The sequence below is a fragment of the Lagenorhynchus albirostris genome, chromosome 2 (genome assembly GCF_949774975.1).
Source record: "Lagenorhynchus albirostris chromosome 2, mLagAlb1.1, whole genome shotgun sequence".
NCBI classification, from domain to species: domain Eukaryota; kingdom Metazoa; phylum Chordata; class Mammalia; order Artiodactyla; family Delphinidae; genus Lagenorhynchus; species Lagenorhynchus albirostris.
In genome coordinates this window covers 47920785-47992873 of record NC_083096.1, presented here as the reverse complement: position 1 = coordinate 47992873, position 72089 = coordinate 47920785, and the positions used below count along the sequence as shown (strand labels likewise).

Here is a 72089-nt window from a genome sequence, read left to right as displayed (position 1 = left end):
CATTGGAAGGTTGGTTATTCTCAATATAACAAGATGGCTACCCCTAGATATCAAGCTATGTGCTCCTTGTTCACGCCCAGCAGGAGAGAAATGAATGAAAGTAACTTCTCCCCAAAGCCGTCTCCTTTAGTCTGATTGGGCCAGAGTAAGTCATGTGTCTACCACTGGCTCAATGACTGTTGCCAGAAGAATGCTATATGCTAACTGGTGTAGATCAAGGCTTCTTAATAGCAGCACTACTGACATTTTGGATGGATTGTTCTTAGTTGTCAAGCCATTCTATACAATGGAGGACATTTAGCAGTATCCCTAGGCTTTGTTAGTACCTGTCATCACCAGTCATGAGAATTTAAAATGTCTCCAGACATTGCCAAATGGCAGGAGTGGTGGGGTAATCAGCCCTGGTTGAGAACCTCTGGTGTAGACCAATCAAGTAATTTATTGACTCTGTGCCTCAGTTTTCTCATATGTAAAATGGGAATCATGATAGTAGCCCTCTCATATGATCATTATAAGAATTAAATGAGTTTATGTAACAATATAGAGTATAGTAAGCACTATATAAATGTCAGCTATTACTTTTATCCACTACTTCTAGTGACCGGAATGTAGGAGGTACTCAATAAATATTTTCTTTATAAATTAAAGAATTCAGTTAAAAAGTCATTTGTATCCATGTAACACTGATGTAGTTCAGCAAAATAGTATTCTGTAATGCCACTCCTGCTGAAAATTTCTGAAGTTGGTATTATACTCTGAGTTTGTGGGGCATTTAATTTCTTCACTTGGGAAGAAACCTTGTGTTTCCAATAGAAGGTAATGTAATGCTTTATTATATGCATAAAGGTAAAAACTGGTGCCATTCAGAATTTATATGGTCATTACAGAATGAGAAAGGTGAGCTAGTAGGAATCAGTGGCCTTAGATGGGCCTCCTGATTCATTCATTTAACACATGGAGCGAGTCTTCTCTGCATTGTGTCCTGGAAACCAAGACTAAGAGCATCTCCTTAGCTGAATGCTGTAGAGTTGGAAAGTGGTCTGAAGTCCAATGATTAAAAGTGCTGAGGGTAGTATCTGGATGACACAATTTAACAGTTTATGCATTTTTCACTTTGTTACTGTTGATAATAATAATGTTTATATTTGAACAGTGCTCCCATACAGTTTTAAAAAGCACTTTCACATGCCTCCCTGAAATTATAACCAGGGGTGAATCCATATCACAAAGATATTTTATCTACAGAAGCTGAGCATAAGGAGTCCTGAAGGAGAACTTAAACAGGCCACACAAATTGGCCAAAGTTCAAGGGCTAGAAATCACCAAGGTTGAGGAAGCCGGCTGATGGTCATAAAGCCTTGCATGTGAGGCCAGTGGTGACATAAGTGCTTCTTCAGGGATACTTCTTGGCGAATTAGCACAAGTGGTGAATGGAGAGTGTATTAGGGCCATATGTGGTGGTAAAGGTAAGTGATAAGAACTTCTGGTAAGCATGATGGGTTGAAAACGTGATCACCATCCTGAAATGCCACTAATATGTCAGGGAAAAGATTTTAAAACCACATTACACATAAATCATCACAGACAAAGAGAATGGGACAGGAGGCATCACTAGGTAAGAAACACGGGAAGCTGGGAAGAAGAAGATGAGCGTGTGTGTGTGTGTGAGTGAGTGTGTGAGTGTGTGTATGAGATGTATGTATGTGTGTGAAGTGTGGTGAGATGTGTGTGAATGAGTGAGAGTGTGTGAAGTGTGTGTGTGAATATATGTGTGTATAAGGGGTGTGTGTGTGAGGTTTATGTGAGGTGTGTGTGAATGTGTGTGAGTGTCATGTATATGTATGGAGGTGTGGGGGGTGTGTGTGTGAGTGGTGTGTGTGTGTGTATGAGGGGTGTGTGTGTGTGTGTGTGTGTGTGTGTGTGTGGAGGGGAACTGTAGGAAGAAGCTAAGGTCTCTTCTTCACAGTAGGAAGTTGTTTTAGTCTGCTCAGGTGGCCATAACAAAATACCACAGATTGGCTGGCTTAAACCACACACATTTATTTCACAGTTCTGGAGACTGGGAAGTCCCAGATCAAGGTGTGGGCCAGTTTTGTTCCTGGTTGGCTTGAGGAAAGCCACCTTGTCACTGTGATCTCCCGTGGCCTTTCCTCTGTGCTCTCTGAGAGAGCACTCTAGTGTCTCTTCCTCATCTTATAAGGACACTAATCCTATCAGATCAGGACCCACCCTGATGACCTCGTTTAATCTTGATTATTGCATAAAGGTCTTACCTCCAAACACAGTCACACTGGGAGTTGGGAGTTCAACATATAAATTTAAGGGGGAAACAATTCATTCTGCAACAGAAGTCAATAGAGGATATAAAATGATAAAATTAAGAAGTAACATATTATTTAGAAAAATGGTGGTAAATATAAGAAATAGCTAAGAGTTAGAAGAGATTGCCCCTTGGGCAAAAAAGAACAGCGTACAGAGGACTGAGGCAGAGGATATATGAAGTTGCTGATAATTATTATTATCTGCCTTTAAAATTCAATTCCTTCATGAAGTTTAATTTGACTGAAGTTTGATTGATTAAGGCTGGGAGGAAGAGGAATTGATGGGGTGCTTTGTCATTTATCGTTCAAGCTGGGGCATGTCTGAGAATGAAAGGGAGAACTATTAGTTACATGGGGACAATAGGTGCAAATGGAACAACCCTGGATAAACTGGGATTTATGATCAGCCTTCTTATGAGGTAACTAAAGTTTGGCTTTATGGGGAAGGATTATTTCAGTGCTACAGAGGCAGAAGGATGGCTATCCTTCCAGCATTTGTGGAGTGGTGAATAAACAGGTCATCTCAAGCAAAGTCTACTCAACTGAGTGCCAGCATTCAGGGAAGTAGTTCCTGACCCCTCTGCCAGGCATCTCAGGGCAGAGTTCAGTGTTCCTCTATGCTTCCTAAATATCTTCTTTATATCTTTATTCAAGAACTTACCACACCCCATTGACTCCATGATTTTCTTATCTGTGTCCTGAGCTCCCCTTGCAGGACTTCCACCCCCAATACTGGACAAAATTTTGGAGCAAAAGGATTGTACCAGTGTCACCTGTTTTCCCAGAGTCTTTCATAGTAGGATAAACAGTAGGTGCTCAAAATATTTTCTCCTGAATAAATACTGATTGAAAATACAAAGGAGATTATAGGAGATTTCTTTTAAAAAGAAATATAGGATAGAGGAAGGAGAGCAAGCTAATACCTTTAAGAATGCTTTTAAATGTCAAAAGTAAATAAAATACATCTAGAAGGCTGACCATTCCTGGGATAAAATAACCTACTCAAGTTACGGATTTTTAAAATTGTCCTCTGGGCGATTGCTCTAATCTTGTAGCTAGACAGTACTTAATTTGTTGGTGTCCACTAGACAGGTTTTCATCTGCTTATTTTATCTTTGATGGGGATGAGGGTGAAATATTATGGTGAATATCAACACTAAAAAATTTAGAAGTAAACAAATTATGAGAAATATAAGAAATAAAAGTTCTTAAGTGGTCTTGGAGCAGAACTATGGGTAGGAATATATAATTCGATAGTAAACAGCAAAACAAAGCTGAAGCTATATGTCATTTTGACAGGTGCCAACAAGAATCGGATTAAAACATTTAGTAAACATTCCTCCCCAAAACTCTTAGTAAACTGGATATGGAAAACTAATTCAATAAATGACACAACACTAATGTAGACCTTATAGTCGACACCATGTCCAATAGTGAAAAAATAGGGGTCTTCACATTAAAGGCCAGAAAGAATGTAAGGAGGTGGCTCTCTTGATGCTATTTTAATAATGATGAGGAGATTCTAGTCAGTGAAATAAAATAAGGGGAGGAGGGTTGAAGAAAGGAGGATGAAAATTATTATTTGCAAATAATGTGATTATCTACATCACAAACCAAAGAGAATGTACTGTAAAAGAAAATAATATAAGGGACTTCCCTGGTGGCACAGTTGTTAAATTTCTGCCTGCCAATGCAGGGGACATGGGTTCAAGCCCTGGTCCGGGAAGATCCCACATGCCGCGGAGCAACAAAGCCCAGGCGCCACAACTAGTGAGCCCACGTGCCACAACTGCTGAAGCCCATGTGCCTAGAGCCCATGCTCTGCAACAAGAGAAGCCACCACAATGAGAAGCCCGTGCACTGCAACAAAGAGTAGCCCCAGCTCACCACAAATAGAGAAAGCCTGCACACAGCAACGAAGACCCAACACAGCCATAAATAAATAAATAAATAAATTCATTTAAAAAAAAGAAAAAAAATAATGTAAAAAGATATTGTCAGTTAGAAAATAAACATACAGGAGGCGGAGTCAAGATGGCAGTGTGGGAAGACCTGGATTTAACGTCTCCCCACAACGAAGGCACCTGCTGGCTGCCAGTGGGTGACTCTGATACCCAAGGAGATGGGAGGAACCCCAGAGTGAACTGGTAGGATGTAGGGGGACTGAGGCAGGAGGAGAAGTGGAGGCCAGACAGGACTGGCGCCCCTGAGGCTGGGGAGATCAGGAGAGGTAGGTGGGAGGAGCCATCCCAGACCAGAGGAGCAGGAGAGGAGAGGAGGGCATTTGCCATCCCCACTTGAGCCCAGAAAGCCTGCTGGGCTCCCAGGTGAGGTCCCCTGCCCTCTGAGACCAGGGGTGGGGGGCACACCTGGACCCCTTCTGTTCCTTGAGACTAAGCTTCACCCCCCACAGCCCCCAGGGCCTTTTCCAGCCCTGTGGGTCCTAAGCCTTGGTCCCACCCACTGCCTAAACCTCACCCTTGCTTAGGCCCCACCCTCCACAGCCAAGGCCTTTCCCCTCCTTTCTTTTTTTTTTTTTCTTTTCCCTCCTCTTCTTTTTTACTATTGTGGTACTGATGTACATTCTGGTTGTTGATTCATCTATATTTTTATTTTTACATTCTTTCTAACATATCTGTTAGTTTCCTAGTCTAACTTTATTTTTTACTTTGTTTTTGTTTTTGTTTTTTGCCACCCCACAAGACATGCGGGATCTCGGTTCACGAGCCCAGGGTAGGGCTGAAGTTCCTGTGCTGGGAGCTCCAAGTCCGAACCACTGGACCAATAGAGAACCTCAGACCCCAAGGAATATTCATTGGAGTGAGGTCTCATGGAGGTCCTCATCTCAGCATCAAGACCCAGCTCTACCGAATAGCCTACAAACTCCAGTGTTGGAAGCCTCAGGCCAAACAACCAGTAAAACAGGAACACAATTGCACTCACAAAAAAACAAACAAACAAACAAAAAAACGAGATGGCAAAAAAATATGTCACAGATGGAGGAGCAAGGTAAAAACCTACAAGACCAATTAAATGAAGAGGAAATAGGCAATCTACCTGAGAAAGAATTCAGAGTAATGATAGTAAAGATGATCCAGAATCTCAGGAATGGAATGGAAGCACAGACTGAGAAAATACAAGAAATGTTTAACAAAGATCTAGAAGAACTAAAGAACAAACAAACAGAGATGAACAACACAATAACTGAAATGAAAAATACACTAGAAGGAATCAATAACAGAATAACTGAGGCAGAAGAATGAATAAGTGAGCTGGAAGACAAAATGGTGGAAGTAACTGCCAAGGAGCAGAATAAAGAAAAAAGAATGAAAAGAATTGAAGACAATCTCAGAGACCTCTGGGACAACACTAAATGCACCAACATTCAAACCATAGGGGTCCCAGAAGAAGAAGAGAAAAAGAAAGGGACTGAGAAAATATTTGAAGAGATTATAGTTGAAAACTTCCCTAACATGGGAAAGGAAATAGTCACCCAAGTCCAGGAAGCACAGAGAGTCCCATACAGGATAAACTCTAGGAAAAACACACCAAGAAACATATTACTCCAACTAACAAAAATTAAATTCACATGGAAAAGACTGACAAGTACAGGTTTCTGGTAACTGACTATACTGCTGAACTGAATGAATAAGCATTTTCAGAACTCTAATGGAAAACTGATGAATTCATAAAAGTGCTAACAAAAGATCAAGATGAAAAAAAATAATTACATGGGACTGAGTGAACTGATGAGGATGATTATAATTTTTGTGACTTTCTGTTTGAATTAAAAAAAAATTAAATTCAAAGAAAAAATATTAAAAGCAGCAAGGGAAAAACAAAAAATAATATACACAGGAATCCCCATAAGGTTATCAGCTGATTTTTCAGCAAAAACTCTGCAGGTCAGAAGGGAGTGGCAGGATATATGTAAAGTGATGAAAGAGAAAAACCTGCAACCAAGATTACTTTACCTAGCAAGGATCTCATTCAGATTCAATGGAGAAGTCAAAAGCTTTTCAGACAAGCAAAAGCTAACAGAATTCAGCACCACCAAACCAGCTTTACAATAAATGCTAAAGAAACTTCTTTAAGTGGAAAACACAAGAGAAGAAAAAGACCCACAAAAACAAACCCAAAACAATTAAGAAACTGGTAATAGGAACAAACTTATCAATAATAACCTTGAATATAAATGGATTAAATGCCCCAACCAAAAGATACAGACTGGCTGAATGGATACAAAAACAAGATCCATATATATACTGTCTACAAGAGACCCACATCAGACCTAGGGACACATACAGACTGAAAGTGAAGGGATGGAAAAAGATATTCCATGCAAATGGAAATCACAAGAAAGCTGGAGTAGCAATACTCGTATCAGACAAAACAGACTTTAAAATGAAGACTGTTACAAAAGATAAGGAGAGACACTACATAATGATCAAAGGATCAATCCAAGAAGATATAACAGTTATAAATGTTTATGCACCCAACATAGGAGCACCTCAATACATAAGGCAAATACTAACAACCATGAAAGGAGAAATTGACAGTAACACAACAATAGTAGGGGACTTTAACACCCCGCTTACACCAATGGATAGATCATCCAAACAGAAAATAAATAAGGAAACACAAGCTTTAAATGACACAATAGACCAGATAGATCTAGTTGATATTTATAAACATTCCACCCAAAAGTGGCAGAATACGCTTTCTTCTCAAGTGCACATGGAACATTCTCCAGGATAGATCACATCTTGGGTCACAAATCAAGCCTCAGAAAATTTAAGAAAATTGAAATCATATCAAGCATCTTTTCTGACCACAGTGCTATTAGATTGGAAATCAATTACAGGAAAAAAACTATAAAAAACACAAATACATGGAGACTAAACAGTGTGCTACTAAATAACCAAGAGATCATTGAAGAAATCAAAGAAGAAATTAAAAAATACATAGAAACAAATGACAATGCAAACACAATGACCCAAAACCTATAGCATACAGCAAAAGCAGTTCTAAAAGGGAAGTTTCTAGCAATTCATTCTCACCTCAAGAAACAAGAAAAATCTCAAATAAACAATCTAACACTACACTTACAACAACTACAGAAAGAAGAACAAAGAAAACCCAAAGTCAGTAGAAGGAAAGAAATCATAAAGATCAGAACAGAAATAAATGAAATAGAAATGAAGAAAACAACAGCAAAGATCAATAAAACTAAAAGCTGGCTCTTTGAGAAGATAAAATTGATAAACCCTTAGCCAGACTCATCAAGAAAAAAAGGGAGAGGATGCAAATCAATAAAATTAGAATTAAAAAAGGAGAAATCACAACTGACACTGCAGAAATATGAAGGATTATAAGAGACTACTACAAACAACTATATGCCCATAAAATGGACAACCATGAAGAAATGGACAAATTCTTGGAAAGGTATAATTTTCCAAGACTGAACCAGGAAGAATTGGAAAATATAAACAGACCTATCACAAGTAATGAAATTGAAACCATATTTAAAAATCTTCCAGACTTCCCTGGTGGCACAGTGGTTAAGAATCCACCTGCCAACACGGGACATTGGTGCGATCCCTGGGCCAGGAAGATCCCACATGCTGTGGAGCAACTAAGCCCATGTGCCACAACTATTGAGCCCACGTGCTGCAACTACTGATGCCCACGCACCTAGAGCCCGTACTCCGCAACAAGAGAAGCCAAAATGAGAAGCCTGTGCACCACAACGAAGAGTAGCCCCCCACTCTCTGAAGCTAGAGAAAGGCTGTGCACAGCAATGAAGACCCAACACAGCCAAAACTAAATTAATTAATTAATTTAAAAAATAAAATAAAATAAAATCTTCCAACAAACAAAAGACCAGGCCAGATGGCTTCACAGGTGAATTCTATCAAACATTTAGAGAAGAGCTAACATCTATCCTTCTCAAACTCTTCCAAAAAATTGCAGAGGGAGAAAAACTCCCAAATTCTTTCTACGAAGCCACCATCACCCTGATACCAAAACCAGAAAAAGATATGACAGAAGAAGATTATAGACCAATATCACTGATGAACATAGATGCAAAAATCCTCAAAATACTAGCAAAAAGAATCCAACAGTACACTAAAAAGATCATACCCCATAATCAAGTGGGATTTATCCCAGGGATGCAAGGATTCTTCAATATACATAAATCAATCAATGTGATACACCACATTAAAAAATTAAGGCATAAAAACTATATGATTGTCTCAATAGATGTAGAAAAAGCTTTTGACAAAATTCAACACCCATTTATGATAAAAACTCTCCAGAAAATGGGCATAGAGGGAACCTACCTCAATATAATAGGAGCACCTCAATACAAAAAAAAATAAGACAGCTCCACAGAATGAACTAAGTTAGGGTTTGAAAAATATTTAATTACTAGTCTTTACTATCCAGGCTCCTACAAGGGGACGATTCTTTTTTTTTTTTTTTTTTTTTTTTTTTTTGCAGTACGCGGGCCTCTCACTGCTGTGGCCTCTCCCGTTGCGGAGCACAGGCTCCGGACGCGCAGGCTCAGCAGCCATGGCTCACGGGCCCAGCCGCTCCGCGGCATGTGGGATCTTCCCGAACCGGGGCACAAACCCATGTCTCCTGCATCGGCAGGCGGTCTCTCAACCACTGCGCCACAAGGGAAGCCCTACATGTATTTTTAAAGCATGGCTTAACCCATACAATGGTTGGGAGAACATAGAGAAAAATATCAGGAACTATACTTAAGTCTGGTTCTGGAGAAAAGGAATAATGAAGAATAATACAGATTGTTTGTAGGATAGGACTAGTCTTTAATTATGCTTTGGAATTGAGATGGTCTGTGTGGTTATTTATTGTTTTCTATAAATCGTACAAATAATGACAGGGGTACTAACTTTTAGAATCTATTATGGGTCAGGTGTATGTAGTAATTCATAGACAGTGTTTTGCTATTTAAATTGCAGAGATCATACCTCATTTTTAAAAATCCACCAAAACTATTGTTTTTTTAAAAGAAAAAAAGAAAGAATAAAGAAAGAAAGAAAGAAAGGGAAAGAAGAGAGAAAGGAGAAAGGGAGGGAGGAAAGGAGGGGGAAGGAAGGAGGGAAGGAAGGAAGAAGAGAGGAAGGAAGAAAGAAAAGCCAATAGGATATATTAACAAAACTGAAGTAAAAATATTTATGAAATATATTTTTCACCCTTGCCTACTTAATTTCCACATGTAGCCACCTCAGAGCGACATTCTGTTGGAAATGCTAGTTGGTTGTTTTTTCACTTTGACTCAGACTCAGTTTCTTGGATCCTATGAGGGCAGCCTCTCCCCTGAGGTGACATGCCCCAACCAGGGCACAGAGACTCATGAGTAACTGTTGCTTCCCATCAGAATGGGGCAGCCAGCTTCTCCATAGAGTTCATAGACATACACCAGGCACAGAGGCATCTGATACAACTCTGGATGCTTGAGGAGCAAGGATGGCAAGGAAGCTGGATTCATAAGGATCACTTGGGAAGTCAGAATTTGAACTCTGTGCCTAATAAGCCGCCAGAGTCAGATTTAGGAGAGTAAATAGGAATTCCTGGGGAAATCCAAGTAGCACAAATTTAACTGGGATAAACTGATACTCTGGACAGGTTAAAGGAGACAATCAAAGTTGGTCAACAGCTGGACTAAAATAGGTCTTACATTTATCTGCTGATTAATTACTGCACCTTGATTGATGTCATGGGGCCCCACTGCATTTAAGCTTCTGGAATATTTTAAGAGCTTGATATTCCCAACTATTTAAAAAAAATCTCTTGGGTATTGTTACGGACTGAATATCTGTTTCTCCTCCAAATTCATAAGTTGAAGCTCTAACCCCCAATGTGACTATATTTGGAGATAGGACCTTTACAGAAGGAATTAAGGTTAAATGAGGCCACGAAAGCAGGGCCTTGACCTGGTAGAATTAGTGTCCTTAGAAGAAGAGGTAGAGAGACCAGAGTACTCTCTCTCTGCATGCACACAACGAGCAAAGGTCACATGAGGACACAGTGAGAAGGTAGCTGTCTACAAGCCAGGAAAACAGCCTTCACCAGGAACCAACCATACCGGTACCCTGATCTTGAACTTCCAGTCTCCAAAACCATGAGAAAATAAGTTTCTGTTGTTAAGTCACCCAGTCTGTGATATTTTATTATGGCAGCCCAAGCAAACTAAGACAAGTGGGGACAGAAAAATGTTCATTGGGAGTGTTGCAGTTTGCTTCCCCACAGCAAAGGTTAATAAAGAAAAAAAAGTACTTGTGCCTAATAAAGAAAAGGTAAGGACATCACATTCAGGGTCATCCTTTTCCCACACAGGTCATATTATAATGCTCCTCTGCTTAAAATACCTCCCCAGATTCCCTGGGTCCTACAGGACAAAATTGGAATTCTTTGCCTGGCTAACCTAGCCCTTCTCAGACTGACAGAGCCCACATCTGAGCCTCTTCTCCAGCCACTGTCACTGTTTCCTGGTTGGGGCATGTCACGGAGGAGGAGCTGGCCTCAGAGGACCCAAGAAATGAGTCTAAGTAAAAAGCAACCAGGCAGCATTTCAAAGGAAGGTTTACTCTAGGATGCGTTCTCCCCTGCCCCAGAATTTGGCCACAGCCAATCATAGAAGTCTACTCATGTGCTCTGGATTTTCAGTGTCTTCTTACTTTGCTCATGTTATCCTCTCCGAATTTCAGGAGATAATGGCTGGTTACAGGTGTAATAAGATAAAAGCTGAGATATGGTTGCAAGAGAATGTTAAAAGGAGACTCCCATTTTTCACAGTAAGGTACTAAATACCTATCCTAGACCTGCAAAGGAGGTGTCTGGAAATTTTTCTAGACCATTAGCTGATCACTTTATACAGGATGTTTAAAGAGGCTGAGAGAGGGGGTAGTTTTTTGAAGAGTCATCTGTGTCCTGCAAATCTTAGGGAGGTGGAGAGAGAAAAGGAAGTACTTTGCCCTCGTCTCACGCAAATCAAGTGAGAAGAACTTCCATGGAACCAATTGGAAAGTTTGGTATGTGTCTTTTGCAACTTTTAGGGCACAGAGGCCTCTGTCACATGCCTGAGGCATCTAAATGTGGAAAGCTGTGGTTGGGAGAATCCTGGTCTGTGGGCAGAGCCAGGAGAAGTGGCTGTGTTTGACAGTTTACACTCCTAGGATTTGTCAGGGCCGAGGATTAAAGAGTGCTTCCTGGCACCACATGTGGGCCATAAGAGAGAGCCTGCTGTGTTTCTTAAACCCCACCTGGGACAGCCTCTTGGAGGGGAGAGGAAGTGAGGATCCTAAGTGACCAGCCAAAGGATGCATTTGTCCATTCAATGGAATAACAGGAGAGAGATTCCTCCAAAGAATCCACAAAGTGCCCTGATAGAAAGTCAGATTGAAATACATCCCTGCTGCATCCAGAGAAAAACTGCAATCCATCATTGCCAACCAAGTGAGATCTTTCCTGAGCCCTATCTCTTCTCTCTCCTCACTCCAATCTTTGAGGGATCAGAGCCTGTAGATTTCAAGTCTGGGAGTGGGGAATAGGGAGAATGGAACTGTCAACAGAGTAAAGAGAAGGGCAGCCAACCCCAGTCTACTTTCTCAAACCTGGAGCTGCCCTGAGCTCAGGAAGGAGAGAAGATGTATCCTTAAATAAAAGTTGGACCAGGCATTTTAATATTGGAAATGAAGTTGTTTGTGAAACTCAGAGTGACCAGAGGGTCTCTTACCATTTAAGAGCGGTCAGAAAAGCCATGGACCTATTATAGATTCATCCAAGGGTATTAAAAAAAAAAAACAGAAAAACCAACAACTAGCCCCAGAGAGTAGGATTGAAGGACAGCCGGGTGTCAGCAGAAGGGGAGATTAGTTGCATCCCTGCGTGATTAACACAGACCATCCCCAAAACAGTTTCAGTGGGGTAATGGGAACAGAAGCCAAACTACAACAGGTTAGACTGGGCTAGACGGAGCTGAGGATGTAAATGCATGAACAGGAGGAGAGAGAGAAGGCAGCTGCTGGAGGATTATGTTGGATACACAGAGTTTTTTGTTGTTGTTGTTGTTTTTAAATGGGAGAAATCAGAGTATGTGTAAAAACTAGTGGAAAGAAGCCAGCAGAGAGGATGCTGACCAAGGTGTAGTCCCTGAGCAGACCAGAGGGGGCGGGACGGGGGCACAGCTTCAGTCTCAGAAGGCGTGGGCACCTCTTCCATCAGAATAGGAAGGAAAGGGAAAGGGTAGGCACAAGACAGGCAGGAAGCTGAAGGAAGTTTCATCTGACTACTTCTCCATGTCTTCTGTTAAGTAGGAAGTGAAGGGAAAGCTGAGGGTTCAACCCTGTGAGGAGGATGGAGAAGGTTTGAAAGCGTCGTCTCCAGAAAAAGGAGAGACACTCCGCTTGTGGAGCAAGGTTGGATGACCTGGCTCCACTGAGAGTACGGTTGAGGCTGGCAGACATGTTTAATTGAATATCCATCTGGACTCTCTGCTAGAACCTTGGGAAAGACCCAACTGTGGCAACTATGGCCGCAAAGTCCCTGGAGTTTGGGAGTGTCTGAGTGAAAATAGAACAATGCGGTGATCACTCTGATTCAGAGAAACTGCTGGTCTGAGATGATTTGAGAGCTTCTGTCCCACATGAATCCACATCACTATCTCTATTGTTTGGGGATTTTTTTTTTCAAATTTTTAAAATAAATGGATGGTGTCTTCCAAAGAAACTTACAACCTGAGCCTATAAAAAAACATGAGAGACTTATCATCTGGTTACACGCGATAAGACATCATGACTGATGTTTCTGCAGTTTTCGCATCGGGGATATGGCTCCCCTCAGTCTTGTCTTTCCAAAAGTCAATGACAAATAATTTTAAGGAAATAGACAATGACGCACAGGCCCCTGCTCTCTAATCTACTGACAGACTAATCTACTGAAGCCAGATAAGGACTGAAATAGGGTGGAGCTGAGGCCATGTGAAATGTGAAAAATAGAGAGGAATAAATATGCCATGCTATTTTCCAAACTCACACTTTCAGATAAAGGTCTCATAGACACAAATTAACTTTCACAGAGAATATAAGTGTTTTTAAATGGCATTGTCCAGAAAAGATATGAGTCACCTATTTTATTTTCCATGGTTTCCACATCACGTAGCACAGTGCCTGGTACACAGGTAGGTGCTTGATAAATAATTATGTAACGAATGTAATGAGCTCCGGGGTGGGGGCTGACCTGCCCATCTCAGGGCACCCGCCTCTCTTCTGCCCTATGTGTGCGCACGCACGCGTACATACATGCTCATGGAAAGCTGCTTTACTCCTCTAAGTATCCATGGGAATTTGCATGTTAGGCAAAATTAACCTTGTTGCTGGAGAGAATTTCTTAGCCTGATGACAATGAAACCAATAAGAGATAGATGTTGAGGCAGGAAAGAATGGATTCTGTGCAAGGAGTGTGGATACAGTGAGGCAGGCAGGAGACCCCTGAACTTTGGGGTTCCTGGTCCTCCTGGATGTCTGTAAATCAGCTGAAGATAATTTTGCCCTGTGGTTAGTCTCATTTGTCCATATACTGATTTTGATGGTGAGCAGCTAATATGAACCTACTGGTGTGGTGACTGCTACCAGTAAGCTGCAAACAGGAATTCTCCCTGCACGAACGTACAGCCCTTACTAGCTGGATAAGCCTTGGCAAACAAATTTGATGACTCATCCTGAGCTTTCAGGATGTTTTGTCTTTGCCGGAATCCTTGGCATACAACTACTGAAGGATTTTTTTTTTTTTAACTTTACTTCCTTTTGTTTTAAATGGAATCCAGGCCCAGCACTAACTGTCCTCTATGCTCCAATGCTTGAAAAATTTATCACCTTGCTTGTCTGTAAAGAGGTTTCTTTTTTTGAATTAACTTCTTTGTTCATTTTTATACTTTAAACCAATGGTCAAAACTCAAATGATAAGCCCTCCTCTAATCTTCTGACAGAAGAAAAAGAAAGTAAGTGAACGTTAGTCATATACTAAGTCTCTGAATTACGCCTGAAGGTAATGCAAGATTGCATTGTGCCAGCAACTTTAGAGCCCAGAGACTCTGGGCTCTCCCATGGATGGTGCACCCTGCTGCTTTTGAGGGTAATACATGGAAAGAGGTTTGCAGGGCTTGCCACACAGGGTGATTTGTACAAGTCAACTTGGTTAACCTGGAATTATGTTTCCTAAAACTCCCTTCTCAGCTCCTTTTGTCACCCTCTCCCCAGTTTCCCAGTGTCACCCAGCAAACCCCACAATTATCCCTCTGTTTAGAGGGGTCCTGATAGTGTCTTGCACTGGGAAGGCTGACCAGCAGAGTGAATGTACATATAAACTAGGCAAATCTGGTTTAAAGGCTCAGCTCAACCCCTGATGAGTAGGACAAACCATGTGTTTAAGACAAAGCAACCAAAGATATGAGCTCTCCCTCCGTAACTGCCTGTTCTTGCTTCTACCTGTCTTCCATCTTTTAAAGATTCTTATGATTACATTGGCCCACCTAGACAGTCCAGGATAACCTTTCCAGCTCAAGATCCTTAACTTAGTCATAGCTACAAAGTCCCTTTTGCCATGGAAGGTGATATATTCACAGGTTTGGGGAATGAGGACACGGCCATCTTTTGGAGGCTATTATTATTCTACCTCTCGCAAGTCCCAGTGTTGGTGAGGATATGAAGCAGCTGGAACTCTCATACACCTGCCGGTGAGAATGTAACATGATGCAGCCATTTTGGAAAACATACGCACAAAGACTTGCACCCAAATGCAACTTTATCATGATCACACCTGGAAACGACCCAAATGTTCATCTACATGTGAACAGATAGGTGAAAGAATCTGTGCTATATCCGTATAATAGAATATTACTGTTAAAAAAAAGTGAACAGACGACAGGTATATACAACAACATGGATGAGCAAACGTCACCACACACAGAAGAGTACATACCGTGTGACTCCATTCATATAAAATTCCAGAGTAGGCAAAATAATGATAGAAAGCACATCAGTGATTGCCTGGGAGCCAAGATGCAGGGAGGTTGACCCTAAAAAAGGAATGAGGGAAAGTTTTGGGTCAATGGAAATGTGTTAAACCCTGATTGTGGTAGTAATTACATGAATGTATTCATTTGTTAAAACTCATTGAACTCCACCCAATAAATGAATGCATTTGCTGTATATAAATTATACCTCAATAAAGTTCATTTATTTTTTTCCTGGAAGGATATTACCTGCCCTCCTGAGGAGACTAAATTGCTTCCAGGAATTTCTTCCTGTGTAGCAGGAAGTGTGCCAGCTGCCATTGGGTTCCATTTCCTCTCACCTGCCCTCAATGGAGATGAATAATAGCTCTTCAATACCCTTCAAGTTCTTTAAGGTACTTAGCCAAGAATGAGCCAAGTCCTGAAAACTGTCCCTTCAGAGAGCTTCCCTAAACTGTAAATTATCCTGCAAATATACCCATTTCCCTCATTGCAAAGAGCCCGGAAGTGCTCACATTTGGAGAAATGACCAAGGCAAGAGAAAAGCTTGAACTACAGATCTAGAAGGAAACCTGATGAACTGGCTGACTCTAATTTGTTCTGCTTTCTCCAAGCTAGATCCCATTTCAGTCAGGCAACCAAAAAATGTCTGCGATGTTCTGTGTGCTATGTTTTGAGCTAATTATCATAATAGCTCTCATTTATTCAGAGCGTACTATGTCCCTGGGCTGGGCTGAATACTTTATGGGAATAATACACAAATTAATCTTCAGAGCAATCTTATGAAATAGGTACCATTATCATCCCCATATTATGGATGAGAAATTGAAGGCAGGGTGCCTAAATGAGTTCCTTGTTCTCAGTGGAGAACCAGGATTAGAACCCAGAGCTATAGACTGCAGAGCATTTATCTATTTTTTATTTTATTATTTTTTTTTGCGGTACGCGGGCCTCTCACTGCTGTGGCCTCTCCCATTGCAGAGCACAGGCTCCGGACGCGCAGGCTCAGCAGCCATGGCTCACGGGCCCAGCCGCTCCGCGGCACGTGGGATCTTCCCGGACCGGGGCACGAACCCGTGTCCCCTGCATCGGCAGGTGGACTCTCAACCACTGCGCCACCAGGGAAGCCCAGACTACAAAGCATTTAACTGTTGTCATATACTGCTGATCTTGGTTTTCATAGAGCTTTCAACATGTTGGAAGGATGGCTTAGAAGCCTGAAACTAACCATACAGGTAAGTGGGGCTCTAGCCTATTTGAAAAGTCTCTAGAAAGATTCTATCCTACTCTCTCTCCCTAACTGTGCTTTTTTCCTCGCCCAAACCCCTGGGGCCTTCGTGATTAAGCAAAATGATTCCAAAGCAATAAACTGTATGCCTCACCAAATTCCTGATTTATAGAGGAGACATGAATGAGATGCCATAATTTTATAAAGAGTGTTTGGAGAAGGAAGCAAGAATATGGCATTCATGCATTCAGTCATTCATTGGACATCATTTAAACATTACAGGGCAGTTACTCAGCCAAGTTGTTGTATTGGTACGCAGGATACGTAAGACAAACATGGATCCTATTCTCAATGTCTAAATGTTCTAATGATTATTGTCTCCTATCACACTTTCCCTGTTGTTGGCCAAATACCACCTCCCATTCATCACAGCCCCACACAGCCAGCCCTGCCCCTGGGATGACGCTCTGAACGCTACTTCCCTAATGGGTGTAGGAAAGTAGGGATCCCTGTGGATCTGGCCAATCAGTCAAGAAAGAACAGTCTCCCCTTTCCTGTTCTCCCCCACCCCTCTCAGTGAGTTGTAAAGAAATGGAGAAATAATGGACTGGGATTAGCTCCAGGGCCCCTTAATAAACTGCTCCTACACACCCCTCTTGCATTTTAAATGGAAAGAAAATGGGCGGGGTAGATCTCTTGCACAATTTCAAAATGGAACTGAGTTTAATTCTGTACAATAGATTCTTAGTTACATCATAAATAATGGTATGGGAACACATAAATTTGAGCCAGAGAGACAAACTGTTCCTGAAAGTGAAAAATCCTGATGTGCAAGCAAACATTAACAAATGAGCAGTTCGATCTCCAGATGCCGCGAGGCTAGATTTCCCTGAAGAGGAAGAAGTCCTGGAAAGAGAAGGCTTGGCCAGAGGCTCAGGCTGATGTGAGTCATCTGCGCAAAGTCTGGCACATAGTAGGTACACTCTATATGTGGTTTGCAGCTGTCCTAGTTGATGACACATGATAGTTACACAGGGTACACAGTACTCCAGCATTCAGCACAGTGCCTGGCTTAGAGTAAGCATTCAGATTTTTATTTTTTTGGTAGATAAACAAGGTACACTGTGGGGACCCTTGCTCCATATAAATGGAGCAGTCCTATGTGATCATTTAAAAGGCACCACATGACCCTGCCTGGTAAACAAACAAACAAACAAAGCAAAACTTTCCCACCAGCCACAGATGGTTTTGCTAAAGTTTACAAATGCATTGAACATTTACTGCATTTAGAGCACTATGTTATGGTGAGGACAACAGTGAGTATGGGATGGTACCTGCCTTCTAGAAGCTATATTTTAGTATGTGTATGTGTGTGTACTGAGGGAGACAGGACAGATACAAATGCAATAACTATGATGAAAGAATACAGGGAATCATAGAGGAAGAAAATTCATATTCCTTTGAGAATCTAGAAAGGCTTCTTGAAAGAAAAGGGATTGAGCTGAGCTTGAAGGAGGGGGTGGGGTACATATTCCAAGAAAAAGGACTCTCTGAACAAAAGTAGAAATTTAGGGGAGTAGAGAGCATATTTAGGAAAGGGCCAGAAAATCCTGTAAGAGACCAGTGAGCTGTCTGAACTGTGAGGCTGTGGGTACCTCCGTGGCCTGGAAAGCAGAACAGGTTTTAAGAACTTCACAAGCCCTAAGTATGGAAATTTTATTACAATGCTCTCTAGGTGCTATGTGAAATTTTAAAAATACTAAATTACAAAATAAGGCTAAGGAAGCCCAACAAAGTTCTGACTGCCCATTTAGAATAGTTTAATCTTAAAAAAAAAAAACTCATGTCAAATTCTTAAAATAAAATTCCATTATTGTAATAAATACATAGCATCAGTCACTTGTAAATAAACAGCAATGTTCTTGAATAGTAAAAAAAATTTTTTTAATTCCAGAATCTCTGATTTGGAGATTCTGGCATTAGACTAGGAGAAGCTCTGCTGCAGGAAACATGAACTCTGGAGACTCAGGGGACTTTAGCCCTCCTGCGTTTGGTTGAGGCAGCCCCCTTGGGCAACACTTCCAAATGGTGGCTTCAGATTGAAGGCTCCTTGCAAACAGTGGCTCTGCCGTCCACTAGAGCCTCCTTGGAATACTCTACTGACCTTCTGCATTTGGCTGCCCAACTGGGCAGAGAGAGAGATTATGGCGCATTGCTTAGTTAGGGTGCAAATCACATCCACCCGCATTCCAAGAGCCAGAGCTAGTCTCACAGCCCCACTTATGCTCTCTCTGTAGAGAGACTGGAAAATGTAGAGAAGCACATGTGCATTCATTTCCTATGGCTGCTGTAAAAAAAATTACCACAAACCTAGTGGCTTAAAACAACACAAATTTATTATCTTACAGTTCCATAGGTTAGAAATCTGATATGGGTCTCACTGGGCTAAGATCAAGGTGTCACCAGGCCTGCATTCCTTCCAGAGGCTCTAAGGGAGAATCTGTTTCCTTGCCTTTTCTAGCTTCTAAATGCTGCCCACGTTCCTTGGCTTGTGGCTGCCTCCTTCCATCTTGAAAGCCAACAACAGTGCATCTCTTATAAATGTTGACACCTAACTTAATATTATTTTAATTGTCAAAGGTTATGTTTTTGTAGTTGTATTATATCTTCATATTTTTACTTTTTTTCTTTTTCTCAATTCCAAAGTTAGACTACATGTGGTGCTTGGTTGAATTTTACTTGATGTAGTTCTCTAAATTTGCTTAAAATTTCACCAAAATATTTCCGCACATTTCAGCCTTAAAATGAAAAAGTTCCTAGTGCATAAGTTCAGGCAGACACACCTAGGAAAAGTGAATCAAAGTTTGTCAAAAGAGGAGTGAACACCCTTCACATTTTTTGGTAAAGCAACAACCAAGTGTCCTTTAGACCCCAGCAGGGTTTTATTTTGTTGTTGAGACACACACAATGAAATTAGAGGCAGCAAACATCCAGGTGGAATAACCTGATGTAACTGACTAATCCATCACAAAGGACTCAGACTCCAAACATGGATCTGGCAAAATCTCCTGGCTGATTTTCAAGAGGAACTAACTGTTTAACAATCCTCAATACATAATTTAAGAAGAAAACAAAATATCTGCTTAAGCCAATAAGAAATGTAGACCAAACCCAGGTATTCTTTAATAGGTCTCAATTTCAAGGTCAATATTAAGTCTGCAAAAGCAGTAAAGCTCCCCAGAATAGCAGCTCCTCACTACAATGCTCTGCATAGCTGCCCATGGCCAAAAGTAAATAAGAAGAACCTTTAAGTACTGAATGTGCTCTAGTTGGTAAATAAAATAAATTCTGTGTAGGTTTAATGTTTCTTTTTTTCCCCCAAAGCTTTTTTTGAATCAATGAAGTGATTTAAGGAAATACAGTATTTGTAGCAATTCACTTGTGACACCTCTGTCAGAAATGATTGTAATACACTGTGAACAAGAAACATTTGTCCATGGACTTTGAGGTCCCTTGCATGTGGGATGTTTCATTGTCCTATGAGCCCTCAATCAGTGGTGTGCTGGAGCCAGGTTGCACTGGCTCTTAAGAGTCATTGTGTGTGTGTTTTCTCCAACTCTGTGTTCAGTAATATCTCATTGTTAATTTGAAAGGGCCACAGTGAGAGTACTTATACCACAAAAAGTGGCAGATACTACAAATGAGGGCTTTATTTTTTGTTATTTATTTCTGAGAGCCAATTGTTAAGCATTTACCAGCACACAACTGGCTCACATTAATCCTAAAACTGTCTTCAGGATCTGTCTGGGGCAATCATCATTCTAACATACTGTTGGATTCTATTATTTTAGTGAGACTTCAGGATCAAGAGCTATGATGTCCTATGGCTTTTAGTAGTTGATGGCAACAAAAAACCAATTAGATTCTTTCATGTTACTTAAGAGGGAGTGCTTTTGCACTATTCACAATAGCCAAGACATGGAAGCAACCTAAATATCCATCGACAGATGAATGGATAAAGACGATGTGGTACATATATACAATGGAATACTACTCAGCCATAAAAAGGAACAAAATAATTCCATTTGCAGCAACATGTGTGCAACTAGAGATTATCATACTAAGTGAAGTAAGTCAGAAAGAGAAAGACAAATACCATATGATATCACTTATATGTGGAATCTAAAATATGACACAAATGAACCTATCTATGAAACAGAAACAGACTCAGGGACATAGATAACAGACTTGTGGTTGCCAAGGGAGAGGTGGTTGGGGGAGGGATGGAGTGGGAGGTTGGGATTAGCAGATGCAGACTATTATATATAGGATGGATAAACAACAAGGTCCTACTGTATAGCACTGGGAACTATATTCAATATCCTGTGATACACCATAATGGAAAAGAATATGAAAAAGAATGTATATATGTATAACTGAATCACTTTGCTGTACAGCAGAAATTAACACAACATTGTAAATCAACTGTACTTCAATTAAAAAATTAGAAATAAAAAAATTAAAAATTAAAAAGAGGAAGTGTTTTTATTGGTCATTGCCTGTTTTCTTTGCTAGAATATAAGGACAGGAACCTTCTTCCCTTTTGTTAATTGATGTATCCCAAGAACTTAACAACACATGATAAGTGCTCCATAAATTTTTGCTGAGTGAATGAATAAGATTTGTCTGAATCAAGGTCACTGTCTTCCTGGTAGGTGATTCCACCAGGCTTTCTCTGTCATTAGTATTGCAAATTTTCTGTGGGAAGAGAGTTAAACTCCTGTCAATAACTCCTTCTTCTGCATTCTCATAGCAATTTAGAAAATACTTATATGGGTAGCAATTCTGTACATTATAATCATCTCTTTTATTATATACATGTGTGACTCTTCCATTATAATAGCAGCTCCAAAAATCCAAGTCAATGTTTCTGTTTTGCTTTAATGTTTATTTCCTTTTTAAAAGTAGTATTTCATTTATTTTTTATTATTTATTATCATGAATGTGTCACATGGAAAGTATTTGTCTTTGGCTATGTCCCTTAGCCCAGTGCAAGCCCATTTGCAACAGGTGTGATGGCCAAATCTACATTCTAGGTCTCATTTTCCCTTGTGTCCTAGGCCCTGGCAAGAGTTCAGACTCAATACATGCTTATGAAAGGAACAGTGCTGACTTTGCCTTTGAAAACTCTGGAGAGATTTTAGCAAAGCTCAAAGGAAGAGAAGCTGAATTTCTTCCTAAAATTTTGCATGGTCTCTGCTCCCCACACACATACAGTAGCTTATAATCTTGGTCTTTGCACTAGTCACCTGTCAAAGCAAATCTTTCTTAAAGGGGCTTAAGCAGGAGGCCAGCCCAAGACTTGACTTTGACAAGCTGCGTGTCTGAGTGAGGCTGACCATGTTCTTGGCTTTGGCTGTCCCGTCTTGTGACTCAGAAATAACCTGAAACCCTCTGATGTCACAAGCTTTGAGCAGTTCTGCTAAAGTGATTGACAAATCTTTTCCAGGACAGCCTGAGACACCCCGACACCGTTTAACTGGCACATTGACAATGATGATCAAATTAAGTAGCTTTCCTTAAGTTTCACTGTCACCAAGGCAGAAGTAATCCTGAAAACACGGGCCTTGAGAAATATATGCTTGGAACATACTTTGGCTTCTTAATAGGGCATTATATTTCTAGCTTGCTAAAAGGCTTCAGGCTGCTGGCATAAACACAAGTGCCACTATATTGCAACCACTAAGAAATAAACAGAAAGCTACAACAAACAAGGCCGGCACATCCTGAACTGATTTTCTGTGGAAACTCCCTAGGGGTCCAAGGTTGCATAAAACTCAACAGGGGGCTTCCCTGGTGGCGCAGTGGTTGAGAGACCACCTGCCGATACAGGGGACAAGGGTTCTTGCTCCGGTCTGGGAAGATCCCACATGCCGCAGAGCAGCTGGGCCCGTGAGCCATGGCCGCTGAGCCTGTGCGTCCGGAGCCTGTGCTCCGCAACAGGAGAGGCCACGCCAGTGAGAGGCCCGCGTACCACAAAAAAAACCCAAAAAAACAAACAAAAAAAACTCAACAGGAGAGGACTGCCAACCCCATCTAAACCCTCTTTACCCAATATAGGATTCTGTAATGTTTGAGTTTGCCAGTTGTTGCTTGCAGAATTAATGTACCATTCAGATGCTTCATAGAAAGTAGTTTTCATTGGGGCAGCTCCTTCAGGGATAGTTGGAGGTCAGAGTGTTTTTCTAGAACCCTCTGTCTTGAGCGTTGGGGCCAACTGGCCAAAACACCAGGCAACATTTTTCCAGTCAATCAAGGTCAAAGCTTCAGGTGAAACATATATTTTTTGTGTGTATTATGTATGTATGTTTGTACTATGTATTATGGGATAGAGAATCTTTGTCCCAGAGGGCAAAGGGAAATTATGCTGCCTCCTAGTGGCGGAGAGGGTGGAAAATTGAGAGAAACAGCCATTTAGAATAGGCTGGAGTAATTGGAGAGGATCTCAGACTCCAAATAAACATACAAACTCTACCCCTCCCTGTCTTTGAAAATCTGACTCTATGCAATGCAAGGTATCCCTTTCTAAAAATCTATGCAGCCTCACTTGGTAGCCCATTCGAATCCACTGACCAACATACTTTGTACTCCTTCCTATGTGCTTGAACATGTATGTAGAATCATAGAGGAAATATTAGGCAGGACTTCTGCCCTCAGGAAATGTATGTATAATTCAGTAGGAGGGAGCAGCTTGTACCTTAGAGCAATTAGAATAAGCAAGTTTTCATCTGTGTGGCTCAGTTTATAGGTCAACAGTCTAATTTTCCTTTGGCCCCTCCGTCTACTTTCAAAGGTTTTCATAATCTGGTTTCCCACTCATATTCCACCAAAGCAAATTTCTTGCCACTTCTCTCTTATATTTTATGTTCCAGCCACTCTTGGAGCTGTCTTAAGGGTGGCTAGTCCCCTCAGGGAGCCAATCTGTAAGGCTTTCTAACACATCACTAGAAATCTAGCAAGGTGTAGAGGATAGAATTGTCAGAACAACTCAAGGAGCAGACATTTTGTGAGGTCCTGTGATAAACTGCTAAGGAGAGGGAGTGATACCCCCCAGGGACCTGTGTAAGTAACAGTAGAAGATTTCTAAATTTCTGCACAATTTTGTTGAACTGAGTCAGAGGCCAAGGAATAGACTTGCTTGGGACAATTGAGATGAGGAATTGCACGTTGCCATCAAAGAGCCCTCCTAGTTTCCTTTAAAAAAATTTAAAGGAAACTGGTTAAAAGTGAGCTGAAACCTAAATGTCCATTGACAGATGAATGGATAAAGAAGATATGGTACATATTGTACAATGGAATATTACTCAGCCATTAAAAAGAATGAAATAATGCCATTTGCAGCAACGTGGATGGACCTGGAGGTTATCAGGCTAAGTGAAGTAAGTCAGAAAGAGAAAGACAAATATCATATGATATCACTTATATGCAGAATCTAAAAAAAATGATACAAATGAGCTTATTTACAAAACAGAAACAGACTCACAAACTTAGATAATGAACTTATGGTTACCAGTGGGGAAGGGTTGAGGGGAGGGATAAATTGGGAGCTTGGGATTGACATGTACACACTGTTATATTTAAAATAGATAACCAAAAATGACCTACCATAAAAAATAAAAAATAGAAATAAAAATAAAATAAAAGTGAGCTAAGAGGGCCTGGTTATGGGTTACTGAACTACCTGTAGTTCTCTGGATTTCCCATGCCATCTCATGCCTCTGTGCTTTAGACAGATTTGTCTGGAACCACCCCGTTGATAGCCTATACCAAGTTAATCTCAAAACTCAACAAAACCTATTGCCTCCTCCAGAAAATCATCCCTGACTCCATACTGTACTCTGTATTAGATGCCCAACCTTTGTCTTCCATAGCTGTCTATGCACATCTCTTATCACAGCACTGTGTTATAATAAGCTATTGCTGCATCTGACCCCTTCACTAGGCTGCAAGTTTCCTTATAGGTATGTATTGTGTCTCATTTTTTCTATATACACCCAGCATCTCTCCTAGCTCCTGGCTATTTCTGGTATTGGTGCCCTTTTATAAGACTAGGAAATAGAGAGATCACTAAGAATGCCTGAGTAGTTGGATTCACAGAAAAGCACTTGGGTTAGATTTTGGTCAATAGGTAAGTAGGATTTGAAAGCTCAGGGGATGTCCTTCCTGCCAGTAGAGTGATCCAGAGCATGAGTATGTGAAACAAACAGTAAAGGACACAAGCTCAACTGTGAGAAGCAAACGTTTTTTCCATATATCTAACGAAGATCTAACAAAGTCCATTTTCTTTTTCTCAGTCCTTCCCAGAAGGTCGGAGAAATAAAAATATGGTATAAATGTGCAATTGGAATTGTAAGCAGACAGAACCTTGGTTGCCATTCCAGCTATGAAATCAAGTCTTCCCAGGAGCTGTATGAATTCAGAGGACAAGATCCTTCTTAAGACATCCCCTTCCCCTGATTCCCCATGAACGTCCCTAAACAGAGAGGTCTTGTTCATGTGGTATCACAGCTCAAAGTTGAAATAGCTAGAGGTTGTCCAGAATAGCGGGTCCTTGACCTCTCACCCTTTCCCACCCATAGGCCTCAGCTTACTATTGGTGGTCTGTCTGTTCCTCAAGCCCTGGATTATTTTGCAGACAATGTAGGATTTACTTTATTTTATTTTTACTTTTTATGCTATACACAATACCATCAATTTTATTCCAGATTACATCATCTTAATGACAAGAAAAAGCTTTTGTATACATACTGCCAATACATTTAAAAAGGCCCAAATTTTAACAAACAGAATAGACAAATCCATCAAATAGACAATCCATCTAGACAAACAGACAAATCCAGTCGAGAGATCAAAAATTACTTTGGCCAAAAAAAATATTTAAAAAAAATTTGGCTCAACATTCTACTTGCAGGTTTCTACATAAACTGTATATGCAGTGAGTGTGTGTGTGTGTGCGTGTGTGTAGCTTTTTTTTAAGGGAATGGAGTAATGTCTAGCCCACTTTTCCATGGTTATGTAGGAACTACAATGTTCTTTGCTAGCAAAACAATAAGTGCAAGGTCTGCATTTCCACCAACTCGATGCAAAGCCCCAAGAGTTTCCTGCAAAGTAAAGCCAGCACGGAGAATCTGGTCAATGTCTGTAGCAGGAAAAATTAATTGTGTAAGAAAAGAGGGACTTGATGATGGATGGCTGGTAGGTGGTTCAAATTCTAGAAGTGGCCCTGCAGCTGCAGAACATTTTCTCTGGTCTCAGGCCTGTCTGTCACTGGATTCTGTGTGCCCTGACTTGAATCTTTAACCAATGTGATACTGGATGACAAGGACTCAGTTTGCTCAGAAGTCTGATTGAGCGCATCCTCCTCACTTGCTAAAAGTCTAGGTGAAATTTCTACACCTAAGGTGCAGTGTAGTTAATTAGACATTTTAGCTGAGGCTAGAGTGACAGAACTGCTCTCATTTATTGATTCCCTAGAATTGGGGACACCTTCCTTATCAGTTAACAGGCTATCACACGGATCCCTGAAGTTAATATTTTCTACATCTTCTACTCCAGCATCAGCTGAAGTGTCTGTTAATTCTTCTGTCTTCACTGATACAGATATGGCCTGATGAAAGGAGACTTGTGAACACAGTTCACTCTGGGTAGCTGTAAGATGCTCATTTGGGGACCATCTTTCAGAAAGGTCCTTAATATCTGTTTGGCCCTTAGTTACTATCTCTGATTGACAGATAACTTCTTCAGATGTGTTTTCTCAAGCTGGTTTACTATTAATGACCAAAAGTTCATGAAGTTCCTTCAAGGCTGCTGTTATAGATGAGCAAGATTCCTCTGTTGACTCTGCAGAGGGCTGACAACTGCACAGAGACTTAAAGATGAGGGCAATTCCCATATTCTTTATTTGTTCCAGACATTTCAACATCACTTTCTAGAAGCTGTAAATCCTGAGTGGAAATGGAATTACTCAATATTTCAGGGGAAAGGTTACATTCTGATGTTTCTACTTCCATCAAGGGATTATCTAAGGTGAGATCAGATGCACCGATGTTCTTGACATTGGTATTTTGACTGCCTGCTGAAATAAGCACAGCAACTAGGGACTGTTCTACTGTATCTACTTCCACAAGTGTTTCTGAATTTGAGCAGCCAAAGCATCCTGAAGGTAGAATATTTTTCTCTGTACCTGGAAGGTCCCCATACTGCTGTAAACTGTCTCCTTTCATTGTAGCTTCCAAATCAACTCTTCTTTGTTGTTTTTCTCCAAGAAGTTCAAGGTCCCCTCTGTTATAAAGATGTTCTTGGTTATGTGGAGCATTTTGTTGTTTAACCTCATGCTGTTCATTCCTCGATTCTTCATGCTGCTGAAGGCCATTTACCTGAATCAGGTACTGATATTCTGGAGGCCAACCATTTTCACTGATAAGCCTCTGTGGTTCTTGCATCCTAGTAAGCTGTGACAAATAACCTAGCTTCCTGTCTTGTGTGGAGATGAGATTTGAGGCCCTGGGTGCTTCTTTCAGCAGATTTCTCTAGATTTCTGCAACAATGACTTCTTCAAGTGAATTCTGCAAAGGCGTAGCTGGACTCTGGTTTGCTGGAGAATTGTCTGTTGAGGAAGCACAATCAGAAAGATCCTGTAGAGGAAGATGTTCTTTCTTTTCAGAGCTTATCTGGAATTCAGCTGAAGACTTCAAAGCCTTCACAGCTTTAGGTTCAATGCTGTCTGGATCACTGGGCTTGATGGGGTAGACTGAAGCAGAGACAGAGTGAGCAAGACTTGTAGGATTACCAATCTCAGGACTCTGTCCTGAAGGATGGGCTTGATGGTTAAATCCACCTGACGTTGGTAATGATGACATTCCCAGTAAGGCAGTTTCTTTGCCTCTTTTCTCTCTTCTGGGGCCCACTCCAGCTGCAGTACACACACACGACATGCATCATGGCTTCTGACGCTCTGCATCCTCTACAGATTTCTGAAGGGCTTCTGCTAATTCTTGTTTCTGCAACCTCCTTTGGCCGTATTTCTTCTTGCCTGGCCACATATGCCAACTGGGCACACTCTGGTAACTCCCTCTCCGGAAGAAAGGTGGTCTGTGAGCCTGTGGTGCTGATCACGAGTACATTTTTCTTGAGGTCAGTGGAACACTGATGCCATTTCAGCATGTCCAGTGCCAGAACCATGTCCATGGGCTCTTCCTCAAGTATAGAGAAGGAACACGCCAGGAAATTGCCTTCAATTTTTACCTGAATTAGATGTACCCTTCCAGTAATCTTCTGGGTGTCCACCAACGGTCCACCAGCCTCATTATTTTGGGCTGGCCAAAAGGTTCGTTCGGTTTTTTCTGTAAGATGGCTCTAGTAATACTTGGTATTTAACGTCTTTCTAAACAATTTTGTTAGATTGTATGTGACAGCTGTCATATCAGCACACATTTTTAAAAAGACTTATCAAAATTGATGAATTTTTGTGTACCCAGTTCAATATTGAAGATTAATTTTTGGCATATTATGCTTGATTACTTCAAGAAAGGCAAAAACGCAACTGAAACGCAAAAAAAAAAATGATTTGTGCAGTGTATGGAGAAGGTGCTGTGACTGATAAATATGTCAAAAGTGGTTTGTGAAGTTTTTTTTTTTTTTTTTGGTTTGTGAAGTTTTGTGCTGGAAATTTCTCGCTGGAGTATGCTCCACAGTTGGGTAGACCAGTTGAAGTTGATAGCGATCAAATCAAGACATTAACTGAGAACAGTCAACATTATACCACGCAGGAGATAGCCGACATACTCAAAATATCCAAATCAAGCGTTGAAAATCATTACACCAACTTGGTTATGTTAATCACTTTGATGTCTGGGTTCCACATAAGTTAAGTGAAAAAAAATCTTCTTGACTGTATTTCCCCATGCAATTCTCTATTGAAACGTAATGAAAATGTTCTGTTTTTAAAACAAATTGTGACGGGCGATGAAAAGTGGATACTGTACAATAACGTGGAACAGAAGAAATCGTGGAGCAAGTGAAATGAACCACCACCAACCACATCAAAGGCCGGTCATCTTCCAAAGAAGGTGATGTTGTGCATATGGTGGGACTGGAAGGGAGTCCTCTATTATGAGCTCCTTCTGGAAAACCAAACGATTAATTCCAAAAAGTACTGCTCTCAATTAGACCAACTGAAAGCAGCACTCGATGAAAAGCATCCAGAATTAGTCAACAGAAAATGCATAATCTTCCATGAGGATAACGCAAGACCACATGTTTCTTTGATGACCTGAAAAAAACTGTTACAGCTTGGCTGGGAAGTTCCGATTCATCCGCCGTATTCACCAGACATTGCACCTTCAGATTTCCATTTATTTAGATCTTTACAAAATTCTCTTAATGGAAAAAAATTCAATTCCCAGGAAGACTGTAAAAGGCACCTGGAACAATTCTTTGCTCAAAAAGATAAAAAGTTTTGGGAAGATGGAATTATGAAGTTGCCTGAAAAATGGCAAAAGGTAGTGGAACAAAAGGGTGAATACATTGTTCAATAAAGTCCTTGGTGAAAATGAAAAAATGTGTCTTTTAGTTTTACTTAAAAACCAAAGGCACTTTTTGTCCAACCCAATATTACACCTTTCTGCACAAGCTTGGCTCATACTGGTCATCTGGGCACCTGAATCAACAAAGGCTTTCAAAGGATGCCCATTCACTTTGCAGTTAATATAAAGCACCACTACTCAGCAAAAACTTTCCAGACCCTCTTCCATAGCTATTGTCATGTTTTCCTCAATGTTCTGTTGCCTTATATCTTCTTCTATCTTTGCCTGAGCAAAAGGATCCGCAGAAAAGAGATGAATCCTTTCTTGCTCTCTCCAGGCTCGGTCCTGTTGCTGCTCCACCAGGATCCTATAAGATTTCTCAAGATCTCCTCTGAGCAGAGCATCTGCCAGGGTGGATTGCATTCCTCCAGCAAGGACAGCTCGTGGAGGAGTTGGCCAGCAAAAGGTATCAGAACAAGGCTGGACTGTCCAAGCCCTGATGAAGCTATTTTTCCAGGAGATGAGTGGGACTGCTGGGTTCCTGGTGGCTGGCACTTCCCAGAGTTGTTTTTTTTGTTTGTTTGTCTTTTGTTTCTTTTTTTCTTATCAATGTTGACTTTTATTAGGAGGTGGGTTTTTTATACACATGAGTAAAATAGGCTATAAAAAGAAGTACCTCATTCTCAAGATTGCTTTGGCTATTCGGGGTCTTTTGTGTTTCCATACAAATAAACCCACGCACATATGGTCACCTTATCTTTGATAAAGGAGGCAGGAATGTACAGTGGAGAAAGGACAGCCTCTTCAATAAGTGGTGCTGGGAAAACTGGACAGGTACATGTAAAAGTATGAGATTAGATCACTCCCTAACACCATACACAAAAATAAGCTCAAAATGGATTAAAGACCTAAATGTAAGGCCAGAAACTATCAAACTCTTAAAGGAAAACATAGGCAGAACACTCTATGACATAAATCACAGCAAGATCCTTTTTGATCCACCTCCTAGAGAAATGGAAATAAAAACAAAAATAAACAAATGGGACCTAATGAAACTTCAAAGCTTTTGCACAGCAAAGGAAACCATAAACAAGACCAAAAGACAACCCTCAGAATGGGAGAAAATATTTGCAAATGAAGCAACCGACAAAGGATTAATCCCCAAAATTTATAAGCTGCTCATGCAGCTCAATACCAAGGAAACAAATAACCCAATCCAAAAATGGGCAGAAGACCTAAATAGACATTTCTCCAAAGAAGATATACAGACTGCCAACAAACACATGAAAGAATGCTCAACATCACTAATCATTAGAGAAATGCAAATCAAAACTACAATGAGATATCATCTCACACCAGTCAGAATGGCCATCATCAAAATATCTAGAAACAATAAATGCTGGAGAGGGTGTGGAGAAAAGGGAACACTCTTGCACTGCTGGTGGGGATGTGGATTGGTACAGCCACTATGCAGAACAGTATGGAGGTTCCTTAAGAAACTAAAAATAGAACTACCATATGACCCAGCAATCCCACTCCTGGGCATATGCCCTGAGAAAACCATAATTCAAAAAGAGTCATGTACCAAAATGTTCATTGCAGCTCTATTTACAATAGCCCGGAGATGGAAACAACCTAAGTGTCCATCATCAGATGAATGGATAAAGAAGATGTGGCACATATATACAATGGAATATTACTCAGCCATAAAAAGAAACGAAATTGAGCTATTTGTAATGAGGTGGATAGACCTAGAGTCTGTCATACAGAGTGAAGTAAGTCAGAAAGACAAATACCGTATGCTAACACATATATATGGAATTTAAGAAAAAAAAATGTCATGAAGAACCTAGGCATAAGACAGGAATAAAGACACAGACCTACTAGAGAATGGACTTGAGGATATGGGGAGGGGGAAGGGTAAGCTGTGACAAAGCGAGAGAGTGGCATGGACATATATACACTACCAAATGTAAGGTAGATAGCTAGTGGGAAGCAGCCGCATAGCACAGGGAGATCAGCTCGGTGCTTTGTGACCGCCTGGAGGGGTGGGATAGGGAGGGTGGGAAGGAGAGAGACGCAAGAGGGAAGAGATATGGGAACATATGTATATGTATAACTGATTCACTTTGTTATAAAGCAGAAACTAACACCATTGTAAAGCAATTATACTCCAATAAAGATATAAAAAAGAAGTACCTCAAAATAAAATGGCTCTTAGCATATCTCCCCTCTCCTTTCACACTTCTCACTTTGGGCAGTACTGCTGACTGAAAATATCCGATTATATTCCTTTGAAGAAAGCCTTTTGATAAACTACGCAAGTCTATTCGGGGTAAGTTTGGGAACTGCACGGAAAGTCAAGGGTCTGCATTCTCCTTCCGTTAAAATCCCAACGTGGCCATCTTTTAAGACTTAAGCAGCCAGTAATCCCTGGTGGTCTATGGGGGGCCTCTCAGTGGAGATGATCTGGCCCTCGGCGGCTGGGATGCCGACTCGAGCTCGCACAGCGCGGAAGTTGCGCAGCTCCAAGTCAGCGTCGACCTGGAGGGAAAAGGTCACCTGGAGGGGAAAGGTCACCTGGAGGGAAAAGGTCACCTGGAGGGAAAAGGTCACCTCGAGGAGGTCCATCCGCACACAGTACACGGTGAGCGGCACGGCCCGGACCCGACCCAGCTCGGCTCAGCTTGGCCTCGGCGCGGGGCGGCAGGGCGGCGCGGGGCCTGGCTGGTGCTTCAAGCGGAGGGCGCCCGCCGCTGGCTCGCCCGCTCGCCCCTTCCCTCGCTCGCACACGCTCAGGTACGCCCTCCGTCCCGCCCTCCGTCCCGCCCTCAGCGGCAAGCGCGGTAGCCACCACCCGCCTGCGAAGGCCTCTCAGGGTTTACTTGAAAGAGTGCTGCTCGGGGCTGTTATCTATCTGGTTAACTAGATGAAGCGTGGAAAGACTCTATGCTAACACATATATATGGAATCTAAAAAAAAAAAAAAATTGTTCTGAAGAACCTAGGGGCAGGACAGGAATAAAGACGCAGACGCAGAGAATGGATTTGAGGACACAGGGAGGGGGAAGGGTAAGCTGGGACGAAGTGAGAGAGTGGCATGGACATATATACTCTACCAAATGTAAAACAGATAGCTAGTGGGAAGCACCCACATAGCACAGGGAGATCAGCTCAGTGCTTTGTGACCACCTAGAGGGGTGGGATAGGGAGGGTGGGAGGGAGGCTCAAGAGGGAGGGGATATGGGGATATATGTATACGTATAGCTGATTCACTTTGTTATACAGCAGAAACTAGCACACCATTGTAAAGCAATTATACTCCAAATAAGATGTTATAAAAAAAAGTATTGATTAATACTTCCTTTTCTACTTGTGACATTGTTATTCTGAAACAGAAAGAGAAACTAGAGTTTTCGGTTTCTGGAGACTGTAGAAGAGAGGGGAAGAAAAGGAGGGACACACCCCTACTTATGAGAAAGAGTGAAACGATAAATTTGACATTGCCATGAGACACTTTTCTGGAAAAACAACTTTTAGACCATGTTCTAAGACAGGAAGCATTATATCCATACTCTTAAACTGCTTCACCTGCCTCTTCAGTGCCGAGCAGATGAAGATGTGTTTAGAGAGCTGACCCTAAGCTCTACACAAATCTTAATAATCAAAAATGGATTAAATGGATCATAGGCCTAGATGTAAAAGCTAATACTATAAGACTTCTAGAAGAAAACATAGGTGAAAATTTTTGTGACCTTAGGTAAGGCCAAAACTTCTTAGATTTAACACACAAAAAATAAACCATAAAAGGGGAATTCTCTGGTGGTCCAGTGGTTAGGGCTCCACACTCTCACTTCTGAGGGCGAGGGCCTAGGGTTCGATCCCTGGTCAGGGAACTAAGACCCCACAAGCTGCGTGGCCAAAAAAATAAATAAATAAAACTTAAAAAAATATATTTTTAAAAAAGTCAACTGTTTAAAATAAATAAATCATAAAAGGAAAAATTGATGAATTGGATTTCATCAAAATTAAACATTTTAATTTCATAAAAATTAATCATTTGCTCTTGGACAAAAATGTCAATTGCACTGATTAATTCATTTAAAATAGTTATTAAATGTCTATTATGTGCCAACACCCTTCTAGGTGTTGAATTATGGCAATGAATTGGATTCCCTCTATTATACTGGACTGTCACAGGAAAATGAACATTTTAAAAATGTTTTCAAGAAAGGAAAAACACAAAGCAGAGAAAGTTTATTAACACAAACATCCTTGCCATATATTTTAAGTTTTTTGCTTAAGTACATGGACAGGATGCAGTACCAGGAAATAATGGGAAAATACTGAGAAATAAGTATGTGTATTATCATTTGGTATTTGTTGAATCTTGTATCATTTGAGCAAGAATCCTGGGGATGTGGATGCAGGATAAAGAACATTAGAGCTTTGGAGGATGGTCTGAGGCCACATTTCACTCCATATTATTTATTGTACTGTGGGAGTTGAACGTCAAGCAACCACAGATTAGATGATTAGTTCCTTCCATGAGCTGTGGGATCACAGACTGTGATGAAAATGCCTATCTTGTAGAGTTGTAAGGATTAATGAGGTAATAAATGTGCAGTGCATAGCTATACCTCAATAAATAGAAACTCACTGGATGATGATGATGATGGTAATAAAATCCAATCAGGTTCCAAAAGCTGACCAGGACTGAGAAGCTCACCTGTTATTTTTGAGAAATGTGCCTCTTCCACTAGGATCTATGGGAGGAATGGGGCACTTCCTTTCCTCTCCCCATCCCGTGCCCATGACAGGTATCACTAACCAACCCACCACAGCACTGTTCAGTTAGCCTGGATCAGACTTCAAAGTCCTCTCCAGGCAGACAAATCTGATCTGTTTACAGTTAGCACTGGAGATAAATATATCTACCGTTCCTGATTTAGGGTTTAGTAGACAACTGAAGAAAGACTATAAATTTATTTTTCCTACAAAGTTAAAGGCCCAAGTTAGGCCTAAGGAGGGATGACTAGAGGTTCTAGAAGGTGTTTGGTCACAATGTAGTACAAGTTTATTTCCTAAATAATCAGTCACTGGTTGATTTGTTTTTTAATTTAGTTAAACTATGTTTTTCTGTTTGTTCTAAATGTGGAAGTAAACGATTAATCATTTACCCATCTCTTGGGATTTCTTTAAAGTAGGTCTTTGACTTTTCAAAGCCTAGAGCCACATACCCGCTGTCCCACTTTATAATTAGAGAGGTTGATCCTTAGGTTAGGAGGCCCTTGGGCTCTATCTGACAGGAAGTAGCTCCATGAGGCAGAAAGAAAGCCTGTCAGGTCGATGTTCTGGTGATCTGACTCAGCTAAGGCAACGATGCTCAAAAGAGCAGAACCTCCCTTACGGCATGGTTCTCAGCCTTGGCTACTACACAGAATCAACTGAGCAGTTTTTAAAAACCCTTATGACCAGGCATTGGCCCTGACCAACTATATCAGAGGCTCTGCAGATGCTGCCCTAGTGTCAGTATCTGAGTTAAAGCCAAGGTTGAGGACTATTTTCCTAAGGTGTTTGGAAATTTACAAGGAGTCTCTCTGGTGGCCCAATAATTGGGGCAGAGATATTACTGGCATTTCTCTTGGCAGCGATATGGGTTAGATGTCATAATGTCATAGTGTCTTATAATGCCTAGAACAATTCCCTCCCAATAAAAACATTGTCCCACCCTTTGAATGTCCTACCAGATATTGACACAGTTGAAAAATTTATATGATCTGGAACTTAACTCCACCTTACATATAAACACAAAGTATTATTTGCATGTTTTTAATTAATACACACTGAATTTTCCCAGAATATAATCAACATATAAATCAAGGTAAAATTGTACTTTATTTATTTAGAAATTTACTAGGAGTTTCTTATCTTGCCAGATAAACATATGACCAATATCAGTACTACTTGTGGTATTTGAATTGTCAGCATTTGTAGCTGTGGTTTCCATGGTGATTCTATACATAGGTGCCAGCATCTGATGATTTCATCATGCTTGAATGTTTAGATATTGCAATGTATACTACTTTATTATAATATATACTCATTTAATGTCTCTTTATGACTAAATATTGATTTTCAAATATAGTGTGTTAGGTGGGTTATATAATCTGAATTTCATTTCAGGATAGTAAATGTGGTGTTATAAAAGATTTCTTATAAAAAGGGGCCCTAGGGTTGAGATAGGGTTCAGAACTTCTGATCTAGGGATTCCCTTTGTGATCTATAATAAGGCACTTTCAGTTTGCCTCTCTGTTTATTGAGCATGGAAGTCCCAGCAAGCCCAGGACAGGGGTGTGTGTAACTTTGAGCAAGTTACTTAATGTCTCTAAGCTTCTGTTTCCTCATTCAAGAAGACAGCATAATAATAGTACTTACCTCATAGAGCTTTCAGGAGAATTAAATGAGATCAATCAGGGAAAGCAAAGTTTCTGGCATGTAGGAAGCACTGTGTTGACGATGACAATGATGATGGTGATGATGATAAATTAAGTAGTACAATTCAGAAAGAGACCAAAGACTCTTCAATCCCTTTCTCAGCCAAGCACACCACTTTGTTTCTTTTCTCAAGATTGAACACTGCCTAGAGCAGATATCCAGAACACTCAGTCTTGCATGGAAACACCTTGCTTCTTCTCTGCTTCTTCATTCTTGTAGTTGTTTTGAGTAGTAGCCATGGCTGGAAACTCAGGATCTTTTTTTTTAACGCCTAAGGAACAGTTAGAGGTTTTATCATGTTGTCAGTGTTCTGGGATCTCAGAGACTTTGCACCTGGAGATATGCTACTTTGACTGTATGCTTCTAGGGTCTTTCAAAGTGGAGCCAGGCAGCACCTTTTTCTGTTTGTTTGTTTTTTCCACTGTCTTTTCATCTTACTATTACCCTTTTATCTCATCCTTGCCTCCATGTAAGCTTGTGAGAGCTATGCCTCGTCTTTGGGAAAATCTAAACTAGATGTTCTGTGCTCTTATGAACAGAAGGACTAAAACACTTCTTTCAGGGCTCACCCATAAATCGTAAAAGCCAGAACCATAGCATTCCCTTCCCATTACCACCCAACCCTGACTTTACTCACCTGGAGTACTATATTTCCTAGTGAAGAGACTCTATTTCCCTCATTCAGGAAGGACACTGTCTTCTGTTGCTGTCAGAGTCCATCCAGTCTATGCCATATAAACTGTCAAGTTTTGTAACCATAACAAACCAGGGTCTCTGTCCAGGAGCAATCCTCTATGTAATCCGGTTTTTCACTGTGAGGACCTTAACTATCACAGTACGAAGTGGTGGGGAGGGGTCCATAGCCAGCTGTGGATTTCCAGCTGAGGAAGCACTGAAAAGGTAACATATTCACCCCATATTTTGAGTAGGATGATACACAAACCATTCCAGATAGAGGAAAATCCATCTAAAATGTTAAGGACCCTCCAAAATGAAGGTTCCACCATGAGTATCTAATACCATCTAGTAATACAATTTCTTCTTACTTAAGGAGAGTTATATTTATTGAGTACTTATTAATAGCTGGGAATAATATTCAGGCTTTTACAGTCATTGTCTTAACTAATTCTTGCAAAAGCACTTTGAGTTAGGAACCAAGACAATTCAGTTTACAGGTGAGAAAACTGGAATTCAGAGAGGTTAAGTTACTTGACTGAGTAAGTGGCAGAATCTAGACAACCCTAGTATGTCTAGCTCCAAGGTTCAGGAGATCAGTTGCCATGCTTTAGACTACATTGCCTTACCTAACATGCTGTACATGTTATAGTTTATACATGCTCCCTTGTATTTGCTCCTGGCCTATCCACTAGTCTTACTTAAATTCCTGGGTTCGGACTTCCCTGGTGGCTCAGTGGTTAAGAATCTGCCTGCCAATGCAGGAGACATGGGTTTGATCCCTGGTCCAGGAAGATCCCACATGCTGTGGAGCAACTAAGCCCATGTGCCACAACTACCGATCCTGCGCTCTAGAGCCCGTGAGCTGCAACTACTGAGCCCATGTGCCACAACTACTGAGCCCACATGCTGCAACTACTGAAGCCCATGCGGCTCTAGGGCCCATGCTCCACAACAAGAGAAGCCACCACAATGAAAAGCCTGTGCACCACAACAAAGAGTAGCCCCCACTCACTGCAACTAGAGAAAGCTTACACGGAGCAACAAAGACCCAACGCAGCCAAAAAAAAAAAAAAAAAAAAAAAATCCTGGGTTTGACCAGAGCCCCCAGCTAACTAGACCAGCACTGCCCCATGGAAATAAAATGTGAGTCACAAATATGAGCCACATTTATAATTTTAATTTTTCCAATAGCCACATTTTAAAAGGTAAAAATAAATAGATGAAATTAATGTTAATATATTTTATGTAACCCAATACATCCAATTTACAATTTCAACATGTAATTGATACTAAAAAAATGTATGAAATAATTTACACTTTTTTTTTACTATACCTTTGCAATATGATGTGTATTTAAGCTTTCAGCATGTCTCAATTCAGACTACCCACAATTCAATTGCTCAATGGCCACATGTAGCTAGAAGCTACTGAGCTGGATGTCACCAGTCTAGACTCATAGATCCCAATCCTCTTAATAATCTTACGGGCTCTTCTGGAGAATAGAAAGGAAAGAATTGGCAAAATGAAGAGCATGTTTCTAGTTAGTGCTTGATTTAATACAAGAAAAAAATAAAAGTAGTAAACTCTACAATTTCCATCTATAACTAGTGGTTGGCTTAGTTGCCTGAGAGCAGATGAGAAGCTGAGTGATGGTTTACATGACACGCTCTTAGAGGGGTGCTGGACACAAGAAGATCAGGAAGCTCCAGACCCTGTCCAAAGGGTTGGCCCATGAAGCCAGCTCACTGAGGGCATCCAATAGTGTGACCACCACCTCTCAGTGCTTCTCCTCACATTCACTCTCACACCTGCCCCTGCCTGAGAAGCAAGGTGCATGAGCCAGCCCTCAGGAGCATGGCACAGGCTCTATTCTCCTCACACTGATTCTGACATCTGGAGAGCAGAGGGAAACCTCAAACCTCCCCTGCCCCCAATCCCATGGAGAATCCTCTACCCTAGCGGTTCACAAACTTTTGCACACATCAGTGTCACATGGAGGGCTTGTGAAAACTCAGATTACTGGGCTTTAGCTCAAGCGTTTCTGATTCAGCAGGTCTGGTCTAGGGCCTGTGAATGTGCATTTCCAACAAGTTCCCAGGTGAGGCTGCTGCTACAGGTCAGGGAACCACACTTGGGGAGCCAGCGCTCAATCCTGAAGAATCAAGGGACTTCCCTAGTGGCGCAGTGGTTAAGAATCCGCCTGCCAATGCAGCGGGACACGGGTTCGATCCCTGGTCTGGGAAGATCCCACATGCCACGGAGCAACTAAGCCCGTGAGCCACAACTACTGAGCCTGTCCTCTAGAGCCCACGTGCCACAAGTACTGAGCCCACGTGCTGCAACTACTGAAGCCTGCGCACCTAGAGCCCGTGCTCTGCAACAAGAGAAGCCACCACAATGAGAAGCCTGTGCACTGCAATGAAGAGTAGCCCCTGCTCGCTGCAACTAGAGAAAGCCCGCGCACAGCAACCAAGACCCAGCACAGCCAAAAATAAATTAAATTTTAAAAAATTCCTAAAAATCAATATATAATTCAAGAGCAAGAACAAATCCAAAAGGCATAGGTCCCATTTTCACCCTTAATGAGACAAATATGATTTTTACATAATTGATGTGTTTGGCTATTTCTCCCGTCCCCCATTATTTCCTCTAGTCCAGTAAGGGATAAAGCGATCATAATGAGGAGAGAAAACACTGCAGGGAAGAAATTAAGGAGGCAGGAAGTTTGGAGGGAAATAAGGAGGAGGTCTGGGATAGATAACTGGGAGTTCAGGGTGGTAAAGAATCACATGAAACCTGTACTCAGGAGGAAAAAAGGCAGCAAAGCTGCCCCCAATTCCCCTCAGCTAGGACAGATGCACAGACTAGAGGCAAGTTTGCTGGGTCACAAAGCCATCTCAACAGAGATGATTTTCCTCTTTGCTTTTTAGGGGGGACACTGTCTGAAGCCTGTGTGACAGCAGGCAGTAGCTAACACATCAGGAGTCTGGGACACCCCTTGGTGCAGGTTTCTTCTAACCTTTTAGGGCACCTGGATTTTAAAAGGAGGGGCAGTGAGACTTGCTGAGTTGCAGGCAGCTGGGAATTTGGAATGCATCTCTGGAGATACATACTGACCCTGGCTCAGAACTTCCAAGAAAACTCACTGGGAGGGGAGGAAAAACAGTGCAATGACATGACGCCTGGTAGGGCCTGCCTTGGCCTTGCTGAATTGCCCAGAGATTGCATTCCAACTGCACTGCAGTGACCCAATGTTCCAGTAAACAAGGAGGGGATGGAATGGACAGACCTCAGATCAGGCTATGCTGGGGCTTTTAAAATAGAACACAGGGGGCCAGCTGGGTGTGGCTGGAGTGGGGGGGGTTGCCTTTGTGCACTTCCTGGATCAGGGCGGTACACGCACACCACCCACCAGACACACGCATACACATCCTCACTTCCAGTGGAACTTGGACAAATACCAAATCCTCAGACGGTCAAGTCTGCAAGGGTCAGAAACTGGTGAGCTCCTTTAGGACACTTCCCAGGAACCCTAGGACAAGAGAGTGTTCAAAGAGGCCACTGAGTCAGGCCAAGCCAAGCTGCTGACTAATGGTCTCCACTCCCTAAGCAATACTTCTGCCTTCCAGAAAGACAAACAGAGCTGCCACAGACAAGCACAGTCATTCAATCCATTTCCCCATTTGATTTCATAGTGTAAAACAACTGACGATCCTATGATCTCTTGGGCTTTTTCTCCCCTCTGCCTCATCCCACACTCTCTTATTTTCTCCACTTCATTTCACCAGCCAGCAAATGGGCTTAAGTAAAAAATCAGAGGTACTTAGTAAAAATATGAGGAAGAGTGCTTGGGCTTAGAGAGCAAGGTTCTGGAAGTTCCTTCTCTAAGTGTCCACCTGCCTGGGGATTTGTAGCCCAAATAGCATGTATAGTTTCCCCCTCCCATCACATAAATGTGTGAGTGATATTCTAGATTCCACATGACTACTAGGTGACCAAAGAATTTATCGTTCACACTGGACATCTCTGAGAATTAAAGGGGTCACTATTGAAAATTCTGGGACAAAGCCCTTACCTGCATGACTGGTGGGTCCATTTCTTATCCTACATGGTCACCATTCTGCCCCATTTCACAGGTGACTTTCTTTTTTACTATGACTGATTTGTCCTTTCCCTTTTCTGGTTTTGACCTATTATTCCTTTATTCTCTTGGATAATAGTGATCTTCAGGCAATAATTAGATCTCTAGTTTGAAGTGGGGAAAAGGCAGGTTTTAAAAATTCCCCATGTGAAAAGCTGTATGACTCCTCCACTGAAGCTCTGAGTGGTGTCTTCCAGCAGTCTCAAGAAGCTGGTTTTTTATTCCAGAGACTTACTTCATTCTGAATTTTAGTGCCCAGTAAGTATTGTCAGCTTTCACTCACCAAGTGGTCACGCCCCCATTTTTGGACAAGCAAAACAACATGAAAAATGGTGATGACTGCTTGAGTACTCATGGCAGGAAAAAAGCCTTTCTCATACTGTTTCCTTCAGAGTAAGGATAACAGGCACTGCCTCCTTTCTGTTTCTCCAGTGTGCTTAAAGTACTGTGGGGATTATTTCTAATGTTTATAGCCACACTGTGAAGTTCTAGTCATCCTCATTTTATTGACTGGGGCTGTACATTGGAGCCAGAAAAGGGAAGTAGCCAAGTAGTATCCAAATCTAGGTTTACCTGGTCCCAAAGTCCGTGCCTGTGCTCCACCAGGCCATCCATGCACCGGCCTGTGTAAATCTGAATTGGCCTCCTTCTCCAGGGGCTGTGGGACTTTTATGCCCACAGATGGCAGCCTTCATACCACGCCCAGGCCCTCCCTCATAACTGGCCAGTCCTTCTCAGTCAGCTGACCAGCTTAGAATAACCCTTGATGGACCCTTGCTTATTCTTCAGAGACCCATTTTTCTTTCTTTTCCATTATAGCTGTGATGATTTCATATTCCCGGAAGCCCTACTTATTGCATACCGAGACTCAGGCAGCCTCAGAAAAGTACTGGCCATGGTAAGGCTTGGGCTGGGGGTCTGACAGTTTTGGCTGAAGTTCAGAGAGGTCAGAAAATCTTGGACCCAGTAATAAGATGAGATTAAAAACAACAACAGTGAGATGAAAGTTTTAGTGACTTTGGGTCTAAGTGTCCTCTGGGAGCAAGACTCAGTACCAAGCAAAGCTCTCCCAGGCCAAGTGCCTGCCAGGGCAACATTCTGTGCATGGAAGCAAGGAACACATCTGCCTAGAGCTGGGAGCAAAGTGGCAGAGACTAGGACAGGGATTTAATTACCTGGATATCTGAACACCCTTCCTCATCCCAACTGAGTTACGTCTGATCATTCTGCCAGGTGTATACATTTCTGTATCACTAAATGACCATTTCTCACAATGCCTGCCCTCCTTATGTCCCCTGCCTCTCCGAAAACATAGCATAGTGGGCCCATGAGCATGGGCTTGGAAATCAGATACCCCTGGGTTTGCTTCTATTGGCCGTGTGATTTTGGGCATGTTTCTAACTTCTGTCATCCTCATCTATAAAATAGGGATGATATGTAGAATGTACTAGAAGGATTAAAATAAGTAAAGTTATAATTCACCTCATATAGGGTAGGCACTCAATAAATGGTTAGTGTTGATATTACTGCTGTTGCTGTGGCTTAAGTTTGGTATAAGTTCTTCCTCCAGAATCAGCTAGCCCGAGTGCAGTAGGAACGCAGAGCATGTAAGAGATAAAAGGACCCTAGCATCCATTTAGTCCAACTTCTTCATTTGGGAAGGAACCTGATGTTCAGAGGAGGTTAATTGGCTTGTCCAAGGTTATTTGCCTGAATAGTTCCAACCTTCAAATAAGGAAGTTGATTAGCTGAAGCAGTAGAAAAAGCTTTGGCTTTGGAGTCAGACATATGTGAATTTGTTTTCCACTTGCCAGCTTGGAGGTCTTAGACAGGTGACTTGACCTAATTCTGCCTCATTTCCTTATCTTTGGCATTGAGATAGTAGAGCCAGTCTCCCAGGATTGTGTAGAGGACTTAACGGGCTAGTATAGATCAGGTACCCAGTGGGCACGAATTGCTTGGTTCCCCTCACATCACTAGAACATCCCAGGGCTGGTTAGAACAGGACAGACCAGTAGAAGGAACTGAGTGCTAAATGGAGCTTAAAAACACAATGGGTTTTGCCTAAAAGTTGAAATTGGGACATTGAGAAATAACTTTTGCTTATTAATCTGCAAATTCCCACTTTACAGCGAAGTTTGACACATTAATCAGACAGGAATTCTTTCTGGTGAAGCTGACAGCAAAGATTAAGCTGATCTGTGGTCTGACCTAGGACTCTTAATGAGGGAGAATGAAGAGAGCTGGGGGCTGGAGTGGAGGAGAGTAGTCAGGGAAGATAATCCTGACAGTTTTAAACTGACCTTCTAGAATACCTTCCAAAGCAATTTTGAAAGCACCCTGGTTTCCAGACACAATTTATGTTTTGAACTGGTAACACAAAGTAGATGGTGGCTTTGAGATGGGTGGCCGTTTTTCAGATGCAATGGTTTTGGAATAAGAAGCACAGGCAAATTTTGCAATGAAAAGTGAGTTCTGGTGTGGGTTTGTTCCAAGATGAATATGGAGAAGGACACAGACACTCCACAGCAGCTCAGCCCCTGAGTGATCTAATTACAGGTTTTGAAATGGACCTAGAGGTAGAATTTGGAAACCTAAAATGGAAAGGCAGAGGAGAAGCAATTTGTCAACTAGAAAATGACTGACTGTAAAAGTCCTCTGGGGAGAAGAGGGTTTGGAAAAATGCTGTGTAAGCCATTTCTAAATGCCCCAGGGGAATTACAATGCACTTTTCTAGGAATAATTAGGGTGAGGTTGATTGAGTCTGAGAGAGGACTATAGCACTGTGCCTGTAATTCACCCAGATGCTGGGTGACCTGTGGAATGGAGAGTAGTGATTAGTACCATTAGCAGAAGCAAAGTATATGGTCCTGTTTAACAAACAAACAAACAAACAAACACAGAAGAGAAGTTTGTTCTGAATTATAAACTTCTTAAATACTGGGCCTAAGTTTTTGTCACCTTGTAGTCCTAGTGCCTGCCTAGGGAATGCATTCAATAAATATTTAATTAATGAACTAATGGCCTGGCTGCCTTATAAGATAATGAGTCTCCCAGCATACAAGGTATTCAAGCAGTAATCCCTCAGCAGGAACTGTATAGATCGTTTCAGGATCTTTTGGAAGTAACTGATAATCATTAGGATTCTTAACAACCCTAAGATCCTGGGCCTCTAGCAGAGTACAGTAATTCTCTATGACAGTCAGATCTGATTCGAACATTGGGGTCCCAAGTAATGATCATAAAGATTTTCAGGGAACTCTGGAAAAAAATGGATGAACATAGGAAAATACAACAATCCAAAATCTATGGGATGCAGTGAAAGCAGTTCTAAGAGGGAAGTTTTTAGCAATACAAGCCTACCTCAAGAAATAAGAAAAATCTCAAATAAACAATCTAACCTTACACCTAAAGGAACTAGAGAAAGAAGAGCAAACAAAACCCAAAGTTAGTAGAAGGAAAGAAATCATAAAGATCAGAGCAGAAATAAATGAAATAGAAACAAAGAAAACAATAGCAAAGATCAATAAAACTAAAAGCTGGTTCTTTGAGAAGAGAAACAAAATTGATAAACCATTAGCCAGACTTATCAAGAAAAAGAGGGAGAGGACTCAAATCAATAAAATTAGAAATGAAAAAGGAGAAGTTACAACTGACACTGCAGAAATACAAAGGATCATGAGAGGTTACTACAAGCAGCTCTATGCCAATAAAATGGACAACCTGGAAGAAATGGACAAATTCTTAGAAAGGTACACCTTCCAAGACTGAACCAGGAATTTGAGTGTTTTGAATATTCAGATGGCAAAAACCTGGCCAAGTGAAGCCAGAGGAGTCAGAGGGAAAGGGCCCAGGAACCAAACTGGTAAAGATGACAAAAGAGGAAGCAACTCCTTAGAAGACTCCTAAACGGTTCCCAAGAACTTGGAGTGTGAGTGTTGTTTTTTTGCTTCAGCAAATTAAGCTTCCTAAGACCTTGTACGCTGTGTTGCTAGATGCTATTAGGACTTTCAACCTCTGCCTCACCACAAACTAAATAGTGCAATTCCAACCTTCATGGTAGCTCTGCCCCGTGTAGAGACTGCTTCTATTTCCTGGAGGTAGAACCCCCAGTGCCGATGGAATATCGGCAGCACCTCCCTTTTGTCCTTTCTAGGCGCCATGCACTCTCTTGCCATTTCAGCCAGGAGTGTGGGGCTTGATTATTTCTAGCATAAGGTCAGGCTTCTGCATTTGTGGAAACCAAGGAAGTCCAACTGAGCTGCAAGAAATGGAGTTAACCCAATTTCCCTGGCATCTGGATCGCAGCTGAATTACAAAACATTCTCCAATCGCAGCAGCATCTTATCCAGGAGGATGTAGGTAAGTTGAAGAAGGTCCCTTTGATCAGACTCAGAATGCCACTCATAATCTGCCTTTTGGGATACAAAGCTTTACTTTTTTGTACTTTGAATATATCCCACTAAAGATGTATAGCTAGAGTAACTGTGTTCCAAAGTTACATGAAATAATTCTTTGTGTGGTTTTATTATCAATTTCATTGGTAGTTAATGGTTTCTGATGATATTCAATTTTGGGGTTTGTTTTTCTACACTCTTTTTGATTGTATTTTATTCTTTTATTATATAAAACATTTGCAAGTTTCAAAGGCCAAAGCTTAAAAAGGTATGCTTCTAGTTGTCTTCTTGCTATCCCAACCCCTTCCATCTTGTAGCCACACATACCCTAAAGGAAATCACTTTCATTAGTTTCTGGTTTACCCATTTTGAATTTCTTTTTTGCAAAAATAAGTTTTTAAAAATTCATACATATATGCATAAATGATACTAGATTTCCCAGGGCTTCCTTAACAAACTACCACAAAACTGGGTAGCTTAAAATAACAGAAATGTATTGTCTCGTTTCTGGGGGTTAGAAGTCCAAAATCAAGGTGTTGGCAGAGCTGTGCTCCTTCTGAAACCTGTAGGAGAGGATCCTTGCCTTGTCTAGCTCCTGGAGTTTGCCTGCAATCCTTGGTGTTCCTTAGTTTGTAGATGCATCACTCCAATCTTTGCCTCTGATGTCACATGGTTATCTTTTCCATGTGTCTCTGCTTCCTCTTGTATAAGGACACAGCCATATTGGATTAAGGGCCCACCCTACTCCAGTATGACATCATTTAACCTAATTACATCTACAAGGACCCTATTGGCAAATAAGGTCACATTCAGAGGTATTGGGGATTAGGACAGATCTTTTTGAAAGACATAATTCAATTTATAACACTAGATATATTCTCTTTTATGAAATTTTCTGAACCTAATTTCTTTTTTTTATTGAAGTGTAGTTCATGTACAATATTATATATGTTACAGGTGTACAGTATAGTGATTCACAATTTTTAAAGTTTATACTCCATTTATAGTTATTACAAAATATTGGCTGTATTCCCTGTGTTGTACAATATATCCTTGTAGTTTATTTTATACATAATAGTTTGTACTTCCTAAACCCCTACCCCTGTATTGCCCCTTCTCCCTTCCCTCCCCCCACTGGTAACCACTAGTTTTTTCTCTATATCTGTGAGTCTGTTTCTTTTTTGCTATATTCACTAGTTTGTTGTATTTTTTACATTCTACCTATAAGTGATACCATACAGTATTTGTCTTTCTATGTCTGACATTTCACTTAGCATAATACCCTCCAAGTCCATCCATGTTGCTGCAAATGGCAAAATTTCATTCTTTTTATTGCTGAGTAGTATTCCATTTTGTGTGTGTGTGTGTGTGTGTGTGTGTGTGTGTGTGTGTGTGCATCATATACATGTATACTTTTTTTTAATCCATTCATCTGTTGTTGGACATTTAGGTTTCTTCCGTATCTTGGCAATTGTATATAATGCTGCTGTGAACATTGGGGTGCATATATCTTTTCAAATTAGTGTTTTCATTTTCTTCAGATATACACCCAGGAGTGGAATTGCTGGATTATATGGTAGTTCTATTTTTAGCTATTTGCGGAAACTCCATATTGTTTTCCTCAATGGAAATTAACAATATTAAGACTTCCGATTCATGGTCACAGAATAGCTTAACTTTAGGTGTGGGTTTTATGTTTTATTATGTTGAAGTTCTATCAATTTCTATGTTATTTGGAGTTTTCATCAGGAATGGGTGTTGAATTTTGTCAAAAGTCTTTTTAATAATCTACAGAGATGCTAAAATAATATTTAGCTTATAACAAATAGTATAATGAATTATATTAATGGATTTCGTAATATTGAACCATCCTTGCATTTATCCTATCATTTTTATATTTCTGAAAAAAACTCCACCTGATACATATGTATTGTTTTCTTAATGTGCTAAAAGATTCTGTTCACTAATACTTTATTTCAGGATTTTTGCATTAGTTCAGGTATAGGTATATAGAATTTGGACTTTTTTTCTCTACGCTGGCATTTAAGTAGCACTGAGAGTTCCTGGTCTTTTGTTTTTTTGTTTTCCTCTCTTGTTTTCTTTGGGTTTCACTAAGAACTCCTTCTTAAATTAAGTCTTCATCTTACAGCTCTCTCAGTTGTACTCCACTATTATATTGGAGCCCTGTTAATGTTTTGGAGAGGATAAGTGTTCTATAATCTTATGATTAACAGGCCTGAGTCCCTGGGCTCTGCCCTTCAGAAATGTGTCTCATCGTTTTTTTTCTTTTCCTCAGACAGAAAGGGTAGAGAGTGCTGGAGCTTACCCTCTCTCCCAGTAAGATAAGGTTCTGGGAAAGTAGTTTCCCCTGGAGGGCAGAACTTTGGTTTGGAGAATATTTCAAAATGTTTTCTTTGAAATATTTCAAAATGTTTTCTTTCACTCTGGGCACATTTTTATTTATTTTTTATTATTTTTTTAATAAATTTATTTTATTTATTTATTTTTGGCTGTGTTGGTTCTTCGTTGTGGTAGGGGGGGCTTCTCACTGCAGTGGCTTCTCTTGTTGCAGAGCATGGGCTGTAAGTGTGCGGGCTTCAGTAGTTGTGGCTCGTGGGCTGTAGAGCGCAGGCTCAGTAGTTGTGGTGCACAGGCTTGGTTGCTCTGTGGCATGTGGGATCTTCCCAGACCAGGGCTCAAACCCGTGTCCCCTGCATTGGCAGTTGGATTCTTTTTTTTTTTTTTTTTTTGCGGTACGCGGACCTCTCACTATTGTGGCCTGGACTCTCCCGTTGCGGAGAACAGGTTCTGGACGTGCAGTGTCAGCGGCCGTGGCTCACGGGCCGAACCGCTCCTCGGCATGTGGGATCTTCCCGGACCGGGGCAGGAACCCCTGTCCCCTGCATTGGCAGGCGGACTCTCAACCACTGCGCCACCAGGGAAGCCCGGCAGTTGGATTCTTAACCATTGCGCCACCAGGGAAGCCCTGGGCACATCTTTAAATGGTTATTTTTCCCTTCCCCCTGCTAGAAACCAAAGGATATTTTTCTTCAGTCTTCAATGTGAGAACCTGGAGGTATAAATCCCTCAAAAGTGTGGAATCCTCCCTAAGCCTGGGCCCCTAGGAATGTTTAACTCTCGAGCTAGTCTATGCTCAGCCCCCAGCAATTAGTCAAAATTACCATTAAATGTTTCTACCAGTTAATGGCTTGAATGACTTTGATCTTGGCTGTGATATCTGTACTTGCATGTCTCTCCAAATTACAGGGTGGATGTTTGCCCTATGACTTCAATTCTTTGATGGATCTAAGAAAATCCATTGATTTTTAGTTTGTGCATTCAGCATTTTTCTTGTTGTAAAGAGGGGAGTAACAGCTCTTTACATGTTAGAGCTAAACTAGAAATAAAGTGTTGGTAAAAATTCTCCTGTGAAATAATCCGGGTCTTGTGCTTTTTTTGTAGGGTAATGTCTTGATCACTTTATTTCTTTCTCCTATGGAAATGTGTCTGCTTAAGGTTTCTCTCTTTATGCAGGTCAATTTGGGAAAGAGTATTTTCCTAAGAAATTATCTGTGTTATCCGGATTTCCAAATTTATTTACACAGACTTTTTCAAGTTAATGCCATTTTTAAAAACGTTTCCTGTTTAATTTTTTATAGTATGCTTTCTCATTTTTATTGGATCAGCTAATGGTTTACCTATTTCATTTACTTTTTTAAGAACCAGCATTATTAATTTATTAGTTTTACTTATTTTCTATTTTTGACTCATTAATTTTTGCTTTTATCTTTACTATTTTATTCCATCTGCTTTCTTTCAGCTAATGTTGTTGATTTTTTCTTGAGGTAAGCTTTATTTATATATGTTAGAATTAAATCTTATATGAATGTCCGTGTCCAAACCCACAGAATGTACAACATCAGGAATGAATCCTAATGTAACCGGTGGACTTTGGGTGATAATGATTTGTTCGTGTAGGTTCATCAATTGTACCAAATGTAGTACTCTGGGATGTTGATAATGCAAAAGGCTACACATGAGTGGGGACAGAGGTATATGGAAAATCTCTGTACCTTCCCCTTATTTTTGCTGTGAACCTAAAACTTCTCTAAAAAATTGTCTTTAAATATGAAAAAAAAGTGTGGGGAGGGACGTACGTGTGTCAACATCTGGCATCTACTTTCTTTTAAACATCAAGTTTCTAAAATTAATTCATATTATTGTGTGGAGTGGAAGTTTTTATTTTTCATGCAGTATAGTAGTCCAAGGTATGACTACACTACAATATATTTATTCATTTTCCTGCCATAAGACATTTTGGCTATTACAGACAATACTGATATGAATGTTCTTGTAACATGGCCCCTGGTACGCAAGTGCATGAGGGTTTCTGGGGCATATAGTTAGGAATGGATTGCTGAGTCATAAGGTGTGGGAAACTGTTCCCAAAGTGGTTGTATCAATTTAAACTGTCACCAGCAGTGTCTAAACTTTTCCTTTGTTCTACATTCCCATCAACACTTTACATTAACATATATCTTAATTTTTGCCAATCTAGTAGGTGTATATGGTATTTCATTGTTTTCTTAATTAGCATTTATTTATTTGCTAGTGTTGTTGAACATGTTGTCAGATGTTTATATGATATTTGCATTTTTTTAATGGAAATGCCTGTTCATGTCTGATGCCCATTTTTCTGTTGGGTTATATTTTTTATATTGCTTTATCTTATGTTCTCTGGATTCTAATATTTTGTCAATTAGATGAGTTACAAATATCTTCACTCAGATTATAACTTGTCTTTTCCTTTATGATGTTATTTGATAACAGGTTTTTTAAATTTTAAGGTAATTAAATTTAGAAATCCTTTCTTTTCTGGTTAGCAAGTTTTGTGTTTTATTTAGGAAATGTTTCCTTCCACTGAGTTCACAAAGATTCTTCTATATTCTAAAAATTTTGCGATTCTCTCTTTCACATTAAAATTTTATGTGTATCCATATTTAAGTATTTAATCTACTAAGAATTGATTTTTTGGTGTGTAGAGTGTGAGATAATGCTCCAACTTTGTTATTTTTCCATATGAATAGCTAATCATCCCAATTTGTTTACTGAATAATCCATCATCTCCCCTATGATAAGCCATGCCTATTCTCTCATAAATAAGGATTCTATATATTCGTTGCTGTTTTTTGGATTTCTATTTTATTACTTTGATCAATTTGTCTATTTTCATAAAGAAAAAACTGTTTTATCTATATACTCTAATTTATAATAAGTATTGATATCTCATAATCCATCTACATTATAGTACTTTTCATAAATGTTTTGGCTATTCTCCCTCTACTTTTCCATATAGATTTTCAAACAGCCTACCAAGTGTCAAATAGATAAAAATCCTCTTGGTATTTTGACTTGAATTTCACTAATGCCCCAAATAATACTTACTGAAACAAGATAGATATTTGTTTCTTGGACAGTGTAAAAGGAATCTAAAGTAGATAGCCTAGGGATAACTTTCTGTTCTAACATCCAAGCAAGTGACTTCCATCCTCAAGGTCAATTTAAAGTTCATGATGGCTATGACAACCCCAACCACCATGCCTATGGCTGCCCTCCCATAAGTCCCACAACACACTTCTGCTTACATGTCATTGGCCAGGACTCAGTAACATGGACTACTAGCTGCAAGGAAGACATAGAAATATAGTCCTTTGGCTCAGTAAACTGCTGCCTAGAACAAAATTACGTTTTTTCACTAAAGAAAAAGGGTGAGAATGGCAAATGCCAAGTCTAAATGATGAACTAGAATAGAACCATTTAAAAGGTTGATCTCAAAGAAGTTTCTTAGTGGGTAAAACAAAATAAAGCTTTAAGACCATCTCATGTTCTCCTAAGACCCAATAGGAAGAAGTCCTAGTCTAGGAGAGCCATTAGGGATTAGGGTTAGGGCTAAGTTAGGGTTAGGTTAGGTTCTTCTTTACTGAAGGCAGAGAAGTGGGGTGACTTTGTTCTGAGAGCCTGCAGGGCACCAAGAAAACAGGAAAAAAACACTTTCCCTCTAATATTAATCAGAATACCAAACTCTATGTACAGTATTATTTACATAGTAATGTATGTATAAATACATTGCATACAAATACTGTGTGTTTAAGTACTATGTAGAGTATTGCTTATATGACATGTACAGTAGCATGTTTCAGTTATGTATAAACACACATCCAGTTTTAAAAAACTGGAAAAAATATTCAGTGTTAACAACGGTTATCAATGTTTACCTCTGGGTGGTAAGATTATGTTTAACTTTATTTTTACCATTTATGATTTTCCTTTTTTCCTAATTTTTACTTCCAAACTTTAGTATTATTTTTATATTTTAAAGAATCTTATTTTAGAAGGAAAAAAAAAAATAAAGGAATGAAAACACGAAAGAAGGCAGGTGGTGGATTTGAACTGTAATTTGCCATTGAATCCTGAGTGTCATTTAGCAGATATTGACTGAACATCTGTATGTATCAAGGGCTGTTGTAAGTTTCCAGGATGTATAAATCTCTGTTCCATGGAGCTTATATTCCAGTAGGAAGGGGAGGCAGAGGGGGTATCAGGCAATCACAGTAACTATAATAAATTTGTCAATTGTCTCATATATTAGGAGGTGATATGTACTGTGGAAAAAAATGGAGCTGTGTAAGGAAGATAGGGAATGTAACATAGAGGTAGCAGAGCAGCGCAGTTTGTGATTTTAAATAAGGTGGTCAGGGTAGGCCTTATTGAAACATAGGGCAGAGGGACATAGACAAAGGAGGTGAGGCAGTGAGTCTTGCAGATGTCTGGGAGATATCTGGTGCAAAGACCCCAGGGCAGAACCACACCCAGTGTATTTAAGAACCAGCAAGGAGGCCAGTGTGGCTGAAATGGAGTTGTGCAAGGAGATCCCAATAGGAAACTCTGGAGGTTTGTTGTTTTTTGACACGGGCACCTGAAACGTAAGAGAGCCTGCCAAGGGTCGCCAAGCCTGTTGACCACTGCCTGCTCCCACCAATCTTCATGGAAAGAAAATACAGCACAAAGACATTTGCCGGTGCATCTCAGATGGCTGCAAAATCATGAATAGGAAATGGGCATTTGAAGGGCAATGAAGATCATTTAAGCTCATATTTCAGTTGAAAGTAATAACCTTGGAAGAGAAAAGGAGATATTGGAAGGGAACTGCTAGCTTCATAAACGAGTTGAAAAACAGGTTTGATTTTCCTGGACCATGGCTTATAATAACAGAGCTATGGACTCTTGGCAAGAGACAGAACAGGAAGGGAGAGTTTGGCAGGTAGTTCATAAACTGAACAAGAGTGTTTTCCATTAACATTTGATGAGGAGGGAGAAAAAGATTCAGATAAAACTGAAGACTCAGGTGTTAAATGAAAAGAACAGTGGTGAAGATTCCCAGCTGATCTCAGGAGAAAACAAGAGGAGAAAGATGTGGCAGCAAAACATGTGATCTCAGATATGAGCTAAGCATAGATAATAAAAGCGAATGTGATAATTCATATCAAACAGAAATCATGCTTTTAAAAGGAAGTATTTGGCTTTTTAAAAAGTGACTCTAGGCTAGAGTATATTCTCTGCCATGTTAAGGCATGCATCATGTGATAGCATCCACCACCCAAAAGAAGGACAACTAATTGAAGGGTGGAAAAATTGCAACATATAATAGAATTATTTACATTTAGGGACATTTGTAAAGCAGAATAGACACTTTTAGATGAGGATTAAAGAATAGAGAAATGGAATGATCAAACTGTGGAAGCATTTAAGGATGTGGAGGACATTTTGCAAATCAGATTAGAAAACTAACATAATAAGAGACAATAGCAATGGAAGACTTATACTCCAAAAGCAAGGATCTGGTAAATTCTTTCCTTCCTGAAGAAGGCAGAAGTAACATTTTGAGGACATGACACTCCAGATGCAATCCTAATGTACAAGGATAATACAAATAACAATAGCTTACATTTGTTGAGCCCTTAACATCATTTATTGGGTGTTCACTATGTGTCAAGCATTACTTCCTTTAATGTTCTCACAAGCTATGAAACTATCCCCATTTCACACATGAGGAAACTGAGCGTTAAGGTTACTTAGCTAGCAATAAAGTACCTGAGAATCCAACCCAGATCTACCTGACTCCGAAGCCCATATTGTTAACCAGGCCTCTTAAGATTGGTGAAAAGTAACCATGCCATTTTAAAGACCATATAGTTAAGAAAGAGAAGTCTAGGGAGAATCAGCCTTGCACATTAAGGCTTAGGAAAGTGGGTATGATAAAATAAACAGAGAAGAGAGGATGATCCTGTGGCTAATGACTCCAGAAGACGGAACATGTCAAGGGACTTGGAAGATTATTTAAAAATAACATTTTTATTAATACAGTCATAAGTCATTCAAGCTGCTGTGCATCTGTGTATGAACATGCCAAAAATAATACATGGAAGTTAACAATTTGGCTGCTCAGGGCACTCAGATGTTATAAACATGAGCACAAAAGATGGAACATAAGTCCTCCAAAGACCAATGTCAGAAGCAGCCGAGATTTCAAGAAGCTTAAGGACAGCAAAGATTTTTGTTTCAGTCGTGTTCAGAGCAGGAAGAACCAGAAAAAGTCTAGGCTAACTGCTTGAGGCAGATGGTGTAATATTACAAACAGGACTGAAAAGCTGGAAACCAACATGGGATCATTGAGAACAAGTCTCATCAAACTCTCATTTGCTTTATTAATGGGATTACCAAACAGGTAATGTACCGTAGCTTGATCTGAGCAAAATATCTTATCAAAGCTCTCATGGGTAATACTTTCATGGGCAAGATGGGGAAGCCTAAGATGACTTCCTAACTCACTGAGCAACTAAGCCCATAGAGTATAAGTGGACTATGCCGGTCTGAAGGCCAAGCGTGCCTCGATGTTCTGTACTCTTAACACCTGAAGATGAAATTTGATCTAAGAGTGCACGTTATCACATTCACAGATAACCTGATGCCTGGTGGACGCCTGATTTGTTCAAAACAGCCTCAAGTGGCAGAAATATCTGGCAGGCTGAGGCTAACAAGTTTGATGTATATCTACGTAAATAGCTTGGAACTAGTTAGTACAGGATGTGAGGGGTTTGACTTTACAGTATTTGCTTGGAAAGGACCTGGGAATATTAATTCACAGAACAAGAAATGGACAAGAACAGAACCTTCCAAAAGCCTGCAGTCTTTGGCTGTATTCGTAAAAATATGGTGTTGAAATTAAAGAAGAAAGTATTTTCACTGCATCTGTAGTGCCCCATTCCCTATTTGGAGAAATATTTTTTAATTCAAAAAACCAAATTATAAAATGATCTTTAATGGATAAAAGGAATTGTTGATAGCAAAAGTCAACTCTGGAATCTTAGGATCAGAAAACATATTACAGAAAAAAATATAAATAATTAGCTTTGAAAAAAAGTAGGAATTCTAATACTGAAAAAGCTGAGTTCCTTGGAGACTCTATCATGTTGCCCTGGGTGTAGGCTCTGTTGTATTTATCACCATCTGAAATCGGCCTGCTTCTTTATTGTCTATTTCCCCTTCATATTTTTCTTTTTTTTTGGCCTCACCATGTGGCATACGGAATCTTAGTTCCCTGACCAGGGATCAAACCCACATCCCCTGCATTGGAAGCATGGAGTCTTAACTGCTGGACTGCCAGGGAAATCCCAATGGTTCACTATTTTATCTACAGCACCTAGAACAGTGCCTGACACATAGTAGACACCAAGGGAAAGAATGGGATTGACTCTACACAAGTCACAGACAGCCTCCCTTGGGTCCAGTGGATGGGGACAAACTGGTATCTGGGGCCTACCTTTCCCCAGCAGGGGATATGGGGAGGGGCAGTTCTTTAGAAGAGGCTCTGGGGGTAAAACCCCTAAACATCTCACTATATGCAGAGGGACATGTAGCTTGAGCTGACAGTTTTTGCTGATCCCTCTGAGGCTTCAGGCATGTCTGGACATGTCCAGGGAAACGGTGGGACATGCTGGGTAGAAGTCAAATTTGCACAGAGTCTAAAGAGCCCTCTGGGAGAAACAAACAAACAAATAAACAATCTCAGGCTGTGCCCCCTTGGTGACTTTCAACCTGTCTGGGAGGGTCTGGTGATTTGGTGGGGTAGTCAGTTAAAAGTTTACTTTCTGATGAAGATGTGGAGAAACTGGATTCCTCCCACATTGCTAGTGGTGACAGACAATGGTCCCACAACTCTAGAAAATTATGTGGCAACTTCTTACAACACGAAACCTGCAACTACCCTACAACCTAGCAATGGCACTGCTGGGCATTTGTCCCAGAGAAATGAAATTTTATATTCACATAAAAACCTATAAAGAGCAGTTTTATTCATAATAATCAAAACCTAGAAACAACTCAGATGTCCTTCAGTAGGTGACTAGATAAACAAAGTATGGCACATCTGCACCATGGAATACTGCTCAGCCATAAAAAGGAATGAACTATTGATAAAAGAACTTCAGTGAATCTCCAGATAATTAGGGACTTACACTGAGTGAAGAAAAGTCAATTCCAAAAAGGCACACGCTGTATGATTCCATTTATATAATATTCTCAAAATGACAAAATTACAGGAATGGAGAACAGATTGCCAGAGATCAGGGATGGGGGAAGGAGGTGGGGTTGGCTATGCCAGAGTGATATGAGGGATTCTTGTGGTGGATGTGGAAATTTTCTGTGTCTGGCTGTGTTGATGTCAATTCTGACTGTGATATTATACCATCGTTTTACAAGATGGGGGAAACGAAGTAGATGGTACACAGGATCTCTCCATATTATTTATTACAACTGCAAATGAATCTACAATCATCTCAGAATAAAAATTTAATTAAAACAATGTTTACTTGCAAGTTGGGAAGGTGGGATGGTAGGGACGTGTGTAGGAGGGGAGTGAACAATCCAGATAAGTCTCCCAGGAAAGAACTCATCCTAGATAAACAAAGAACTTGGTGCTATGACCTTGACCTTCCAGAGGGTAAGATCCAATAGAGTAGGAATTGCGTCCACCTTATATGTCACTGGATCACTTGTAACTACAAGCCTGACATATCAGAGGGCTTATGACTAGCGTTCCCATCTATCCAAATAAGAGCACTTAGGTATTGAAGAATGATGGGCTACCCAAATCTGCTTGAGTCTTTAGTTTTGAACAACAAAGGTTTAACTGAAAATGTACTTCACTCCATTTGGTTCCTAAGTTCAGACTGACTGATAGACAGCCCTGTTGTGGAGACACCCAGTAGAATCCAGTAGAGCTCTGTGGCTGTTAAATGCACCTGTCCCAAGGTCACCCCCGGATACATAAAAACTGACATAGCTGCTCAGTTAACCCCTGTATCACACTGCAGTCATAACAACACTGCTTTGGGAGTCTCTGACAAAGCATGATTCCACAAAGAGGGAGGTCCCCTACACTGCCACAGAACACCAGATATCCTTGACAGCCTGAGGACTTGAAACGAGTACTAGCAGAAACTGGTGGGTCTGATGAAGTTGCAGGAAAGAGCACAGCTCCAGAGAGGCAACGACAGTGCTGGGGTGGGTCCTGATCAGTGGCCTAGGGTGCTGTGACCTTCATGGGGTCCAGCCAGAACTGGAACAGTCACCGGCAGCAAAACTTCTGTGAGTGGTCTTCTTGCTGAACGCATGTGAGAAACCTCTTAGGGACTCCCAGAACTAATCAAGGGGGAATTTGCAGGAGAGTAAACTCCTGCATACACAGGTAAGAGGCAGAAGCATGTAACTTGGACTATAGACTTTTAAAAAAATTGAAATAACCTTATATCATATTGGTCCTGATTTTCATGAGGGAGCTGGATTTGGGATCAGAAGACCTCAACCCCAAGCTTCAGATTTAATTTCTTAAACTGGTATCCTAATGTCTGCTCTGCCGCTTGATAAGGCTGTTATTCTGAGAATTATATGAAATGATATATATGAGAAAGCTTGTAACATTGTCAAGCACTGTATGCATGCAATATTTGGTATCATTATTTTAAGAGTGCTTTGTCACCTCCACTGTAACTTTCTGTCATCTCATCTTCTAGAAGCTGCATAATTTCTTAGCCCCCTTTTTGTGCCCCCTATAAAATACCATGGTATATCAGGTCCTTGTGACCTAAGACTATTTGAAGTGTGTGTCTGTGGCGGTCTTTGTCTGACATCATTTAAAAGTTGTCCTGGGACCAGAATCTCCTGCAGTTCCCTGCACCCCTACCCAGGGCTCTGCTGAAGGTGTGGTCGTGGGTGTTGGCTGAATGTGAAGGCAGAGGATCCAATTACCCAAAGGCTAGGAATTTGAAAATGTGTTCCAGGATTAGGCTTCTAATTGTCTAATTCATAACATTTTGCAAGACCCAAAACCTGAAAATTAAGGGATGATAGTGAATCCTGGAAACGAGGGAGGCGAGAGCCAGGAAGTCAGACTCCCTGTGCCTGGCCCCCACCCACTCAGTGGAACCCACAGCTCTGGGAAAGATTTAGTTCCAAGGAAAAGTGGAAAATGCACTGATTCAGAGTCATGGATTGACTCAGCCACTTAAAGCTGTGTGACTCTGGCTTCAAAAGCTACTCTTTTGAAATAGGGATAATACCTGCTCTGCATATCTTGATCAATGGGAGGTTTTGTTGTTTTTTTAATAAAAAAACCTGTTGTGAATTGTAAAGCATGCAAATGCAAAGATTTATATAGCCCCGGGTCCCCAGACTCCCAAAAAGAAAAGGTCAGCTATAACTGGCTACTGGGATGAACCTTCCACTTAGAGAGAAACTCTCATCAGTCCTTCAGCTGAAAAAAGGTCTTGTTTGTTTCTGGATCAAGAGACCTTTCAGACACACATTGGAAGCCATAAGCTTTTGTTTTTTCACATAAGCTTCTAAACTGAGTGAAGGAAAATTATTACAACCCATGAAGATATAGATCATTTCATGGAATTAAAAGAAGCATCAAGGGCTTCCCTGGTGGCGCAGTGGTTGAGAGTCCACCTGCCGATGCAGAGGACACGAGTTCGTGCCCCGGTCCGGGAAGATCCCACATGCCGCGGAGCGGCTGGGCCCGTGAGCCATGGCTGCTGAGCCTGCGCATCCGGAGCCCGTGCTCTGCAACGGGGGAGGCCACAGCACCGAGAGGCCCGCGTACCGCAAAAAAAAAAAAAAAAAAAAAAAAAAAAAAAAAAAAAAAAAAAGAAGCATCAATTAAAGACAAACCCCAGTGTTTCAGATGCTGGGAAGAGGATGAGAGTAGTGCAGTCCATGCAAGGCCAGGCATGTGAGTGAACCATGGCAACCAGAAGCAGGGGCAGAAAAGAGCTGAGAATAGAATGCAAAGAATCCAGCTCTCCAGGTAGCCCGGCTTAGCTGCAGGCTGGGGTTTCTTCATTCATTTATTCATGTGTTCATTCTCCAAGGATCTGCAATATGCTTGATGTGAGAGGTACAGACCTCAATAAGGCAAGGTCTCTGAAATTGAGGCATTCCCAGCAAGAAGGTGTTGCTGCAGAGAAGTCTTGTGAGAAACAGGGAGAGAGCTGCCCAGAAGGTGAGTGTACACATCTGCCCCAGGCTGGCCGAACACTCTGCTTATGTGCTTCTCCAGCTGCCAGCTAGAATGTGTCCCACAAAGGAGTCTGAATGTCCCAGGGCCTGCAATGACTCACCTGGATGCAAGAGCAGACAGTTACCTTTGCAAGCAAGCAGATTTGGGGTTCTTAGGTCATTATTACTTGAGAAACAGGCCACTGGATCTTTGAGGCAGGGTCCCCCAACATATTAAGGAATCTAGAGGTCGTGACCCCTTGCCAAGGTGGAAAGCAGACACCATCGTGGACTTCTAAGGCCCAGGCAGAAGTAGACATTTTCTCTTCTGGGCTCTCACAGCCCTGGGCCCACAGCTCTTTTCAGCATTTCTTACAGTGCATGGTAGCCATCCTGACTGCACCAAGAGCTCCACCAGAGAAGGAACAGTAGGGTGCAGTGGTTAGGCACCTGATCTAGGTGGCAGAAAGATCTAGGTTCACACCCTGATTGGGTCCCTTAAAGACTGTGTGCTTTTGCTGGGACAGTGCAATTAGATAACATCTGTAAACATTTGGACCTATAGTATAACCAATATTTGGTAGCTGTTATTATTTTAATATTATTTAATATATACAAATACTATATTAATGTGCATAATATATAATGATATATTATATATTATTTACGACAAGATAATATTATAATAATATATTAATATTAATAACACATACAAATAATAATAGTTGTATCCATCAGAATTCAGGGCATGAAATAGAAATTGCTTTATTTATATTAAATAGGATTTAATTTAATGATTGGAAATGGAGTTTATAAAGGAATAATGTGCTTGCAAAGTTAGAAGGGTTGAAGGAGCCGATTCTAGGCTGGGGCTCCAGAAACAGCTTCCAAAACAACACAGAAATGACCAGTCAGGGGAGTTACCACCTCTGGGGCACCTCGGGAGCTGTGCTAGAATCCTGAAGCTACCTCTGCTACAGTCCCTGCCTCTCAATGCCCAAGAAGCTGGAAAATGGACTCCAGAGCACCACTGCAGAAAACCCTCACATTTCCACAACTTTGGTTGCCAGCAAAAACGGCTAAAAGAGGGTCAACCTAAATAAACCTCAGAGACAATAAGCAAGCAAAAAGCTTGATTATTTAGGATCAAGGAATTGCAATTCGGGCACACGGATTTCGGTAACAACCCAGTGTCCCTAGGAGGGACACTGAGTAAAGTTCAGGGGCTTTTAAAGGCAAAGAAGGGCAGAAGATCTAAACAGACATTTCTCCAAAGAAGACATATAGGTGGCCCAAAGGCACATGAAAAGATGCTCAACATCGCTAATTATTAGTAATGCAAATCAAAACTACAGTGAGGTATCACCTCACTCCAGTCAGAATGGCCATCATCAAAAAGTCTACAAATAATAAATGCTGGAGAGGGTGTGGTGAAAAAGGAACCCTCCTACACTGTTGGTGGGAATATAAATTGGTATAGCCACTATGGAGAACAGTATGGAGAACAGCATAGAATAGAATAGAACAGAACAGCCAAGACATGGAAGCAATCTAAATGTCCATTGACAGATGAAAGGATAAAGAAGATGTGTGGGGGGTGTGTGTGTGTGTGTGTGTGTGTGTGTACACATATATATGCAATGGATTATTAGTCAGCCATAAAAAAAGAATGAAATAATGCCATTTGCAGCAACATGGAATGACCTAGAGATTATCATACTAAGTGAAGTAAGCCAGACAAAGACAGATATCACATGATATTGCTTATATGTGGAATCTAAAAAAAAAAAGATACAAATGAACTTATATATGAAACAGAACTAGAACAACAGACATAGAAAACAAACTTATGGTTACCAAAGTGGAAAGGGAGAGGGGTGATAAATTAGGAGTTTGGGATTAACATATACACACTAAAATAGATAACCAACAAGGGCCTTCTGTATAGCACCAGGAACTATACTCAGTATTTTATAATAACCTATAAGGGAAAAGAATCTAAAAAAGATATATATTTATATATGTATTTATATATATATATATATATATAACTGAATCACTGTGTGTACACTTGAAACTAACACAATATTGTAAATCAACTATACTTCAATAAAAAAATTTTTTAAAGAAACAGTTATTAGAAGCTGGATATTCAAAGCAAAAAATAAATAAATAAAAACAAAATAAAGGCAAAGTTGGGAGGTCTGCATTACAAAGTCTTAATTGGAGTTGGAGGTGGAAGCTAGTCTTGGCTAATCATGATTTCATGCTAAGGCTATCACTAGAGGAAGGTAGAAGTTTGTTACTATGACAGTTTTCAGGTGTTCTTATAGAGTCCTTGGAATTTTCGTGGTTTCAGTTCAAACCTTCATGGTTCCACCCAGTGAGGACATGCGTAAGGTTCACCTCCTTAATAACCTCCCAGCTCCATTTTAAGACCCCTTGACATAAGTGACTCCATTTTATTTCACATATCACAAAAGGGAGCAGATTATGCCTTGCACTTCTTATGCTGAGTGCGTCTACATGATGGAAGGCAGTTTGCATCTAGAACTCTGACTGCAAAGACATCCAGAAAACATGGTGCTTGGCTTCCTAACGTCTCCCTCTACCTGGGAGGCTGGAATGAAGGTCTGTGAGCCAGTCCACACAAGAGCTCACGTGTGGACTATTGCATTCCAGGTACTCTTCTATGTACTTCATGCCAGGTTAACCTCATAGCCATCCAGTGAGGTATGTACTTATTTCACAAATAAGGCAGCAGAGCCTTAAGGAAGTTGCTTTGTCAAAGGTCACAGATTAAGAGGTGAGGATGGGAGGTAAACAGGTTCTATATTATTCTGGAGCCCTCGCTCTTAACTACCATATTATTCTACCCATCACTGTATCTTGCACGCCTAACCCAGCATGTGGCCACACCTACTCAATGAACATTAGAGGAATTAATTATCAGGGATTTAAACAGAGAATTAAACCTAGATACTGTGGCCTCAGTCGTCTTCACCTTCTGGGTTTGATCCAGGTCAGGAAGGCAGAAGGCCAACAATGATGAGAGAGACACAAAAGAGGTGCCCATGTGGTGGAGGGAATTGGAGCTGTGTGTGCAAGTCCCACAGAGAACTGAAACCAGAATATAGGGGAAAAGCCATTTGGTGGATTTGAGTGCTTCTAGGATCAGAGGATGTCGAGATGGAAGGGCCTAATAACAATGACTGACTGATTCACCCAAGAGATTTTTGTTTTTGCCTTTCTTTTTCTTTTAATAGAGAATGAAAGTATGATCTTAGAGGAAAAACCGACCCCCAGGAATTCAAGCAGCCTGGTGCCCGTGGTAATTGCTTCCTGAGGGTCCTGACTCTGCTGATAACTGCAGACACCTGTCCTCTGCAGAAGCAGTTGGCATATCACACACCCAGGCACGCGACTGTGCAGGCTTATAAACACCTGCAGTAGGACGTGCTTTCTCCACTCTGTCCGGACACAAACCGCAGTCCATGTGAGTACCAGGAAGTCTCTGTATCTGTATTCTGGCACAGATGCTGAGGTCTGAGAGAAGGGCCCAGGACCAAGACCTGTGGGACTGAAGTCCCTGTACAGGAGTGATCCCACACACAGGCACAGAAACACAAACATACACACACGGAGGGACACAAACATACACACCACATATCACACAAGAAACATACGCACCACAAATATACACACATATGTACGCACAGATATACAAAATACAGACAGACATACCACACACACCTCCACACACAGGGATTCACCACAAACATACACAGACACATACACACTACAAACCACACATACAAACACACAGAGACACACATACACACCACACCCATCACAAAACCCTCCACACACTTCACCACACACAAACACAGAGACGTTCAGATACATACACACACCATGTACACACACACAGACACAAATACATATGCCACAAACATATACACACAAATACACATACCATACCACACACATGAACATATACCACATATACATACCGAGACACACACACACACAGCAGACACATACTATCACATATAATACATACATCCCAAACATACACACCCACAAACATACACAGTGAACACTTAATACCACATACATATACACAGGCATAAATTTTCTTCTCAATAAGTGCCTCACTATGGTTTAGCCATATTACAAAAGGTTTAAGGTAATATTTATGTGGACTGTGAGTGTGGGAGGTATGTATACAAAACAGTACCAGAAATAAGAAAAGCAGCAAAAAAGGTAAATACACAAAGATGAAATCCAGTGATATGCATGCATGATATTTATAGGAACAGGAAGGCAACGTAAGCAATGCAAATAATTGATGTTTATTTAGTAACCTTTGGATCATTTTCTGCGAATGGATTTAGTTGAACAGTAAAATTTTTCCAGTAACTACTCTTTAGCCTGATACATTCACTATGTGGCCCCTGACTTCTTTCCACGGGGCAGGGTCTGCTCCACCTCTAGCTCACCTCCTTCCATTCTGAATGTACCTGTTGTTAGGGGGACAGCCGCACAGAGCCCCTGCAATGTGTGGTTGATGACAGAGCTTGCCACCCACTCCCTCTTGTCCTTCCTAGCTCCCTCCCTGCCCCAGTGTTCTTGCCTCAGAGTACATACAGGGAAGTGCAAGGGTTTGGTGCTGCCCATAGTGAGACACCGTCTTCTCCCAGAGCTACAATTTTTCTCTGTGTGCCTAGGGGGCGCTCAGGCCCAGGAATTGAAAATGTCAGAAGTTCCCTTTAGCATTTCTAAGACCCAGTAGGGAAGGGCTGGAAATCGAAAGTTAAGGGACAGCTGATGAGAATGATGGCTGAGGGTTGTGGAGGAGGAAAGGGTGAGCTAGTTGTAAATATACCTCCAATACCCATTGTCTCATTGAAATTCAAATCTAAAAGGAATCTTACAGACCATCAGGTCTAATCCCTACATTTCTCCAATGCAGAATCCAAGGCCAGAAGAGTGAGTGACATGTTCAAAGTTAAACCTAATTAGAAGCAACTCTATAATAACAAATGTAGAATTCCTCTCTGTTGGAGCAAATGGTTACCATTTTTTATCTTCCTGTTCCACAGTATTGTTTCATTATTCAGTGTATGAGCCAAGATATTATTCTGGATATGAGATTTTATTAGAGAAGCTAATTGATTAAATATACTTTATTTAAGACTTTGCATTTTATTAGATAAATGTCGAAGAATATTGTATAAAATGCACAAATCAGCTGCTTAATGCAAACACGTCCTGCTTTAATAGAGTTCAAAATACAAAAATCCAAAAGTAAGGTATGATTGCTTCATTACAAAATATATCATTTAGTGGGGTTTTTTTTTTTTTGATAGGAAGTTTCCACTACATATTTTGACACTGAAGCTTTCCAGGGAAAAAGGGATGTAACTCAAGAAAAATGATGATGAATTTTTGTGTAGTTTTGGCATTCTATCCTGATAATTCTCAACTGTGTGTTTTTATTACATTTAACAAAACAACAAGAAATGGGGAAGATGTATGGATTAGCAATGGGAACCAGAGGTCTAATCCTACACTGGCCTCCAATCCCAAGGCCTTACATGAGTCTCTGAACCTTTGTGAGCTCCAGGTCCCCTTACAAAAGAACAGGCTGGGACCAGACAAGCTCTATGGGTTCTAATTAGGTTGCAAAGAAGAGTGGGAGTATGGTCAGATGTAAGAGTTAGACCAACTGGAGCTGGTTTATCTCCAGCCTTAACTCTCTGAGCAAGTGACTTACCTTATCCAGACTGCAGTTCTCTTTAGAGTATAAAATGTGTGCTATCCACCATGGAGGTCTATTTGAATGTTAAATGAGAATATACACACGAAGGGCTTAGACATTACCTGCCACATCATGGATGCCCAGTAATTTTAGTTTTATCCCCACCTCCAACTTTGCCATTCTGTCATTTGATAACCATATTAATTTTACAAAGAATTCATGGCATCTATCTGCCTTAGGGTAACATCTTAGGGATGCAGTAGTGGAGGACTTGACCTTGTGCTTCCACAAAATGCCTTTTGCTATCAGTGTGGGAGAGACGGAAGCCAGATGGATGGAGGAGGCCCTGCACCCACTCCCCTGCCGCCACTGCAGCTTTTTGGAGCAGATATTTGCCCCACTGTGGTTTGGCTTTATTTGTTTTGCCTTCTCTTCATTGAGTTTTGCTCATTTGCTTTTTACAGATGACTATTTTTCTGAGATTCATTTTTTCACCTTCATTCGTGCTATTATTTCCTGATTAGGTCATTTCCCCAAACTCCCCTCTCTTTCATCTGGCTAATCCTCCAGGGCTCAGCTTTCCTCATGGAAATTTTTTTGAACCATCGCCACCCTGTTATTTGCTTTCATAGCACCCTGTGCCTCTGCTTCCTAACCCTTACCACAATTACAGTTACATAATTTGTGTCGTATTAGTCTGTCTCCCTTACCAGGCAAAAGCTCCAAGAAAGCAGCAATCTTTCCTATTTTATTCACTGATCTGCCCCCAACAATATAATGCTTAGCACACAGTAAACGGTTCTGTGAATATGTGTTGAGTGACTGGGTGGATAAATGAATGAAAAATGAACGAATGAATGAATCCCCAAAGCCATTTGTCATGACTAGCTTATTAGTACAGTTCTGTCCCTTTCCTCCTTCCATATTCCATCTTCACTCTTTGCAGGATTCTTCACAGCTTCTCCTGCACTCTTAAGAAAGGAATTGATTTACAGCTGCCACAGAAAAATTCAGCCAGAAGTGCTGACAGATCAAGACTTTAGAGAAACTTCATCTTGCTCACAATGAGCCTCACACATCCACAATAATCCCCCGTGTCCTTTAGTTGGGCACTTAAATCTACTTTGGGGTATCCATGGGATTATCTAAAGAAGCAGAAGGGCTAAAGGATTTTATTGATGACAGATCCCATTGTAGATTCCACCTTGACAATTTTTCTAGCCCAACAATTCGCTTCTAAAGATTCTATACTCTCCATCTTGGGCCCTGGTTTTGTCTCTGGGATTTTCTACTCTCATCAGGTCCCCAGGTAATCAAATGAGCAGGTGAGCAGGTAGGAGCTCCACAAAAGGAAGAAAGGCATGTAAGTCAAATCAATATTTTCTCCTAATGACAACAGCCCTTAGAGCTAAGAGAACACTTGAGTCTTGGAAAGTGATGTCGAAGAGGGAGCAGAAAGGGAAGACAGAACAATGGGAATGGCTCACACCACTCTTCTTATTTATGTCTTTATGTTTCTCTCCTTAATGGAATAGCAACACACAGGAGTAGTTTTCCTCTCCAGGTCCAGTCTCACTGAAGATTAGGTTGAACAACCGCAGGCAGCTATGGAGGAAACATTTTCAACAATAATTTTCTGGAGCACTGCTATGTTTGTGTCAGCCCTCAAGCTTCCTGACAATATAGCTTTGTTCTCATTTCCTCCCCGATACCTGATCCAGCAGAGTGCCCCGCTCTCAACCTCCCAGAGGTAAATTGTCATTATGAGGGAAACAATAGGCCAAGCTGCGCTGTGGAGGGTATATATTCAAGGATGTCATGTTTAATTTCCCTGCTTCCATGAATAGTCTTCAAGATGAATAGCTTCAAGATTCCTGGGATTTCGTTTCTTTTTTGTTTGTTTCTTTAAATAGCATACAGGGTCCCCCACTGCAGCCTAAATGGTGCCCATTTCAGGGATTCAGACCTGCCTGTGTGTGTGTCACAGAAAGGTTGGCAAGAGTCACTTTGGAAGGGATTTATGTGGCAGGAGTGGGAATGGGTATCTCAGACATTAGCCAATCTCGCCCTTGGCCCCAGGGAAAGAGAAGCTACAAGCTGAAGATACAACAGCCAGTTTTCAACATTGGAGGAGATATAAAAAGCAGGATTCTGATGCTAGGGTAACTGAAAGTGGAAAGGAAGAGCATTCTGTTTGCTTCTGTGCTGAGGCTGCAGTGTTTTAGACACACTGAGGACTGAGGTCTTCTGAGACTGTAACAGCTCCTTGGTCTACACAGCTTTGGGGACACGGGGTAAGGGCCGGGGGTGGGGGCGGGCAGACAGCAACACCTGCACAGATATCAGTACTGTCATGGAGGGCATTGGCAGCTGTGGTGCTGAAGGGTCCTCAAGTGGCTTCTCAGGCATTGAACCTGAAGAGTCCATGGGAGAAGAGGAAGCGCACGGCAGATAGGATGTGGGAGCACATGAGCACGTATGCCTGAGCAGTCTGCTGCAAGAGGCCTTATTGACCGTGGAGGAGACAGACTCTTTGAGCCATCGTTTCATTATGCAGTGAGCCAGCGGGGCTTCAGGGGAGAATGAACTTTTACCAGGTTTCTGGTCAAGCTCCATCCCCCACCCAATGCAGCCCATGATGCCCTGGGATCCAGTCATACACAAAGCGTTCTCTTGGGCCTGTCTATTTACATTCTTAGACTCCTGCCTAATCTCCCGAGAAAAAGAGTCAATCTGAAGAATATCTACTTCTAGCGCCCAAAACTCTCACGAGAAAGTCTGCTCTAAAAGAAGGGCCAGACACTAATGGCTCGAACACACAGGGTGAGATGAAACCCACAACATGAAACTCAGTATTTGGGAAAGTCTCCAGAGATTAAAAAAAAAAATCTCTGATAAAAGCATCATTGAAGGATTAAGGGTCAAGTGTTGTGATGAAGGCAGATGGGGTGTTATCTACCCAGTGGTCCCACAGCAAGTTGTAAGAGTTCTCACAACCACCCCATGTCTTTCTAAAGAGAGAGATTGTCAGCAGCAGGGCATAGTTATGTCACTGATCAAGTTCCACAAGGCTGGGATGACCCGATGGTCATGCGCCCATGGCCATTCACTGCTCTGAGCTAATCCAAGGAGACAGCTCATGGCTTGGGAGAGGTACAGACTTATGGATCTTTTACCTCTGACCTCCAGCCCTGATCCTGAAGAACTGAGATCTTGTCCTCTATGCAGTTCTTTTGGTCAAAGATACCTTGAGCAGTAGCAGGCAGACAGAATGGCTTTCTGGAGGAAAAAGTCCCCAACTGTTAGAGAAAGAAATTTTCAACTGCCAGACTAAGGGATCCAAAAGATGTGGGAGAAGCCCTGGGACAAGGATAATGATACTTTTCTTCTCCTGTTTGGGGGAAAAAAAGTGAACCTCTGGATGGTTAACAAATCCCTCACATTTATTTAGTTTTCAATCCAGTTTTTTAAATTTGTCCCCACTCCTATTCCTCTATGAAATCTTTTATCTTCCAATTTTTTAAATTAATTAATTAATTTTTATGGCTGCGCGGCGTGCGGGATCTTAGTTCCCCAACCAGGGGTGGAACCCGCACCCCCTGCAGTGGAAACCCAGAGTTTTAACCACTGGACCGCCAGGGAAGTCCTTTCATCTTCCAATTAAAATGGAATTGTAGCAGCCTGCTCTGAGCACTGGGGGTACTTATGTGTACTTTTATAATGCTTTACTATGTCTATCTTCTCCACGAAAGTGGAAGCTTCTGTGTTACTGTCTCAAAGAGTTTAGCCATTAGAAAAAGAGCAGTCAGTGGGTTGTAAGGACAAGTAATTCATGAAACTTTCCTGGGGATGAGTAGACAAGTCTTCCTCACTGTCCTGCCCCTTCCTTTCTACCCTCTGCCCTTTGGCCAATGTTGACACCCATCCTATGGTCCAGAGAGTGGTACTCACTGAGATTGTGCAGGAGGAGGGACTTTGCTGAACAAGAGATATGCATGACAAAGCCTCAAGTGAACTATCTAGAAAGAAGCATGCAGGGGAAGAAAACCCAATGAATACTACCAGGAAGTTGTTTGGCATTTCTCAGATTTGAAAGGGATGGGATAGAGTTTTAGAACTATAAGACTTTATAACCAGCCAGCTCTATGTTTCACTCTACGTGACTTAGCCTTTTTCCAGAGGCTGCCCTGTCTCCTTTAGTACATCTACTACTCGAGCGGGGACCAGCAGTTCATGTCCTTACCTATTTATTCAAGGTTAACAAATTGGTCTGTATCACTGTCATTAACACCATCTTCTCCATAACCACCTCTGTCATCACCATCACCCACACGTGTCTAGTGCCTCATAGTTTACAAAGTGTCTTCATATTCACTCTCATTCCATGCTAACAACAACCCTCTAAGGACATTCTGCAGTTGGGATCATGAGTACTGAAGTCACTGGCTTTTCCTTAGGCCTTGAAGCGGGGATTTTCATGGTATAAGAGTGTAGACAGTGTAATAAAACGTACTGTTGTATAACGTGGGAAGGAAGGATCCTTTAGATAACTGTATCGTTGAGGCCATTTCGCTGGGGTCACCTATTTGGCACTTCTTCTGGTTTTTTGCTACAGAAATAATGATGCCAACCAAAATAAAAGTAAGGACGTTGGTCATGAAGATTATAATAAAAAGAGTAATTTCCCAAACAAGACTAAGACCCACTGGGTCAAGTTACATGTGGAATGATAATAATGTAATAATAAAATAACAACTACCTTTCAAGTTGTTAAAATAATCATTATTATCTCCATTTTACAGATGAAAAAGGATCTCAGGTAAATAGCTCGCTAAGTCAGTATCAAAAACAGACAAAGATCCAAGTCACCTAGCTCCTGGACTAACGCTCATCCCTCTACTGGGCTGCCAACATGTAGTTCTGCACTGGCGGGGTGGGCTTTCTCAGAAGCCCTCTGGGAGGGAATAAATAACGAAACAGTAGACTTCTTTTTCTGATTGGCACATCCAGTAGGAATTTGCTTGCCCATTTACAGAACCCAAATCGAAGACATTGTAAAACAATAACCTTACTTTTTATTGTCTAATTATTAGCAAACAAATTGGTATTAATACATGAAATGTGGATTTAATATCATGGTGTGTTTCAAAAGGTTCACAGGATCTTTGTGGAATATAGAGGCTCATGAGCTGTCATTTTAAAATCGGCTTCGGTTTACTGGTTTCTGTAGATCTCTTTTCAATGGTTCTTTTAGGCCTCCCTCTCTCCACCCCACCCCCTGCCAAACGTATATTCTTCTGTGGGGATAGAAATCACCTGGTGCTAGGTTAGGTCAAGGTCTTCTTTGGTGTTTACCTACCAGGCTGCCCCCTCCTCAGAGCAATTGCATCTCTGAGCCTCAGGGAATAGAGCCCACGTGTCTTTTAAAGGCACCACCCCACCAAGTATTTCTCATCTAAAGTAAAGGTTAAAGATAACAGTTTTACTTTATTTTAAATGTTATCACTATGTTCTCATCATTATTCTTGCAGGTTGACAAGCCAGTTTAATTTTGTAAGAATGTATGGCAACAAGGGCCTTCTCCTCTGGGTCCCTCGGTCCTTTTTGACTAGGTTTTCCTGGATTTGGGGGTATTTTGTGGTAGCTACAGAACCAGAAGTGGACAAGGGGCAAGGCTTCTGTAGGCCAGTCTTTCTTTCCACGATAAAAAATGGCAATTGTTGGTTAAATAAGTTTCTTGGAAAATCTCTGCCCAGTTTTTCATTCTCCTCTATCTGCTTGTGGACGAATTGCAATCTGAAATATTTAAGTTATATCACCAATCAAGTGTCTAATTGAAAAAAATATCCTCCTTCCCCTGCCCAAAGCTTGACCAGGCTGCTATAAATGCAAATTTAAGCGTACTTCCTACATATCCCTAAGTATGTTTACATTAGATCTGTATTAGTCTTAGCTAATCCTGGTACAGAAAATCTCACAACCCTGTTCAGGCTTCTGAGAAGTCTGTGCCAGGAGGGGCCCTAACCCAAAGCTGGGGATAGAGTTTCAGGAGCTATTTGTTTTTGACGTGTTCTCTATGTGTGCTATGTACTCTCTGCCATGCGGGACCAGCAACACCTTAAAAGGAGAGAGTGGGCCTCCTAAACCTCTGAGGGATCCTCTGAGTTTGGGGAGGGGCCCAAAGAGGAGCCAGGTCAGTCTTGGGACAAAGGGAGGCTCCCTCCAAAAGAATGGAGCTTATCTTTGGAAAATAACATTCCAACCTCTCTCTTATGAGGCTGGGTGAGACATCGGGGATCATTCCTGCTAGAATTATACTCCAGTACATTAGTCCATGTATATTCTAACCTCAGACCCCTTCTCTTGCCACAAAGTGAATGACCATGGGCACTGCTTAGAGCTCTGTTCATTGGGAGGACTTTCTCTTGCCCCTGCCTTTTTCAAGGCCAAGCCTGAGTGAGACTGTCCTGCAGCTGTCATCAACATTCAACCATTCAACTTTCACAGAAATACCAAGCCAATCCATTCATATGCAAGCTTGCGCTTTTTGAGCCTCCTTCAGTTAGTTGTTAAGAATCACCCCGGGGCTTTCCTGGTGGCGCAGTGGCTGAGAGTCCACCTGCCAATGCAGGGGACACGGGTTTGTGCCCCTGTCCGGGAAGATCCCACATGCCGCGGAGCAGCTGGGCCCGTGAGCCATGGCCGCTGAGCCTGCGCGTCCAGAGCCTGTGCTCCGCAACGGGAGAGGCCACAACAGTGAGAGGCCGGCGTACCGCAAAAAAAAAAAAAAAAAATCACCCTTCACACACCTGGGTGTGAGCTGAGGGAGAGGCGTGGATGCAACAGTGATGGGTGTGCGGTGCGGAGGAGCTCTGTTATGTAGCCTGCGTGTGCTCAATCCCAGATGAACCACTTCTCTTTTATGATGAATTATTCGGGGTCCCACTTGGCCTTATGACTCCATGGATATAACAGGATTCAGCTCAAGATGAATAGTCCTAGACTCATGGTCACTTGGTCTCGCATGGTCAAGCATTTCTTCCAGGGCCCAGTACCACACCTGGAGTTGTTTTTTAGAAAGGCATATAATCATCTACTGCAAATTGCATGGCCTTGATCCATGTGACTCTCCTTCTAGGGCTTTCCACACATTCCAAGTGGCACCTTTCCTTACCAAGGATGCCTCTAACACCACTGGGTCTGCTGGATCATATGGTCCAAGTGGCAGAAATGCTTGTATTGCTGCCTGGACCTGCCACTGGGCCTTTGTCTGCTCTGAGCCTCACTCAAATCTGGCATCCTTTCATGTCCTCCATTCCTAGGAGTGGAATATGCTGCCTCCGGAACCCCAAAAGGCCCCCTGGGTGTTGTGCTTCCTTTTTCATAGTAGGAGGTATGTGATGCAATAATTTATATTTTATTTTGAAAGGGATTTCCCAGCACACTCCTAACTACTAGACCTCCAAAAATTGTACAGAAGTGACAGGCACCTGAATCTACATAGGGTTTATTTTCTACTCTCTAAGTGCACGTGTGCTAGCCATCTGTTGCTCCTCCAGCCTGATTAACATAATATCATCAATATAATGGATCGATACTATAGAATGTCCAGACAGTAGAGCTGTCTTTGGACTTTGTTAGGACAGAAGTCAGGAGAGTTAACATAGCCCTGGAGCAACATGAAAACTGCTTCCGATCCTCTTTTTTAAATGGGATTAAAAAGAATGCATTTACCAAATCAATGACGATATACCATGAACCTGAGGCTATATTAGCCTGTTCTAGCAAAAATACCTAATCTGGAACAGCAGCTGTACTGT

The 72089-nt window shown here is 41.2% G+C and overlaps 2 pseudogenes; both read right to left on the bottom strand.

Annotated features, from left to right (window-relative positions):
- Positions 1-25662: 25662 nt before the first annotated feature.
- Positions 25663-27510, bottom strand: LOC132515801 (regulatory solute carrier protein family 1 member 1-like; annotated as a pseudogene).
- Positions 27511-27588: 78 nt separating this feature from the next.
- Positions 27589-40446, bottom strand: LOC132515408 (protein DDI1 homolog 2-like; annotated as a pseudogene).
- Positions 40447-72089: the final 31643 nt, after the last annotated feature.